We start from the raw sequence: 71281 nt of genomic DNA, 5'->3' as shown, positions 1-71281 counted from the left end.
TTATTTCTCTTAACCTGAAAAAATAATGAATATATATACAATGACTTTTGTACATATGAATAATATACAAACAACTTTTGAACTTTATCAACCAAACCAAATACTTAGACTCCTTAATGTGACTTTGACGTAACAAACATCGAAAAAGCTTAGACTTATTTCTAATTGTTATGTATAAAATCTGAACAAAAAATTAAAGTAATTAATAAAAAACAATATCAATAATCAATAAAATAATGCACTCCCTAGATATGATCTTCCGCACTATATAAGCCGCATATATCAATCATTTTTAGGAAATATATCAACCTAGCTTATGAACCGTAAATGCAAATCTAACATAAACATAAAAATAAAATGAAAGGAAGGAAGAGGGAGAACCATCTCAAATTAGAAAGAAAAAAAAAGAGAGAAAATCATCATCATCATATGATAAACCAAAAGGAAGAAGAAGGAGAACCATGCATATATATTAAGTTGCAGGATTTTTTTTTTTTGTTTAATTACATTAAGTGGCAAGAATTTTATCAGGAAAAAAATAAAACGTTCATTTTAGTTTTCATTAGTGTTTATAGAATTTATTAGGGTAGCATAAATTTTTAACGTTTAGGTTTAGGCCTGATTTTTTGGGTTTTTTCCCAAACTTTTCATGTTGACCGTAAATAATTTTGATTGATGCATATTCATTCTTTATGAGGACATATTATGGTGGGATATAATCATAATGTTCCACATATCCAAATATCATGTTATATAAATTAATTATTGAGGAAATGGGAAGGGAAAATCGATGCCTGCACTTCCAAATATCATCGGTTATAAATTTTTCATTTTCCAAATCCAAGAGGCTTGCTCATGTCATCATGGAATGCATTCAATTACGCAACGTTTACAGACATTAATAAAAAAAAACGTCTCAAACCATCAATTAAGTAACCTTTCCAATTCATTTGGACTCACTAAAATGTAAACACTATATCTCATTACTTTTTTTTTTCCGCTCAAAATGAAAATATATAGCTTGCCAATAAAAAAATAAAAACGTACACAGCTGGAGCATTGGATGGTTAAAACTTTCACTAATAATTTTAAATATAATGAAAGTTTGATAAGGGGCATAAACACCATGGAATATATAGCTTAATTCTAACCAAGTAACCTTTCTTTATTTCAAAGACGCATTTTGAATTAGGTGTAAGAATCAAAAGAATTATTTGCTTTTAATTTCATTCATGGTCCATGAAGTGCCAGTGAATATATTTCATTTACTTGGCCAAACTAATTGATAATGAAATCAAATCATTTCGCTTAAAGTGGTCAACCGTTCATGTTTCAGAATATAGTCATTACCACTTAAATTTCCATCAAAATCAAACTTATTATAGCTAGAGCCTCTTGAATTGTGCGGCTTTGAAACTGAATTGAGCTTCTTGAATTGTGCTTGCAGTGCATTAAATATGGGAACACCAAAGAGTTGGCGCCAATAGGTGTAGAATTAGGTTAGAATTAGGGTTTGCAACATTTCTTAACATTGTTATTGGTATTAGAAATAAGTTTGATTAAGAGATGTACCTAAATATTGAAAGATGGGGGTTCATATATATTATTTTCAAAAATAATATATATGAATAAATTAAAATAATATATATGAAAATAAATTCAATTGAAAGATGGTGAATTGGAGAGTTCATACATTCATATTGGGCCAATAAGAGGGGTTTCTATGCTTAAAATGGGAGTTGGTTCACACTCAGCTGATATGGGACTCTTGTTGTTTCTGCATTAATAATCATCTTCATTTGTTATCACTTGGTAGAATAGATCTGTAATACGGGCACTTATTTGCAACCTGCTCCTTCCTTTCGAATATATTATAAAAGAAATATCCAATTGATTTCATGTAGATTTTGCTTTCACCTTACATTAATAACTAATTTTTGGGCATAAGTGGAACTCTCTTATGCACTATAGCTGAAACAAATAAATTAAAGGTAACTACATGTGTCAATATCATGTCGGGATCCGAGACCAACATGTGTAGGACACCAGACAAACATTCAATCTAAAATGTGGCGTTACATAAGAGTAATAGTTAGTTACTAAGGTCCACCAACATAACTCTAGAATTTAACCTTGATTTTTTTGGCTACAGTATAGAACCTTGATAAAGTATAGCAATTTTTTTTTGTCCTGGAATTTTTTTTTGTCCTCTGAGTAACGAAGAAGGGTCATGAATTAGACAATATCCAGAAATGAAGTAATTAGATGAAGGGTCATTGGTTAGTCTTTATTTATGGGTACATAAACTTCATAGCAGGTACAAGGCCAATTATTATACTGGTTAAAAATAATTTTATATGGTAAAAAATCATTATCAGCTACCTACCATATCTTTATTTTATTTGTGTGTGTTTGATATCAAGTGGCATTTGTCCACTGCAATAATACTTACTGATTAAACTTCCTAATATATATGTTAAATTGTTCATTTGTGAAAAAATCAGTGATGTGCTTCATACAAAAACTTGTATCTAAATTCTAAAATATGTTGTCTTGTTATCAGGCTACCTAAATTTTTTTACTATCCATATAGCTTTTAGGAATGAATTAAGCGCAAAGAAAATTCTAAGACTAATCAATAACAATGTTAGATTCAACTGAATCAGATGATACTAAAAATGGAGAATATAATCTGAAACACAAGTCATCATATATATAATTAAGAAGAAATATATAAAATAGAACTTACTATTTTTGACTGTGACACATTGGTCATGCTTCATACAACAAGCATCTAGACCATCACAAGGTTTTTCACCAGGGCATCCACTATACAATAGTCCTCAGTACTTTCCATATCTCAACAATGGAGGCACTGTTCAATCCAATCAGCTCAATTTTCAAAAATAATATATATGAATAAATTAAAATAATTAAGAGATGTACCTACATATTGAAAGATGGGAGTTCATATATATTATTTTCAAAAATAATATATATGAAAATAAATTCAATTGAAAGATGGTGAAATGGAGAGTTCATACATACATATTGGGCTAATAAGAGGGGTTGCTATGCTTAAAATGGGAGTTGGTTCAGACTCAGCTGATATGGGACTCTTGCTGTTTCTGCATTAATAATCATCTTCCTTTGTTATCACTTGGTAGAATAGATTTGTAATACGGGCACTTATTTGCAACCTGCTCCTTCCTTTCGAATATATTATAAAAGAAATATCCAATTGATTCCATGTAGATTTTGCTTTCACCTTACATTAATAACTAATTTTTGGGCATAAGTGGAACTCTCTTATGCACTATAGCTGAAACAAATAAATTAAAGGTAACTACATGTGTCAATATCATGTCGGGATCCGACACCAACATGTGTAGGACACCAGACAAACATTCAATCTAAAATGTGGCGTTACATAAGAGTAATAGTTAGTTACTAAGGTCCACCAACATAACTCTAGAATTTAACCTTGATTTTTTTGGCTACAGTATAGAACCTTGATAAAGTATAGCAATTTTTTTTTTGTCCTGGATTTTTTTTTTGTCCTCTGAGTAACGAAGAAGGGTCATGAATTAGACAATATCCAGAAATGAAGTAATTAGATGAAGGGTCATTGGTTAGTCTTTATTTATGGGTACATAAACTTCATAGCAGGTACAAGGCCAATTATTATACTGGTTAAAAATAATTTTATATGGTAAAAAATCATTATCAGCTACCTACCATATCTTTATTTTATTTGTGTGTGTTTGATATCAAGTGGCATTTGTCCACTGCAATAATACTTACTGATTAAACTTCCTAATATATATGTTAAATTGTTTATTTGTGAAAAAATCAGTGATGTGCTTCATACAAAAACTTGTATCTAAATTCTAAAATATGTTGTCTTGTTATCAGGCTACCTAAATTTTTTTACTATCCATATAGCTTTTAGGAATGAATTAAGCGCAAAGAAAATTCTAAGACTAATCAATAACAATGTTAGATTCAACTGAATCAGATGATACTAAAAATGGAGAATATAATCTGAAACACAAGTCATCATATATATAATTAAGAAGAAATATATAAAATAGAACTTACTATTTTTGACTGTGACACATTGGTCATGCTTCATACAACAAGCATCTAGACCATCACAAGGTTTTTCACCAGGGCATCCACTATACAATAGTCCACAGTACTTTCCATATCTCAACAATGGAGGCACTGTTAAATCCAATCAGCTCAATTTTCAAAAATAATATATATGAATAAATTAAAATAATTAAGAGATGTACCTACATATTGAAAGATGGGAGTTCATATATATTATTTTCAAAAATAATATATATGAAAATAAATTCAATTGAAAGATGGTGAATTGGAGAGTTCATACATACATATTGGGCTAATAAGAGGGGTTGCTATGCTTAAAATGGGAGTTGGTTCATCTCAGCTGATATGGGACTCTTGCAGTTTCTGCATTAATAATCATCTTCCTTTGTTATCACTTGGTAGAATAGATTTGTAATACGGGCACTTATTTGCAACCTGCTCCTTCCTTTCGAATATATTATAAACGAAATATCCAATTGATTCCATGTAGATTTTGCTTTCACCTTACATTAATAACTAATTTTTGGGCATAAGTGAAACTCTCTTATGCACTATAGCTGAAACAAATAAATTAAAGGTAACTACATGTGTCAATATCATGTCGGGATCCGACACCAACATGTGTAGGACACCAGACAAACATTCAATCTGAAATGTCGCGCTACATAAGAGTAATAATTAGTTACTAAGGTCCACCAACATAACTCTAGAATTTAACCTTGATTTTTTTGGCTACAGTATAGAACCTTGAAAAAGTATAGCAATTTTTTTTTGTCCTGGAATTTTTTTTGTTCTCTGAGTAACGAAGAAGGGTCATGAATTAGACAATATCCAGAAATGAAGTAATTAGATGAAGGGTCATTGGTTAGTCTTTATTTATGGGTACATAAACTTCATAGCAGGTACAAGGCCAATTATTATACTGGTTAAAAATAATTTTATATGGTAAAAAATCATTATCAGCTACCTACCATATCTTTATTTTATTTGTGTGTGTTTGATATCAAGTGGCATTTGTCCACTGCAATAATACTTACTGATTAAACTTCCTAATATATATGTTAAATTGTTTATTTGTGAAAAAATCAGTGATGTGCTTCATACAAAAACTTGTATCTAAATTGTAAAATATGTTGTTTTGTTATCAGGCTACCTAAATTTTTTTACTATCCATATAGCTTTTAGGATTGAATTAAGCGCAAAGAAAATTCTAAGACTAATCAATAACAATGTTAGATTCAACTGAATCAGATGATACTAAAAATGGAGAATATATATGAAACACAAGTCATCATATATATAATTAAGAAGAAATATATAAAATAGAACTTACTATTTTTGACTGTGACACATTGGTCATGCTTCATACAACAAGCATCTAGACCATCACAAGGTTTTTCACCAGGGCATCCACTATACAATAGTCCACAGTACTTTCCATATCTCAACAATGGAGGCACTGTTAAATCCAATCAGCTCAATTTTCAAAAATAATATATATGAATAAATTAAAATAATTAAGAGATGTACCTACATATTGAAAGATGGGAGTTCATATATATTATTTTCAAAAATAATATATATGAAAATAAATTCAATTGAAAGATGGTGAAATGGAGAGTTCATACATACATATTGGGCTAATAAGAGGGGTTTCTATGCTTAAAATGGGAGTTGGTTCACACTCAGCTGATATGGGACTCTTATTGTTTCTGCATTAATAATCATCTTCCTTTGTTATCACTTAGTAGAATAGATCTGTAATACGGGCACTTATTTGCAACCTGCTCCTTCCTTTCGAATATATTATAAAAGAAATATCCAATTGATTCCATGTAGATTTTGCTTTCACCTTACATTAATAACTAATTTTTGGGCATAAGTGGAACTCTCTTATGCACTATAGCTGAAACAAATAAATTAAAGGTAACTACATGTGTCAATATCATGTCGGGATCCGACACCAACATGATGTAGTAGTTTTGCATCAAACAAGATAAGTATTTGTGTATCGTCTCCACAGGGAATAGTGCGATATCAAAGACAAGTCAACATCAATTATCATTCCAAGTATTAAGTGTACTTGTTTGTTTGAAGTGTAACTAGCTAAACTAAATTGCAAAAGTAAAAGTTGAGATAAATAAGGATTGAAACTTGTTAGGAGTAGAGTTCCTTAACCAAGCGTCACACATAACCTAATGATCCATACGAATTCTAGCTTTATAAACAAAATTATCACAATCATTTCTACAATATCCTTCGTGTCCAAAGCGATATCATTATCTCTAAGGTATCGTTTAAACATTCGTGTCCAAATCCCTTAAACGATCACAAAGACGATTGGATAACTTAATCGACCGTGTCCAGCCTGACTAAGTGCCCAAAAGCATTAAACTCTTGATTAAAAGTGATTATCAAAGATTACCAAAGATGTCGAGTAAGTTAACCTAAGATAGATTGCTACTCTAGGTCTAGATTCAAGAGTTCGTGTCTAAATCATCTTGAATCTCATTGAAAGCATTAGCAACAAGAATAACAACAATATTGAATATAATTTGCTAGAACCATATGTTGCAAGATCAAAAGATTACATGTTAGCAAGAATCAAGTACCTCTCATCCCAAGAAAGGATATTTAGCTACACATCATCATGGAAGCCTTGCAAGGATGGATTGAAAAGGAAAGATTCATTACACCTTGTGATGTCTCAACAAAGGAATAAGAATCCAACTTCCAAAATCACTCTCACTCTATATGATCTACCCTATTTCTCTCTAAGATATTAAAATAAAAAGCTAAGCAAAACTAAGAGTAAAAGATCCTAAAAATATCTAAGATGATCCCTACATAATATCTTCAAGGAATAGCAAGTGGGCATTTAATAGCATTCTGTTCTGCTTGAGCTCGCAGCTGCGAGCAGCTTCACTCCCACATGCGAGTGCTTCTTCTGGACCAATGAGCTGCTGCCACATCATAAATGAGGAGTCAAACCGCCCTAACTCGCAGTTGCGAGTAAATGAGCTCGCAGTTGCGAGTTGCTCGCATTGGCACTCGCAGTTGCGAGTTGAGTGCGAGTTGCTACTGCATCTTGGATCAGCTTCTGCCAAATTGCACTTTTTCATGATTTTTGGTCTTTGATCAGTGTCTTGGGGTGAATTCCTGCATAAAAGGATAGACTAAGATATATAAAGCGTAATAAGGCATTTAACACTTATTTCTCGGCTTTTCCTTCAATAACTTGCAAAACAAGTAACAAAAAGTGCTTAAAATATAACAAGAAAGTATCACTTCCTAGCACTTATCAAACTCTCCCCAACTTAACTCTTTGTTTGTCCTCAAACAAAAGATTGAAAATCAAGCAAGTTAAAAGAACAAGACACAAGTACAAAAGGCTTTGAACACTTTTTCAGTTGAATGATACAAAAATGAATGCGCGGGCAAGTCTAAGTTTCCAACTAATATAAAATTCTACTAAAAATATGAGATGAGTCCTAAGTACAAAGTTCATGTCAAATATTTCAAGACAATAATACATTTATTTACGAACCGCACCTAACACACTTCTTTGAAAGTAGATAAACAATCGAAAACAAATAAATGGGGGTTATGAACACACATCCGGCAATCAAGTTAACATTCCAATCAAGTTATGTGTCCATCCAAATATCATTTCAAAAAGCATAAAAACATGGATCAAAAGGTCTTTGAGGGTTATAACTTGGTTTGGCTACAAAAGAAATGTCATATGTTGTAACATCCCGCTCATCAGCTAATGGAAAATTCATCTGTTAAATGTATCAGAGGACTAAGATTCGTGGAAAGTGATTATGATGAAGAAAGTTAAGTACGACGAAAGATATTTATAAGTAATATCAGTTAAGCATGAGTTATGTATCAGGGTCAGGTAAACACGATTGAGACGAAGGGCATTTAAGTAATCTCGCTCAAGGGAGTATATAAGTGATTTGAGGGTGGAAAACCTCACAATTTCTTCCTCTTTCTCTCTCTAGGTTTTGAGAGAAAGAGTTCTCTCCTCCTTCTCTCTATCATGCACCCTCCCTTTCTTCTCTAATCAACCAAACTTCTTTCAAATCATGATCAAGCATGATTAAGCATGGCTTAGCAAGTAAGAAACAAGCAAAGGAAAGGATCAAAGCATGGTTTGGTGGGAAAGAACAAGAAATCAAGGAATGAAGCAAAGCTAGGGTTTGAAGCTAGGTATAGAAGGAAAGCAAGCAAACATGATTAGGTGAGTTCCATAGATAGATTACCCACCTTTGGGATTGATTAATCTTGTAGAAAATCATGATTTATGTTAGTTTAGTTTTTATGAAACCTTAGTACCCTAAGCCAATCCTAGTTGATTATATGTTAAAATTTGCCATGATATATGTTTAATTAAGTCTATACAAGTTGCTGGATGTGTTTGGTGCATTACAGGGTCAAATTGGACGAGTTTTGGGTCGAAAATGGCGAAAACTCGCAGCCGAAATCACCAAAAACGCAGAATTCGCAGCGCTGCGCCTGACCAAGGGCGCTAGGCGCCCAAAGTCAGAGAGCCCAGCGCTAGGCGCCCTCCCTCTGGCGCTAGGCGCCCCAGACAGGACAACGTTCGCGTTGTTCTGCGCTCGGGTGCTTGGGGGCAGTCGCGTGGGGGTCCGTAGCGATCGTTTCGAAGTGTTCTTTGACTGTTTTCACTTATTTTTTTCTACTGGAACAAACTTGGCTTTGTCAAAACATAAGATTTATAAACGACTTGGAATTGGGTTTTTGGCACTTTCGGTCTTTAGAAATTATTGAAAATTGCACACATCATCCAATGATCCTTGCATCGATAATCGTGGCAATCTTAGCATGTATTACAAGGATGGCTCAAGAGAGTTTAAGCATGATGGGGTAGCAATGAACTAAGAAAGGGAATGAACGTAGAGCCTCGGCTTAGCTAGTCGAGAAATAGAAAGATAGCATGAATGATAAGTATGACAAGTATAGGATATGTTTCCCTAGAATGATAAGACGCGAAGTGTATTCTCTTCGCATATGATCAAGTATGCCTTAGCAAGTATGAGTTACCGACAATCAGATCGATCAAGGTTCCGAGGTAAACATGTATGTATGATTATGTATAACTTATATGCACGACAAGACCATGATTAATATATGTAGGTGGCATGTCTCTTGCTATCCACATCAGCGGGATACAAGGGGTTCTCGTAATGAGAACGATTCAAGCCGTAAGGGACCCGCATGTCACCGAGTAAGCAAGACGTAGGTGTTCGTGTCTCTTGTTATCCACACCAGGGGGATACGGGAGGTTCTCGACCTAAGGGGGAACGGTTTAAGCCGCAAGGGACCCGCACGACACCGAGGGAGTCCGATGTACGTACATCGGTCATGTATGGGATTGATCTCGGGGTTACTCCACCCGGGACTATCCGTAAAATGAATCAAGATAATAACTGTTTGTTCAACGCTAACCTAATGAATGAACTTAGATACGTTTATGCACGATATGTTTATGTTATGTTTATGTAAGAATGAATTCATGCACGTTTATGTTTAAGAACAAGAGCATGAAATGCTATTAGACGATAGCAAGATATGTATAGGACAAGTAAAGAAAGCTATGCCCGTGACGACCTTAGGTTTCCCTAATCGTCCGGATTAGAATCATGTCATGAATATGTTACGTTATTTATGTTTAGGCCTTGTTACGTATAGCATACACTTGGCAATGCGGTTTAGGTTCCCTCAACCGCCATGACATGTATAGGTGAGAAGCCTATAACAAGTAAGATATGACTATGACGGCTTTAGTATGCACTACCGTCTAAGTTTGCAGGTCCCCACACACGTATAATCAACCGCCAGGTTGTAATGTAGACACGTGGTGACCGTAGGTTTTCCCTTGAGGTTACCTATAGCCTAGGAATTAGGGGAACTCACTGAGACATTATGTCTCATCCCAATCCTTATTTGTTTCAGATAAGCAGGATGTTTATGCATGTTCGGAGCCGGATGGATATTACTTCAGGGGTTCGTTCGTAAAGCTGCAGGACGTTATGGACATCAAGGATGTATTTTATGTATGAATCAGTTGTGTTGTATTATTATGTATACGAACGTAACTTGATGTAAATATTATTCATTCGAAGTTTTTTTTAATTGTTGTATATTTTAATGTATCCAGTACTAATATTAACGCTCGTGCCAGACTTTCTAGATACGTCTGGTATGGGTGTTACATATGTGGGGCAATTGAAATCAAAAAGCCTATCAAAGAGGAACATTCCTTGTATCAACCATTAAATTCCACAATCTTCCCTACCAAATCATTACAAACCCTTGGTGTTTACACAAGTTACACTTTTGATCTTGACAACTTATTCTATTTTTGGATTTTTCTTTCTTTTTCTTTTTTTTTTCTTTTTCTTTTCATGTACACATTGTTTTCTTTTCTTTTTCTTTTTGTATTTACAACACCATGTTGTCTTGATCAAAGATAAAATTACACCATTGTACTTGACAAAAGATTTACATCTACCTTCTCTCCCCAACTTGAATCAAAATACCCTATTTGAATGTTCCTCTACTCTAAGGCAAAAGGGACAAATAAACAATGAAATTTTAGGGTTCAACAATTAAAAACATATCAGAATTCTAAAGTGCGTCAAGAATGAACTGGATATTGAAAAATTTTAAGGGCATATTCATCAAGAATTGTGCTTATGAATTGACAGTTCATAATTGAGGACTCCGATTCATTTGGCTCAAGTGGGTTAGCAAGTACTCGCTCTTCTCACAAGGTAGGTTATTTATGGTCAAGTATGTTTCACTCAATAACAAAAATGTGCCTTGATCATATCCATGCCTTCACACAATTTAAAACAATTATTGGACTTAAAATAACACAATTGAGTTAAACAATGAATTCCGGTCTCCTTGCATATGTACAAACACTTGAGGTTTCCTCACTTTTAGGCTAGAACTAAGTGGTTCAAAAATAAATATATTATTGCGAAGAACTAAATGAAATTAAATTTGCACAAAGTACTCGTTCCATATTCGAGTAAAAACCTAGAAAACTGGAAACTTGTACCTTGGCTTTGCGCTTTAATCACAACTATGAATCATTATCAGTCATCTGAGAGTGGTACAAAAGAAACTTCCACAATGTTCAAATTAAAACAAAAATGGAATACTTAAAAATGCTAACACATAACCAAAATACTAATTAAACGATACTAATTAAAATACGAATATCACGATATTAATTAAAAAACAAATGTCATCATACATCAATATCCAAAATACTTAAACAAAGTACAAATAAAACAAAGTATGAGTCCATGTGCTAAAATGAAACAACAACCGAAACAAAATATTGTTCAAAGTTAACAAAAGAGAAAACAAATAAAAGATAAGGAAGACAGCAAGAATTTACTGAAAGCTTGATAATAAAATCACTCAAAAAGGACTAGCTTTCAAGTCTTTTCTTCCTCCTCAAGTTTGCATATCATCATCATCCGACCCATGATGGGTTGAAGTAGCACTGTGGACCAGCTCTGGATCATCTTGCTCATTACCATCACCTACATCTTCCTCCATGTTTGCATCCTCATGACCTGCAAAGTGTCCACCCCCTCCATAAGGACCTGGCATGCCCTCAGGCCAGTTGACATAAGTCTGAAAAGCGGGAGGGGTCATAAACTGATCCATGATCTCCTGAGGGTACCCGGACTGCTGCTGCATCAGATACTGAGACTGCTGGAAGTACATATTCGCACGGTTTGTGGCTTCCAGCATTTTCCAAGTGTGCATGTTGCTCTGATGTTGCCACTGAGCGTTGCTAGCAAAGTCAAAATCAGTCGTGGGTTGCTCGGAGTGTGAGGGAGGTGCCCTAGAAGATGAAGCCTTCTTGCTTTTACCTTTGCCCTTATCTTTGTCACTCCAAATCCAGCGGGTAATGAAAGCATCATCAATGGGGTTTTTGATTATTTCATGAAAATCAGTTGGCATCCGCATATGAGTGTATTTGATAAGACCCATGATTAAACCAGGAAAGGATAGACGGGTTTTTGGCTCACCATGGCCTTGAAGCACAACCAACTTTAGTTGCCAAGCAATGGTTCGGGCTATGTCTACCTTGATGCCTTTGAGAATGTAATAAATTAGTGGGCATACATCAACGGTGCAATCAGTCATATGGCTGTTAGGTTTGACATTGTGGAGGATGAACCGAAAGATAAGTTTGGTCGGTGGTTTCATGAGTTTGTATTGGGAAATATGTTCTCTCCCCGCATCACTTAAGTCATACCTTTCCCCCTCTAACATAATGAACCTTTTTATTTCCTCATGGGTGTCATCATCTAGAAAGCCCAAGTTTTGCTTGTTATGAAAATCATCTATCCCATTCTCAGTCTCAACATCCAGATCGAAAGGGTTTCCTAAATATGTGTTTATAGCATCCCGATCAAACCGGATTTTCCGACCTCTCACAAAGGTTTCAAAGGTGAATAGGTCGGTTTGGGGATTCTCTGGAAGGGCGTTAGCATAAAACTCACGCACCAACTCAGCATTGATTTTGGTTATCGGGTTGAGAAGTCTGGTCCACCCTTGCTCAAGGAAAAGTTGGTGAAAGTTGCCATATGGTCCATCGGATTTGATTTGAAAGACCCTCTCCAACCACATGGTTTGTTTGAGCAACTCATTGTAACGATTCTGATGGTACCTAGACCTAAATTTCTCCATATCAAAGGACTGATTTTGGGGTGGGGGTTGAGGTACGGATGACTCGCCTTGCTTTCGCTTACCCGTGTTAACTCTTTTTGGTGCCATGCCTGCAAAACAACTAGGAAAATACCATACAAAATAGAATATATAATTAAAGACCAGTATGGAACATTAAAAATCAAATGCATGATGAAACAGTTGAGAAACACAGAAACATGCAGCAGGTTCTGCTATAACTCGCAGTTGTGAGCAGTTGCACTCGCAGTTGCAAGTTCAGTGAATACTCGCAGATGCGAGTTGATTCACTCGCAGTTGCGAGTTACCCAGAAAAGTGCAGAACTCAAATTTTTTTTCAAAATTTCCTCAATGCCATAATGTTCTAACTCTTTACAAAGCATTTTTGACCCTAGTATTGATAAAGATAAGAGCAAAATCATGAATTAAGCTTGAAATTCGAATTGGTCCACAAAAATCCTAATTTTATGAAAAAAAATTTACAAAAGGGTTAACCCAAAAACTGTGGATACGAATCTGTGGATTCTTTGCATGATTTTGGCTTATCTCAATCATGTGGGTATTATTTTCGCATGGCTTTTGAATCAACAGAACAATCATCTACCCTAGGGTTTCATGCATACATTCAAGAATTAGAGTTAAAAGTACAAGCAACGAACCTGAATATGAAGAAATACACACACAGAAATGATAAGCAATGAAATCGACTTGATTTGAATTGAATTAGTCTCAGAAGCTTTAGGGTTTGTTTTTGTCTTTGAGAGAAAAATTTTGAGTTTTTGGGAAGAAAGAGATTTGAAACCGAAAATGATAGGGTAAATGTTGGTAAAGGGTGGTTACAAGCAATTAATGAGGGAATTAGTGGCTTTGAATTTTGTAACTGCTAGAACTGCAGCTACTCGCAGATGCGAGCAACTTTACTCGCAGATGCGAGTGATTTGGTGGTCAACGCAGTCAATTACCACTTTGCTCGCAGTTGCGAGCTGTTTTACTCGCAGTTGCGAGTTATGACTTTCCAGAATTTTGCTCTCTGTTTGGCTTCTGTTTTGGGATGTTGTGATGCATGCACATGACTCTAATATCTAATTATGCATTAAAACAATAAATGGACTTACAAAGTTGGGTTGCCTCCCAACTAGCGCTTGTTTAACGTCGTTAGCTCGACGCCTTTTCCGTTAGGGTGGCCAAAATGAGACGGATAACACATCATCTTTTGAAACCCTACGTTTTGGTAGGAATTCCATGAACCTTAGGAACAACTGACTTGGAGTCCATAACCTCCCTAACTTTGGTTTATTGAACAAGGTGCAAATCTCATCAATTACCCGATCGATTTCTACCTTGTTCATCTTCTTCCCCCTTACTTCCATTAAGTCTTCCTTGATTAGTAACCGTTCCTTTTTCTCAACCCCCATTACTTCTTCAATATCAACCGTTTTGATCAGTTCAATATTTGGCCTTTCTTGAGGAAGTTCTTCTTTGTGTGGTGCACCACATTCTTCTAATGTTGTAACTTCCTCATTTTGAACAACAACTTCTTCAACAATCTCTTCGACTCTCTCAAACATATTTGGATTATTTTCTTGTTCTCCAAGAGTGGATTGATTGTTGGCTTGGTTATCCATGATTTGTGCTTGAATCAACTCAATTTGAAGTGATAAATTCTTCAATCTTTGGTTGGTATCTTGCATGTTTATCATGGATTGTTGCATGAAGACATTCAAAGTATTTTCTATCACCGAATATCTTTCATCTTCATAAGAATGTTGCTGATACTGTTGATATGATTCATACTCGAGTGGAGTGTAGAAGTTATTATAACCATGATCAGCCATGATTGTGGCTAAGTGATGATCCTAAAACGGAAACAACTAACAAGAAACTCTTCTTTGTTTATCACCAAGGGGTTAGTATAAACAACTATAAAATAAAGAAAACTATTTACGGATTATGTACGAATGCTTAAAATGATAAATCAATCGTACTATCTATGATATATAAACACCATTCCCCGGCAACGGCGCCATTTTGATGTAGTAGTTTTGCATCAAACAAGATAAGTATTTGTGTATCGTCTCCACAGGGAATAGTGCGATATCAAAGACAAGTCAACATCAATTATCATTCCAAGTATTAAGAGTACTTGTTTATTTGAATTGTAACTAGCTAAACTAAATTGCAAAAGTAAAAGTTGAGATAAATAAGGATTGAAACTTGTTAGGAGTAGAGTTCCTTAACCAAGCGTCACACATAACCTAATGATCCATACGAATTCTAGCTTTATAAACAAAATTATCACAATCATTTCTACAATATCCTTCGTGTCCAAAGCGATATCATTATCTCTAAGGTATCATTTAAACATTCGTGTCCAAATCCCTTAAACGATCACAAAGACGATTGGATAACTTAATCGACCGTGTCCAGCCTGACTAAGTGCCCAAAAGCATTAAACTCTTGATTAAAAGTGATTATCAAGGATTACCAAAGATGTCGAGTAAGTTAACCTAAGATAGATTGCTACTCTAGGTCTAGATTCAAGAGTTCGTGTCCAAATCATCTTGAATCTCATTGAAATCATTAGCAACAAGAATAACAACAATACTGAATATAAATTGCTAGAACCATATATTGCAAGATCAAAAGATTACATGTTAGAAAGAATCAAGTACCTATCATCCCAACAAAGGATATTTAGCTACACATCATCATGGAAGCCTTGCAAGGATGGATTGAAAAGGAAAGATTCATTACACCTTGTGATGTCTCAACAAAGGAATAAGAATCCAACTTCCTAAATCACTCTCACTCTATATGATCTACCCTATTTCTCTCTAAGATATTACAATGAAAAGCTAAGCAAAACTAAGAGTAAAAGATCCTAAAAATATCTAAGATGATCCCTACATAATATCTTCAAGGAATAGCAAGTGGGCATTTAATAGCATTCTGTTTTGCTTGAGCTCGCAGCTGCGAGCAGCTTCACTCGCACATGCGAGTGCTTCTTCTGGACCAATGAGCTGCTGCCACATCATAAATGAGGAGTCAAACCGCCCTAACTCGCAGTTGCGAGTAAATGAGCTCGCAGTTGCGAGTTGCTCGCATTGGCACTCGCAGTTGCGAGTTGAGTGCGAGTTGCTACTGCCTCTTGGATCAGCTTCTGCCAAATTGCACTTTTTCATGATTTTTGGTCTTTGATCAGTGTCTTGGGGTGAATTCCTGCATAAAAGGATAGAGTAAGATATATAAAGCGTAATAAGGCATTTAACACTTATTTCTCGGCTTTTCCTTCAATAACTTGCAAAACAAGTAACAAAAAGTGCTTAAAATATAACAAGAAAGTATCACTTCCTAGCACTTATCACAACATGTGTAGGACACCAGACAAACATTCAATCGGAAATGTCGCGCTACATAAGAGTAATAGTTAGTTACTAAGGTCCACCAACATAACTCTAGAATATAACCGTGATTTTTTTGGTTACAGAATATAACCTTAAAGTATAGCAATTTTTTTTTGTCCTGGAATTTTTTTTTGTCCTTGGAGTAAAGAAGAAGGGTCATGAATTAGACAATATCCAGAAATGAAGTAATTAGATGAAGGGTCATTGGTTAGTCTTTATTTATGGGTACATAAACTTCATAACAGGTACAAGGCCAATTATTATATTGGTTAAAAATAATTTTATATGGTAAAAAATCATTATCAGCTACCTACCATATCTTTATTTTATTTGTGTGTGTTTGATATTAAGTGGCATTTGTCCACTGCAATAATACTTACTGATTAAACTTCCTAATATATATGTTAAATTGTTTATTTGTGAAAAAATCAGTGATGTGCTTCATACAAAAACTTGTATCTAAATTCTAAAATATGTTGTCTTGTTATCAGGCTACCTAAATTTTTTTACTATCCATATAGCTTTTAGGATTGAATTAAGCGCAAAGAAAATTCTAAGACTAATCAATAACAACGTTAGATTCAACTGAATCAGATGATACTAAAAATGGAGAATATAATCTGAAACACAAGTCATCATATATATAATTAAGAAGAAATATATAAAATAGAACTTACTATTTTTGACTGTGACACATTGGTCATGCTTCATACAACAAACATCTAGACCATCACAAGGTTTTTCACCAGGGCATCCACTATACAATAGTCCACAGTACTTTCCATATCTCAACAATGGAGGCACTGTTAAATCCAATCAGCTCAATTTTCAAAAATAATATATATGAATAAATTAAAATAATTAAGAGATGTACCTACATATTGAAAGATGGAAGTTCATATATATTATTTTCAAGTCCTCTAACGCACTGTCATTCCAGAACGGAAATGATGCAAAATCTGATGAATTTGAATCCTTAACATCCGCTGCGATTCATTTGGTTTGGACAAATCATATTTTGACATCCCCAACAGGTCCAATTCATCTCCTCCTCTTTAAATTCATATTTATCATGTCACATTTTCTCATTCCCAAATGTACAATTACAATTAATACTAATATTGTTTGAATTTACCTTGTCACGTCCTTGACTCTTGTGTTATGTATTTCATTCAAATCCTGACGAGAAGAATGAAGCTAAAAGAGCGATATAAATTTTTCATGACGTAATTTATTTAAGATACTATAGCATTGAAATAAAAAAAAAAATGTTTCACGAAATTACAAAAATATAAAAATGTGGCTGCTTCAAAGTTTGCATAATTTTTTTTATCATTGAGACAGAGAAATGCTACCAACGTTCTTTTAACAATCACTCTTTTATTTGTTAAAATTCACATGAATTCTACTATTTTATGTGAAATTTATTTTAAAAGAATGAGACATACGTTGATTTTATCCAATAAAAAAATGAGTTAGGCCAACAAGTGTCCTGAATGCATTGTTTAAAGAATACATAAAATAGTTTTTTCTTCTTGAAAATACAAATCAAGAACATGTCAAAGTTATAAATACATCATTTCTTATGTAAAAGTAGCTTCTTTTGGGTTCTTAGACAATGTCTTGTAAACATTTGTTAGCATTTTCCTAAAGAACTAGTGTCAGAGCATGTGTTGAAAATATAGTGTTCTTAACACTACTCTTAAATTAAAACATGTATGCATTTCAGAAGTATAATATGGTGTTTTGGAACCCACTTAGTAATACTAATTGTGTATGAAACTCAAAGTCAGGTCTTTAAAAAGAAAGGTATTTTTTTTTTTTTTGGTTACAAGGGAAAAAGAAGGGAAAAAGAACAGGAAAAAAAAAATAAGAAGAAAAGGGACGAAACTAGCTAACCCCTAGGGAAATAGGTTCCCCAAGCATCATTCCTAATGAGTGGTAACAACCCTTCCGGAGGTGAAACATAAGTAGTCAACACATAATCTGAAGTAGCTCCTAACTTAGCAAGAAAATCAGCACAATAATTCCCTTCACGAAGAGTGTGTAAAACAGAAGTATTGCTGAGGTTGAGCAGGTCTTTGATATGTTGAATAAGGGTGGCATAGATATGAAACTTCAAGGGAGACCCATTTATGAGACTAACAGAATGTAGGGAGTCTGAATAGCACACAAAATCAGTAATACCCAAAGCTCTAACCATGTGTAAACCATTGAAAATGGCAGAAAGCTCAGCAAGAAGAATATCATCAGAGTTAGCAATGTATCATGAGAAGCCAGAGATAAAGCCACCAGTGTGGTTTCTAAGGAGGCCACCAAAACCGGATCTTTGAGGATTTCCAAGACAGCTCCCGTCGACATTGAAAATGTAACAATTATGATTACAACAATTCCATTTAACTACACTATCCACGTCCGCAACATGAGAAGAATGAGGGAAAGAGGCGTGGTTAACAGCAATGGAATTGTGAATATTGAAAGCAAGGCGAGTGAGAGACCACTCTTCATTGTTGAGGCACATAAGGTTGCGATGACGCCACACCCACCAAAGACCAGTAGAGAAGGCAAGAGAAAGAGGGCCTGTAAGACCATTTTTCAACCAAGCATGCGTGTTATTTTCGGCGAAGAAATCATCAGTGCCGAAACCAATATGCCGCCAAACTTTAGAGGAGTGCAGGAAGTCGCGGATACAATGAAGAAGGGTCTCATCATGCTGACCGCAACGAGTACACAAGGCAGAATGGGAGATATTCCTATGACTTAATAAAGAAAGAGTTGGGACAGCATCATGACAGGCCAACCAGACAAGGAATTTGTACTTTTTCGGGAGATGCAATTTCCAAATCCAAGACCAAGAATGAGGGGGAATGGCATTAGTACTAACCATAGATTGGGAGAGAAGCCATTCGTAACCTTTTTTTTTTGCTGTGTAGACTCCATTTTTGTTGCTGGACCAAATAGCAGAGTCTTCGATTGCTTCATTAAATCGAGCATTGAGGTTGTTTATATTGTCAACAACCTCGGGAGGTAACATGGTGTAGAGAATATTAGTCTGGGGAGCTGGGCTATTGAGAACATCCTTGACGGTTAGGTGAAGATCATGAATATCGACAAACGGGACAACAGTGGCTAGAATACCTGTCAAGTTCCAATTAGAGAACCAAAAGGATGAAGCACCGTTACCATGCCTCCAAGAGAAGCCATCAGAGAGAATGTTTTTAGAACGGATGATGGCTGCCCAAGTAGGGGAGCAACTCGGATGAGCGGTGGCAAGAAGAAAGTGGGGGGTGATGTAAGATTTTTCCTACATGTCATATAACTATGTACACGTGAGTATATATAGGATCGTTTCCACAGGGAGTTACGTTTATTATAAGCATTTTCGCAATAGTTCACATTAAGGGTTTGGATATAATTTGTTTGTTTGTAACACTATATCCATAGATTACAAAAGTAAAAACGAGAGGGTATCGAACTATTTCGCTTGCGGTATAAGATAACGAGCAAGCATAACAGCAGCAATCTCTCAATCGATTAACAGATTCTAGCTTTATAACCAATATTATTACAATCATTTCTACAACATCCTTCGTGTCCAAAGCGACATCGTTATTTCCAAGTTAGCGTTTAAACATTCGTGTCCAAATTCCTTAAACGATAACAAAGTCGATCGGATAACTTAATCGACCGTGTCCAGCCTGATTAAGTATCCGAAAGCATTAAAAGCTTGATTAAAAGTAATTATCAAAGGTTTTCAAACTTGTCAAGAGTGATATAACATAAGATAGATTGTTATTCTAGTTCTAGATTCAAGAGTTTGTGTCCAAATCATCTTGAATCTCTTTGAAAGCATTAAAAGCAAGAATAACAACAATATTGAATCATTAAGCTAGAACCTTATATATTAAAAGATCAAAAGATTACATAATAGCTTGATAGTTACCTCAATACTACAAAGAAGGTGATAGTTACCCATAGACATGTAAACTAATGCAAGGAATGAAGGAAAGATGAAGATTCCATGCCAAGATCCTTGATGTCTCAATGAATCTAGGGTTGAATCTACTCCTTAATCACTTGCTTTGTGTTTCTCTCTATGAAATAGCTCTAACCTCTCTCTAGAAATGTATAAAATGTTTCAATGGAATAGTGAATACCTAAAAGAGAGGTAAAAATGCTATTTAAATGGCCTGTGTTTTTGCACCTGCGCTAATAGCGCAACTCACGCTAATAGCGTGGTAAGGCGGCTTATAATCTGGCCAATAGGAGTGTGCCACGTTGGCCCTGCCCTGCTGCTACGCTCCAGCCACGCCATTAGCGTAGCTCTCTGGAGTATTTACGCTAATAGCGTAGATTACGCCAATAGCGTAATTCTTCATGGTCTGCTACGCTCCAGGTACGCATATGGCGTAGCTCTCTGGACAATGTACGCTAATAGCTCAGTATACGCTAATAGCGTAGTCTTCAAGAGTGCTCCAGATCCTACACCCCAGGTACGCTAATGGCGTATCTCTCTGACCTTGGCCATTTCTTCATCACGCTAATAGCGTAGGACACGCTAATAGCGTGGGACCTTGAACTTTGACGTTTCTTGCTCCTTGCTTGTATTTTCCTGCACAAAAAGGGTAGAATAAGGCTCAAAAGCATAAATGACATATTTACACAATAATTGGAGTTTTCCATAAAGAATCTTGCAAAACAAGTCACTAAAATGCCTAAACTCCCATATGAAATATATCACTTTTAAACACTTATCAGGGGGCGGTTAAGTACTTATAAGAAAGAAGTTGAACCCATAATTTTGTAGAATGCTGAATCATGTCCCAAACTAATTTACCGAGGAGACAAACGTTAGTTCTTCTAGCTGTGCGAATTCCCAAGCCACCCATGATTTTAGGCTTAGCAATTTTTTCCCAAACAACCAAATGAATACCTTTTCCATTTGAGCCTCGCCAAATGAAATTTCTTGTTGTTTGATCAATGCTATCACAAATACTTTGAGGAAGGCAATTTATCTGCATATAGTAAGAAGGAATAGAAGATAAAACAGAAGAAGCTAAAGCAAGTCTACCCGGTTTGTTGAGGAGCTTATTCTTCCAAGAAGATAATCTTGTTTGCATTTTCTCAATTATAAAGAGAAAATCATCTTTCTTGGGGTGGCCTTTAATGAGAGGAAAACCCAAATACTTGTCAAGAGATGTAGTACTGCGGATGCCGGAGATGGAATTAAGGGTAGTGATCTTGCTTTGAGGTGTGCCTAAGAATAAAGAGCCCTAGACTTATGAAGATTAATCTTCAAACCTGAAGCCTTGCTGAAACGATCAAACAAATCGCGGATGACTCTAAGCTGGGAGTCACGAGCTTTGGTGAATAAGAGAACATCATCAGCAAAGAGAAGGTGAGATAGCTTAGGCCCCGGATTAGAGATCTGGATTGGATCCCAATTTCCTTGATGGACAGCGTTGACGATGGCGGTAGAGAGCTTTTCCATACAAAGAATAAAAAGGTAGGGGGATAGAGGATCTCCCTGACGGAGGCCATGAGTAGGCTTAAAAGGAGGCAACTTGGTTCCATTCCAAAGAAGAGAGAAACTAGAAGAAGTAACAGTGCATGATAAGAGTAATAGTAGCATCTGGGAACCCAAAATCTTGTAGACAAGAACGGAGGAAATCCCAATTGACATTGTCAAAGGCATTTTCCAAATCAAACTTAAAAGCCACATAACCCTCCTTTTTTCTTGGACCTGCGCATGAAATGAATAATTTCCTGCAAAACAATTGCATTGTCAGTAGTGCCCCTACCAGGCAGGAAACTGCTTTGGTATGGACCAATAATATTGTTGAGAATAGGCCTAAGGCGATGAACAAGGATTTTGGTGATGATTTTGTAGATGATATTGCAAAGGCTAATGGGCCGGAAGTCTTTATATGTGTTGGGGTGATCGACTTTGGGGATGAGGGCTATAAGCGTGTCTGAGATGGTGGGGTCAAAATGGCCGGTGTGGAAGGTTGATTGAACAAGGTTGAAAACATCATCTCCAACTATGTGCCAATACTGCTTAAAAAATATGCATTGAAACCCATCAGGACCAGGGGCATTGTAAGGCTTCATGGAGTTAAGGTGATAAAGGATAAAAAAAAAGGTTGTTATTTCAGTTTTGTATTTTTGTGAATGTTGGATAAAATATGATAATAAAAAGTCAAGAATGGTGGAAATAGACAAAGATGGTAACCAAACAAATTCTCAATCCAAGGAAGATGTTTAATTTGGTAGAGGATCGCTACAAGAAACGTGGTTTCTTGATAAGATCAATGCATGGTTCAATCCAGAACCAAAAAGAAGCAAAGCTTCACAACACACAGTGTTTTTTTTAATCAAAATTCTCTATCTTTTTTCATTATTTTCGCCCCCTTTATATAGGAAATAGGCTTGGATGCTGAAAAGCTTACAAACATAGCATAATTAGTTTTATAACTCCTAGGTGGCTAGTTATTACAAAAGAGGTTACAATTTAATTGGATCTTTAAAGTTGGTGGCTGATCAATGCATGAGGAGGTTAGATATTCATTTGCACATTGATTTGTGAAGGCTTATTATGTCTAGACGTTACAATTCCACAAACACCACTTTTAATTCTTCAGCGTACACACTTAAACCACGTCTTCAACTTACAGCTCATTCAACACCATTAAATATTCCGAATTTTCTCTTGAGTCCAACAGACGAAATGTAGAAAATTTCGTAAGCTTTCCAACGAGTTAAAGATCACCTCAAACGAACATCCAGAGCTCCAGATATATCCAAAACAAGACAGACATATCATGACCTACGAAAATAAAACTTTGAACCCAAAATTAATTTGGTTCTTTTATTCCACAATGATTTTATTATTCTTTTCAAGAGAGAGAATTTTAGGATCACATCGTAAGGGCAATTGTTACTTCTTTTTTTGTTATGGGACAAGTGAGGGAATTCCTATCGGCTTCATCAAGAGTAGGATGGCTGCCTTCATTGAACGCATGATTACGGTGATGATGTTGATTACCGCAGAAAAGGTTTTTAAAATATTTGAGGGCCTCTTCTTGGAGAATATCATTATCGGAAGACCATAAACCATTGGGAAGCCGAAGCTTGTGGATTTTATTCCTCTTTCTTCTAATGATGGTCTGAGCATGAAAGAAGGAACTATTTTTGTCACCAAATTTCACCCATTGATCACAGGATTTTTGGTACCGATGCATTTCCTCTTGAAAAAGAATGTGTTGTATTCTTGCTGAAGCTCTTTTTCTAGTTGGACATGTCGAAGGGAGTCAACTTGCTCAAGATACTTTTGGAATCCCTTAAGCCTATTCTCCACTCTCTTCTTTCTTCTGAAGATGTTACCAAAAACTTCCTGGTTGAAAATGATAGAATGGTCTCTAACCTTGCAAAGGGCGCTGCTAATGTTATGGTTAGATGCTCTCCAGGCTCTATCAACCAAGTCAGCATAATCCTCATGATCAATCCAAGTGGCTTCAAAGCGGAATGGCCTATTACCTCTGGCTATAGGAAGACCACCAAAGCGGAGAAGGAGGGGGTTATGATCAGAGTGTAACCTGCAAAGGACCTCGACAAAAGCTTCAGGAAAAGCAAGATGCCAGGCTACATTAGCTAAACCTCTGTCAAGCTTTTTGGATATAATACGAAGACCATTGTTGTTGCGGTGCCAAGTGAATCGACTTCCTATGGTAGTGAGGTCGAGTAGATTACAGTTGTCCATGAAAATTGAGAAAGTGATGGCTCTTGTTTGGTTAAAAATTCCCCCTCTTAGGTCACCAGGGCGAAGTGTCTCATTGAATTCCCCTATGAGCATCCAAGGGCTAGTTATGTGATGGCTGATGGAGGTAAGGTGAGTCCAGAGGTTGGGGCGCAGAGTTGGATTCGGGCTGGCATAAATACAAGTACATGTGGTAATGGAATCGCCACTTTGGATAGTGAAGGCAATGGAGGAATTGTTGAGGTCAATAACAGTAGTAGTAGAATAGGCAACTGCATTTTGGAGAAGCCAGATACCCCCAAAATGACCTTGAGCTTCAACAATGTGAATAGGACTGAACCCATTAATTGTAAAGAAACAACTTAGCAGAAGGGACATGAGTTTCATAAATTGCAAGGAAAGTAGGATTATGCTTTCTGATCAAATCTTTCAGATGTCTTCTTGAGTTGTTATTATGAGCCCCTCTAATATTCCAAGAGAGGATTGAGATGTTAAAGAGAACTTCCATAATTAACTGACAATCTAAAAGAAGCAAAAGGGAAAAGAGGATTAAGTTACCATGTCCTCCTCCAAATGAACAGCTTTTTCATGATTTTCGTTACTGATAGAGAAATTTGCAACATCAGGTTCAACATTAGTTTGGCCAGGGGGACAACATGCATGTTGGAATTTTTAGCAAAATCCAGGATGTTAATGGTTTGCGTGTGGGTCTGAAGAAGTGTGGAATTGGCAGGGGTAGTTTCGGTAAAAATGGAGGCAGGTTTGGATTTGTCGTTATGTGGGTGAGTAGCTAGAGCCACGTGGCTAGGTGGGGTAGGGACCTGCTTCATACGAGGAAGAATCATGGGGGAATTGTTCTTCTTGGGATCGGTTTTAGGTGGGGCCACAATAGGAAAAAGGACAGGTTCATGAGTGAAGGAGTCCGGGCGCCGTCTTTTGGGGTCAGTAACTGACTTGTTGGCTCGGCTGATGTCATTTGGGTGGGTCCTAGGTGGCAGCTTAGCTTGAGGGGTCAAGGGTTTTGGTTGGTGGGTCAATTGAGAGAGAACATTAAATCTGTTTGATTTTTGTGTAACGCTTTTTGTACTTGGTTGGCTGGGATTTCTCTTCTTTCTTGTAACCACAAGCCAATCACCATGCAGATCTTTTGTCCCTTCATCATTGCTAATAATTCCATCCTTTTCAGTTTGCGACGCATTTAATTCTTGATTAATTTGTTGATTCTGAATTAAATGTGAATGAGCAGTGTCGTCGGTGCGGTGGTTCTGCTGACTTCCAGTATCTTGCTGGTGGTCTGCGGCGGCGTAGGGTGTATGTGTGGTGGGTGTGATGCTGCAATTTCTCCCTAAATGTCCGTAACAGCCACAAGTTGTGCAAATAAGATGGAGACCTTCGTATTGAACTTTGTACCAGTGGCCATTAACCCAAATTTTCCCAACCACGGGCATTGTGAGGTCAATTTGAACACAAACTCTAGCAAACTTTCCCCTTTCCACTTTGAGTGTGTTTGTGTCAAACTTAACAGGGCGGCCTAAAGCAGATGCCATTGCTAAAAGAAAGCTTTCATCATAATAAACAAGGTTTAAGCCTGGAAAGCGTACCCAAACGACTGTTCTTTCAATTTTTGCATTTGGTGAAGCGAATTCCGGGGACCAGTGTGAGACAGCCAAGCAATGATCGAAGATTAACCAGGGACCACCCGAGATTACTTTCTCCTTATCAGCCACTTGGTCAAATTTCACCATATAGAAACCATTATCGTTGTCCATTATTTCGAAGCCCCCTTGGAGTTTCCAGGTTTTGTGAAGACGGTCTTTCATGGTGTTGTAACCGAGATTTTTACCCAGCAGCTTGACAACAAGGGCATCTTTCCACGGTGTGCAAAGTTCTTGGAATGTTTGTGGTTCAAGGTAGACTTTCGGAAGGAGGCGGTTGCCATTTTCGAGTTCAATTTTTAGAACAATTAAAAATATACAAAGAAATATGAATATTGACCCAAAATTCAAAGCAATGGAAAGAGAGTAAAAACACAATGAAAATAGAAGAGTAGAGTTGTTCCAAAAGTTATTCTAAAATTATCTAACAAATATTATTTCTTTAATAAAAAAAATGACCATAAGAGATGTTATTAGATCATCACTTGTTACTTGTTAGCATTTAAACAAAACAAAAATCACTTCTTTGCAGGTTCCAATATTTTTCTGTGAAATTCAAAGTTTAAACTCGAGTCAAACATACTGCAATCCTAACAAATTGTGTTATACTCATTTTGTTTTTAAATACAAGTTGCAATTAATCACTTCATACATGTTAAGACACAACTTTAATTACTGATATATTTAATTATCACGAGGACAAATAAATAAAGCATATTATAAAAATGCTACATAAATTTTGAAGGAGAGAGTGTACCTACGGGTGGCACTTTGGTGACATTAATGTCACCGTGCCATTGCATCTGGACCACACATTGCCATTGCCATTGCATCTGGACCACACAACACATCTAATGTCACCCAATGTGTGGCCCAGATTTAATGTCACACAAGTATTTCCCGTGTACGTACCAAATTAGATTGATATAAATAGAAAGCTTAGTCACATCACATGGTATGTGACTTGCGTGGCCTATTCTAATTTGTAGTAAGCAAAGAAAACAAAAAGAGAAACAAAGATGGCGGTTTGAACGTCCCCTTCTTTCCCAACGTCGTCGGGTTGTTTCTTCTCGCCTTTTCTGAAGCGGCTACGGAGCAGGAAGAGGGTTGCCAAGAAAGTGGTCGAACCTGATTATACATCGGAGCTGGAGACAATTGGTCTGTGGTCGTTTTCGTCGACTACTACTAAGTCCTTATCACCGTTCCGGCGGCCTTCAACTGTGTCGTCTTCTGTTGCGTCGTCACCGCCGCAACCCATTGATGATGCTGAATGGGATGGGTTCGGTCTTTTTTGAATCAATAGTTTGGTTTTTAAGTTATCATGTTTTTGGGTTAGAGTTTGTGGGCTAAGGACGAAGAAAACATATATATAGTTTAAAAATAGAGGTTTTTTAGGCTTACCTTTGAAAGGAATTGTGGGTAATTTATCGATGATCATCTTATGCAAATTATCCACATAATTAACTTTGTAAGTGATCAATTACCTTATGAGTAATAGTAAATATCTTAGTCCACAAGTTTGCAGTTTCAATTGACAAAAATATCTTAGATCATAATCTGACAAAAATACTAAAATTATTAGAGCAAACGTCATGATCGAAATTTGAATTCAAACTTTTCTCCTTATATGCATATGTGAGTTTTTAAAGCCACCTTTACAATTTCATTTGTCTAAAAAAAATGAATAACAGATATCTTATATGCTTTCAAAAACAAATATAGCACTCGAAGTGCTTACATTGCATGGAATATTTGGAATGAGCTTTCCACACAATTAATTTTCCTTGGTTATCTTAAGACACATTGTACATAATTGGTTATAAGTGAAATTGATGATGAATCAGAGAAGTTTCCATGGCTTGCCTCCATCCATGTTGAATTTTTTAAGCCTTCCAAACAACATAACAAGTATAAGAATGATCTTTCCCTCATCACTCCATTTTCCAACAAATCCAATCCATTTGTTTTCGCAGTTTGCCTTTGGATGCAATTGTCGTTCACAACTGTATCCCATAGTAAATCCTACGTTCCCATATGCACTGTTTACCACACACATGCACCCAAAATATTAAAACTAAATTACAACTTGAGCATAATCCACATAGATAATGAATTCATGTACAAATTAGGTCGTCTTTGATCACTTTTTTTCATTAAACTTTATTTTATTTTATTATTAAAAAATAATTTGTTAATAGCTTTCTTATAATGATAAGCAATTACTTTAATTGTATTAGTAAAAAAAATTCTTCTAAGAATCCTTCAAAAAAAATTCTTTTAAGAAAAAAATAATATTGTATATTTTTCAGGGGAAAAAATAAAAATTTATTATATAGTATTTTTTATTTTTTTTAATAAATAAGTCGTTATCCAACCTCCCTCAAAAAAAAAAAAATAGTTATCCAACCTAAGAATTTGTATCATGATTCATGAAGTACTATATGTGTAAATCATAGACTTTATTGTCCATATACAACCTCTTTTTCTTCATATTTTGGGTCAAAGGTTCCACCTCTTTTTAATTTGTCACTATTTATCTATAGAAAAAAATGGGTTTTTTCGGCCACATCAATTGTTATGGACATGTTGAATTATGATGGGTTATATTTTAGGATAATAAGTAGTTAATAGTAAGAGAATGCTAACGAGCGTCTTCGAAGCACTTTTTAAGAACATTTAAAATAAAGGTTTTTATGAAAATTTGTATATTCAATACATTAAAAATTAAAATATTTGACATTTTTAATAAAATAATTTCTTAATTTAATTTTTTTGAAGAGTGTGATGGGGCATTCTTTAACAAAACATAGTAGTAATATTGTGCCATCATGTTCGTGATATGACCAAGTAAGAAGCATCTCATACTGCCACGAGACAGAGTTGTCGATAATGAGGTTTTTGATTTGAAGTGCAACAAGTAACATGATAGTCTCAATAAAATACAACATTATTGAGCCTACTCTTCAAAAAAAAAAATTTAGAATAAATTGGAGTGACTACATTATCTACCTCACTAAAATTTTAATACTTTTGTCAATAATATGTTCATTAGTTCATGTAATTATTGATACAATGAATATTGAATGAATAATTATAATATTTAACCTATTAATTTTTTATGTAAAATATTCAACCTATCAATTATGATAATTATCGTGTATAAAAACTTATAAATACATGCCGCCTGGCTTTTATAAATACATGTTATAATATAGAAAAGTAAAATTATTGATTAAAATAAATCAAAGGTTTCATTAAAATTTCAAAATGTACTTATAATTTGATTATTTTGAGTGAAAGTTAATAAGACATAAGTTAATGAATAATGGAATGAACATAAATCTAACCTGATAACTTCAACAACAATATTCAACACATTGAAATTGAGAGGATCTTCCTTCATTTTTTTCCTCTCAGTTATGCACACTAGAATGATGAAAATGACTAAATAGGATAGTTGAGAACATATCAAATTCTCCGTAACTTTTCCCCTTATCTTTTTCATCCTCTTACTTCTTTCTGAGTTTTTCCCATTACTTTCCAATGGGAGGAATGAGGTGTAAGGAGGAAGGTACCTGTACGTGTACAAATTTTGTAAATATCAGTGATTATTTTTATTTATTACTAACTTGCAACAAGACATTGTTATTGTACCAATTAGTTTTTTTATATTTAACATGGAACAAGTTTATATACTACTTTTGTATTAGTAATTAATAGTTAGCACTTTCATATATAGCATGTGAGCTAGAATGAATTTAACTAGATAGAACTTTTCTATTTGCCGTCTCAAAAAAAAAAAAAAAAATAAATTGGATGCAACATTTTTTTGAAGAAGAATTATGTACCACATTTTGACTCATTTTCATTTAGGAATAACCGCTCAATTAGGACCTTTTGTTAGTGTTATTCTTGTGACATTTTGTAATTTGGTAGGAATATTCTTAGTACTTCCTTGATTTTTTTTATTTTTTTTTATTATTGTTAGTAGGAATGATTGAATTATAAAATAGCTAGGGTTGACTAGATAAATCAATAAAAAGAGAGAAATCCTAGGAAGGAGTGGTCAGATTATGCAAAATCATTGTAATTAAAAATGGAAATGATTAGGAGAGTGACAACAGATATAAAAAACAGATATCATGGAACTCAATGATAAAACCTAGGAGGTTCTTAATTTATTAGGAAATAAGTGAAATTGACATTATTTAGTTAGTATAACCGACTGCTGCCATGGTGCAATAATGCAATTTTTTATTATATTAAAAAAGTTGAAACATGCAAGGTTGTTCATGTAACTTCGTTCAAGTTAAATAGTATTATCATTTTGTGGAAGGTAGGTAGATTTATCTGCAGCATATGCTTTGAATTTGACTATCACTGTATACTATACTTTGAGTTTGCTACCATGCTGCAATAATGCAATTTTTTTTTTTTTTTATAATATGCCTATACTATGAGTTTTTCTGGACAAGTATGCCTATATTATGAGTAAAAAGAAGATACATATTACAAAATTTGAACACTTTGAAAGTACATCATACTGATATTCTCGACAAGTTTTTTTTTACCTTTAGTGTTATAATAAATAATTTTATATTTACGTAAATATTTGTAGAGTTTAATTAATTAGTTTGAAAAATAAACTTTGAGAGATTAAATATGTTTGTAGAGTAGCATTGATAATGATAGTGGCTTGGAAGTAAGGACAAAAGTGGTAGTAGTTGCCAACTTGCCATAGTAATTTAAATGAAATTAAATGATAATAATAATAGTAATAATAATAATAATAATAATAATAATAATAATAATAATAATAATAATAATAATAATAATAATAATAATAATAATAATAATAATAATAATAATAATAATAATAATAATAATAATGACAAGTTCATCAAAATCATAAAACTGTTTTTCTAATTTTTAACTCAAAAACCGATTATAAATTCATCAGAAAAGGTATAATCGCACTTTGTGAAAAATATTACTAGTAGGGTGAAAATAGGTTCTGCAAGACTCAAATTTAACCTGGTGAAAAAATCCACAGCTTAAACCTAACATGTAATTTGTTCTAAATTTACTTTTAAAAGTATGGCATTTTTGAATAATCAAACAACTATAAAACAGATTTAAAACTCAAGAATTAGGCTACGTAATTGTGCACGAATGATAATCCCAGTTTAAAAAATGCTATGAATGAGACCAAGTAATGTTTGTGGGTGCATTTTATTTTAAACCAACATGTATCATCCACGCACAGCAATATTTTTCCATACCTACCAATCAAGATTAAATGTTGACAAAATGGATAAAAGATTTTAAGTATCTAGCATTATGTATATGAGTGCATATGATTTAAATCAATAATATGATTAATGATACTAATAATAATTAGTGGATGGTGAAAATAGAGATAAAGTGTGAGAAACTAACATCATGAGCACAAACAATACCAAGATTGCTTGTGATAGAATCGAGATATCCACAATAGTTTCTCCTGTATGTCTTGAATTCACACTTTGAAACAACACTCCAATAAATTTTTGATAAAAATTCATCCCCTTTAAACCTTCTGAATCCCAATCCATTGCACAAAACAATGTAACTTGAACCACAATCAACCCAAAAACAGTAGCCACAAGAAAAATGGAGTGTTTCCCCTTAAGCAAGTGTTTGTAACCAACCTCTTCTGAATGCTTCAAAAGATATCTACACTCTTTCTTTTTGTAAAATTTTCCCAATACCCATATACAAAATCTCAAGCATGGAGGGTACAATGTGTTTCCAAGAAGTACTTGTGGAATAAGAATAAGTAGAAGACCTGGATTCTTTCTAAAATCAACCATGTTTTCATTTGTTGGAACAAAACCACAACTTGCAAATGTTGAAACAATAGTAAAAAGAGAAAATGTGAACATTTTTAGACCCTTGTTTTTTAGTATTTGTTTAGCACTAGGAATAATTGCAAGGTAAATAGTCACCCCAACTACACCTATAATATGGATTATTACAAAGTAAGCAAAAACTACATAACCCAAATATTTCATAGACAAATACCTCAAATTTTCATTTGTTGTACTCAAAGATTCATGTGACATATTGTGCAAAGATTGATGTGATTTATTGTGTAAAGATTCATGTGATTTATTGTGTAAAGATTCGTGTTATTTATTGTGTGCCTCATTTGTGACCATTTCAACTTCAAGATGAATTTGTTCAACATTGAAAGTGTTTATAGAAGCAAGACGTGCATGAGAAGAAGCAATTTTATCTAGCTCAGTTTTGAGTCTTGATCTAATGAAATGAAGACCTACCATTGAGGTAAAAATTTCACCCCCTATGAACATTAAGATGGTAATGATGATTAATTGAGGGTTAGAAAAAATTTGCATTTCAACCGTGGACATGCTTGAAACTGTGGTGGCTGAAACGGACGTGAAGAACAAATCTAAATTTTTAGGTGTTTGACCTAAGGGTTTTAGAGCTTTGAGAAATCCAAAACCCAAAGTTGAAAGAGATGTGAAATATACAATTTGAACCCATAAAGGGTTTGTTCTTAGGAGGATGAAACGACAAAAACATGCTGCTAAGAAAAAAATTGATTTGCTTTGACAAGCAAGTCTTTGAAGTGATGTGCTACAAATGTGTTGCAACTTTTTCAAGAAACAATTTATGATATTCATTTTTGTCTTTAATTTACACAAGTGACTATTTGTGTTGCAATGAATTCCAATGCAAGTGAGAGTATTTTATTTTGGTACAAAGAGAGGGTATTTAAAGAAAGCTTCATAGTTATAATTGATGTTGTTTTTTTAGTCAAATAATTGATGTGGCTAACTTCTTTTCTCTCCATTTCTTTCATTATTAAAGATTTGAAAATAAAACACAATAATGTAACATTTAATTTGGTTGGTTCAATTATTTAAGGGTTAAATATGTTTTTATCCCTATAAATATATCAACTTTCCGTTTTAGTTCCTCTAAAAAATTTCTTCAACTTTTAGTCCCTATAAAATTTTCAATGATTATTTTCGTTCCCCATTTTTAAGTTAATTTTTGTATTTTTTAATAAAATTGTGCAGAAATGTGTAGAATATTGTAAAAATCTTTCCCAAAAAAAAAATAGAATTTTTTAACAAAACATAAATTAAATACGAATTTTTAACCGTAAAAATATAAAAATTTATATTTAATTCATTTCTTGATAAAATTTCTATTTTTTTGAGAGATTCTTATAATATTATAAATTTTTCTACAAAATTTTATTCAAAAATATGAATTCTACATATGAGTTTACTTTAAAAGAGAGACCAAAAGTGAAGATGAAAAACTTTTAGATGACTAAAAGTTGAAGAAATTTTTTTAAAAGGACTAAAACAAAAAACTGACATATTTATAGGGATAAAAAAACATATTTAACCCATTATTTAATATACTCCACATTAAAACACTTCAAAACTATAGTACTCCTTAAATCACAATACAGTCCTTACTCATTTCACAACAGTAGTAACATTACAAATGGGTTTACTCAAGAATATATTGTCTAAACTAGACCAAATTAGTCATTTTGCGAATTTTGATGGGTTCAATTTGGAAGTTTAATTCAATTTGGTTTTTTTAACAACCTTACCTCTGGTTATGCGGCATAGTACTACAAAATAGTATTTCCTCAAAAGATATTCCTCAATTATTTTTACTGCAGGTTGAAAAAAATTATTTGTATGTATCTTTTTGTACTCTGAGAGGATTTTTAGGCCGAACATGACCTCAATCATTAAACACTTCACTTTTTGAGCGTTGTGCTTGGATGGTTATGTACCGTGATGAAATTTTTAGCCGAGCATGATAAATTAAGGTCGAAGAGGCCCAAAACAGGCTCTTAGTTACTTAGATTGTGGCCGTTGGTGCACGCACAGGCTTAGGGCAAGAAGATCCAAAGAAGACCTAAGTACCTTTGTAACGTTTGAGAAATGACCTAGCCACCTAATACCAAACCCTATTCAATATGACCTCGAGTACGATATAGAAACAACCTTGGTCCTAAAGTACCATTTTGGAACACTTTAATTTTCAAATTGCAATGTGACATTATGTTGGTATATCAAGTGTGAATAATATGTCCCATATTTGATGGAAAAATGAATGTTTGAAAACTTTATAAATAAGAGAACTCGTAAACTTAACGTCTCTAGTTAATATGATTGTTCAAGGCCCGATATGATGATCCCCTGGATCCCCTCATGATGCAATAGTGATATCAGGGTCGAGGTTCGATGAAGGATTCGATCGGCTCCTTATGTCGAAATTCTTCCGGACAAGGTATTCAGGCGCTGAGTTTCGTTGAGTTCCACCAACGGCGGAGCAAATAGATGTGGATGAAAAAGCTTCTATTTGAGAGCGAGGACACGTATAAGAAGCACACTTGAGGGAGAGATGTTGTATATCAAGTGTGAGTAATATGTCTCATATTGGATGGAAAAGTGAATGTTGAACATTTTATAAATGAGAGGATCCATAAACCTAATGCATTTAGGTTTTGGGTTAAAGTATGATGTCTCTCTAACTTATATGTTTATTCAAAGTTTAGTATAGTGATCTACGAATCCCCTCATGATCCGAAACATTAAATATTTTTTTCCTAAATTATACTCTTATCAATTAATCTAAAAAAAATAGAGAGAGGGTAAACAGATTAATGGGTCAATAGACTTGTTTATTTGATTCAAATTTGTTTATTAATCAAAATTATTTCTTGTACAAAAATAATTTTAAAACATACTCACGTAGAAATAGAAGGAGTAACTAATGAATAATTTTTCATGTAAGTACAACTGAGTTGAAAAAATATTGTAATAACAATTGATATAGTGAGATGCATATTCGAAACTACAATTTCTCACTTATTTACACTTAGTGAATGCGACAGAATTATTATTATGGATATAATTCTCCCCGCGTATAAACCGTGTGTCCAATTATTGGTTATAATATTAATATTATTAACTCACCTAGGATATAGTTTTGGCTTTTCCACATACTGTGACAGATTTTGACTTTTGAGCACTTGTTTATACTCTTGGGAGTTGAATAATGGACCTTCAATTTCAATATACATGTACTATGGTATACGGATGCATAATGCCTCCATGTTGCACATGGATTGGTGGCACAAAAGGAGAAACGAACCTTCAATATTGTTATTCTATTAAATATCACTACATTAGTAGTCATCTAATCAAATAATAGATTATTAAATAAGATAAAATGAATTAATAATTAGAATGAATATAATTTGACTTTTCAATATAATCATTCAATTAAACCTCGACGAATGGCATAGAAGAATCTTAAATTGTTGGAACATTGGTGTGAAGATGGAAAGAAATTGGAAGGTTGGAAGAATAAACACCAAGTAATTAAACTTTGATCTAGTGTTGTGTGAATTGAAAAAATAGAGCGTGGGGGTTCCGCATAAAATAGAACAGACACATTAGTAGTGTTTAAATAGTGGTATTTAATTTTAAATACCTGATAATGATGAAAATAATAATAATTATTTTTTATTCATAGATATCACTTCCCATGATTTTAGGTTATGTTTGTTGTGATAAGATTGAGAATCCAACTGAATTTCCTATCTTTTCTTCGTTAGTTTGTTTCAGCTAATCTTGTGGGTTTGTTTCTTTTTGAACTTATCCGATTAGTTTGTTACTTGAGCTGATCTATGAGTTGTTTAATTTTTAAGTTTACTTAATTCTTAAATTTCTTCAAATTAGTTACAAACTCTCCCTATAAAAGGAGAGCTCATCTTGTTCAAAAAACACACCAAAGAGTTTCATTGAGTTGTCGGGAACTCTTTCTCTCTTCTCCCTTTCTTGACTTGTGTTGACGAGTCTTTCTTCTCTTCATCTCCTTTTTCTGTTCCTTCGGAATTAAGAGTGTTCTTAAGACTATAGTCCATTTTCAGTTTAATGTCCCTTGGGAATTAAGAATGGTCTTAAGTTCATAGTCCCTTTGATATTTTTATGTCCTTCGGAATAAATAACAATTTAAGATCATAGTCCCTTTTTCGGTATAACGTCCCTTCAAATTATGAATGATCTTAAAATATATTCTTCTTCGATTCTTGAAGAAATTAAACGTTAGAATGGTGTAAAACCATATTTGAGTGATCATAGTATTAAAGAGTAGTAACAGTACCATATTAAAGTGGTTTCAGTATTAAAGATTGGTCTTAGTACCATATTTGAGGGTGTAATTCTCGAACGATTTTCTACAGTGCAGTAGTTAACTGCACAGTTGTAGCTGGGCTTGTTTTATCTTGGAGACGGCGTGGTTGATAGTCTGTCTTGCACAATTTTGGGCAGTGCCACGAAACGACTTAAAGAGAGCGACCTGGTCGTGACTCAACCTAGTAACAACTTCGGTAGATAATAGAAATTGGAAACTTAAATACAGCAGTTTGGAAATCCAAAAACAACATAAATAAAGCTTAGGAAATTGCAGCATAAATAACAGAAATTGGAAGGAGTGGTCAGATTATGAAAAATCATTGTAATTAAAAATGGAAATGATTAGGAGAGTGACAACCGATATAAAAAACCTAGGACTAGGAGGTTCTAGGGGTGTTCGCGGTGCGGTTTGGATCGGTTTTGAGGCAAAATGTCAACCGATCCAAAATAAAAATCACATGCGGTTCGGTTCGGTTTGGATGAGTTTTCTAAAAAAATCCGAACCGAACCGATCCAAATATATGCGGTTTAATTTGGATCGGTTTTTGGATATCCAAAATGCAAAATATATTTTTTTATTTACTCTTTTTTTAAATATATTATTTTTTTATTAATATTAATATTACACAAACATGGTAAAAATAATAGGTTTGATGCAAAATAAATTAAAAAATTAAAATTAGAGTATGAAAATTATCAATTATTTTTGAAACATATGAAGTAATAATAATATAGATTAAATTAGTGGAATATATAAGATTACAATTTAACAATGATTATAATAATGCAATATATAATACTAATAAAAGAATAAATAAGTATTAATATTTATTTTTGCGGTTCGGTTCGGTTTGGTTCGGTTTTGAAAAAGTGATCCGAAATCCGATCCGATCTTAGCGGTTTTTACAAAACAACATCCAAACGCATCCAAATATATTCGGTTTTTTGCGGTTTTCGGTTTTTTTGGATCGGTTTGCGGTTTTATTTTGGATCGGTTTGGATTTGAACACCCCTAGGAGGTTCTTTAATTTCTTAGGAAATAAGTGAAATCGACATTATTTTAATAGTATAACCGACTGCTACCATGCTGCAATAATGCAATTTTTTATTATTTTAAAAAAGTTGAAACATGCAGGATTGTTCATGTAACTTCGTTCAAGTTAAATAGTAGTATTATCATTTATCTGCAGATTTTTTTGTGGAAGGTAGGTAGATTTATCTGCAGCACATGCTTTGAATTTGACTATCACTATACTATATACTTCGCTTAATATTATCATATTCCTATATTATGAGTTTTTCTGGATAGGTATGCCTATATTATGAGTAAAAAGAAGATACATATTACAAAATTTGAACACTTTGATATACTACATATATTCTCGGCAAGTTTCTTTTTTTTTTTTTTTTAGCTTTAATGACATATTAAATAATTTTATATTTATTTTCTCAAAAAAAAAAATAATTATATTTACGTTCCTTAAAAAAAATTATATTTATGTAAATATTTTTCCTTCAAAAAAAAATTATGTAAATATTTGTAGAGTTTAATTAATTAATTTTAAAAATAAACTTTGAGAGTTTAAAAATGTTTGTAGAGTAGCATTGATGATGATAGTGGCAGGCAGGGAAGTAAGGACAAAAGTGGTAGTTGCCATAGTAATTTGAAATGAAATTAAATAATTTATTAATAACAAGTACACATCACACTTTTTCAAAAATATTACTAGTAGGGTGAAAATAGGTTTTGCAAGACTCAAATTTAGTCTAGTGAAAAAATTCGTTCTAAATTTACTTTTAATTAAAAATTTGAGTCTGACATTTTCAAATAATCAAACACCTATGAAATAGGGTTAAAACCACGTAATTAGTCTATATAATTGCACGTGGATGATATCATCGATTTAAAAAAATTCTATGTGACCATGTATTGTATGTGGGTGTATTTTATTTTTAAACCAATATGTATCATCCACGCGCAACAAATATTTTTCTATACGCACCAATCAAGATTGAATGTTGACAAAACCGTATATGGGTGCATATGATTTAAATCAATAATATGATTAATGATACTAATAATAATTAGTGGATGGTGAAAAAGATAAAGTGTGAGAAACTAACATCATGAGCACAAACAATACCAAGATGGCTTGTGACAGAATTGAGATGTCCACAATAGTTTCTCCCGTATGTCTTGAATTCACACTTTGAAACAACACACCAATCATTTTTTGATAAAAATTCAACCCCTTCAAACCTTCTGAATTCCAATCCATTACACAAAACAATGTAACTTGCACCACAATCAACCCAAAAACAGTAGCCACAAGAAAAATAGAGTGTTTCCCCTTAAGCAAGTGTTTGTAACCAACCTCTTCTGAATGCTTCAAAAGATATCTACACTCTTTCTTTTTGTAAAATTTTCCCAATACCCATATACAAAATCTCAAGCATGGAGGGTACAATGTGTTTCCAAGAAGTACTTGTGGAATAAGAATAAGTAGAAGACCTGAATTCTTTCTAAAAACAACCATGTTTTCATTTGTTGGAACAAATCCACAACTCGCAAATGTTGAAACTATAGTAAAAAGAGAGAATGTGAACATTTTTAGACCCTTGTTTTTAAGTATTTGTTTAGCACTAGGAATAATTGCAAGGTAAATAGACACCCCAATTACACCTATAATGTGAATAATTAGAAAGTAAGCAAAAACTACATAACCCAAATATTTCATAGACAAATACCTCAAATTTTCATTTGTTGTACTCAAAGATTCATGTGACATATTGTGCAAAGATTGATGTGATTTATTGTGCAAAGATTCATGTGATTTGATGACACTATGTCATTATTAGTTTTGTAGACACTTTTTCATATATTTTTAAGGTAATTCATCAAGATATTCAAGCTGAAAGCATTCAAAAACGAAGATTTCAAGCCACTGGAACACTGGAAAAATCGGGCCCCGATTTCATGAGTTCGGGTGCCGATTTTCGCAACAATGGAATGGCCAACTTTCTGGAAAAATCGGGCCCCGATTTCAGGTTCGTCTGGACACGTTTTTCTCATTTCGGGCCCCGATTTTAATGATTCGGGGGCCGATTTTGGCCTGCTTATAAATATAAAACTTTGTTTCTGAATTAAGGGTTCACGTTTTTGGAGATCAAAAGGCATAGAAACACATAAGAAGAGATCTAGAGCATCACTGGAGGAGATTTTTATCAAGAATCGTTCATGAATTATTCTTGTAATATCTCTTTTATCCCTTTCTCTTGTTTAATTGCTATGTGTAACTAAACCCTCCATTGTTGGGGATGAGTAAACCTAGATGAATACCTTTGCCATGTAATTTGATTATGACTTTTGAAGAAACTTATTGAATTGTTTTTCTTATCTCCATGTTTAATGCTTTTATTGATTGATCACCTTTAAATTGATTTACGGTTTATATTGTGAAACGGAAGTGGAATTTATAAACGCTTGAGATAAGAGATCCTTGCCTTTGTAATCTAGGAATAGATGCAAACCCTTGGAACTATTTGAGAATTCTTGATTGTTCATGCTTAATTCTAATCTGCAAATTCACTAAGGAAATAGGTTTTCATTTTAGAATTAAAGGTTCTGTCACTAAGGAATTAGGGAACGAATATTGTAGAGAATTCGGTAACAATTAAATAAGTCGATTCAATTGTGATAATCAGGTTAATAGATTTAGGTAATAATCCGGTGAAACTCATCCCCAACGCTTTTCTCTTATTAAGTTTGAACCGATTTACTTTGTTTAATTTTCATTATTGCGATAAAACAAACCTCGTAACCTTTTGTTCGATTAAGTCACAAATACGATTCAATAGTATAATGCGATCCTCGAGTTCGACACTCGGTCTTACCGTTTTACTTTTACTACTTACACGATTTCGTACACTTGCGAAAATCGCTATCAAGTTTTTGGCGCCGTTGTCGGGGATTGCTAAATCATTGTTGAATTTTATTTTTGCTTAATTGAAATTTTTTGCTCTGCAATAAAATTTTTGTTTTTATTGTATTTTTATTTGTTAAGTTTTCTAAGGTTGAGTTCTAGTGATTTTTTTTCTTCTCCGTTGAGATAATTAACCACTGCATAGTATGGAAGAATTTGATGATTATCTTCTTCTACAACTTTCGGAAGAAACTGAAACTTGTCTTCTATCTGCACAATGTCGTATATTGGAGGGGCAGATCATGAGAGATACATTTGAAAAGGACCTCCTTCGGTTTTTACCTCATAGATTTGATTTTTGTATAGAAGGGCATAAGAGTGACACTTTTGATTGTTATGTCCCACCACCAGAAGGTGAAGATCTATTGGTTTTGGAAGCACAAGATGAGTTTCTCATGGAAAAAATTAATTGGGAGCAAATGCTACCTATTCAAATTCTTCCCAACGAATCATATGACAGGAAATTTCACATCAATAATGTTTTGATTGAATTCATGAATAATAATCAAGGTTCAATTGAAAGATTTGAGAGTCAATGTGAAAGGTTATTTGAGCAAGTTGTTGAGTTTGAGAAGCTCAAGATTGTAGATGAATTCAGCGTTGTTGAAAAGAAAGAAGATGAGGGGGAATCAGTAAACATTAAGGATGGTCTTGTTGGTAACGAAACACAAAAGTCCCAACTTTGGAGAGATTTAGATGTCCAACCAGAAATTCCTCAACAAAACATTCCTCCAAAAAATTTTAGCGACAAGGCAGGGAAAAAGGAAGAGATTGATGAAGTCCTAGATGCCATGCCTTGTTCATTGTTGTCCACTTGAAAAGGATATGGAAGCAACATCATCTATTTTTCAAGTTCATGGAGTTCTTACCCAACAAAAGGAAGAAGAAGGATGATGCGTTCTTTGTATCATATTTGCCACCTTAACAGTGGTTGATGCGTCAAGCTTAATGACGTAAAAGAAAGCGCTTGATGGGAGGCAACCCATCCATTTCCCTGCTTTGTTATTTGTCTATGTTATTTCTATTTGTATTGAGTCAGACTTGAGAAGTGTCTTGATTATGATTATATGATCCCCCTATCAGTAATTGCATCTGAACTCGTTTGATTTTAATGAATTTACTTTTCTTGAATTTTACCAGTTCAGTAACAAAGATTTCACCAAAGGTTTGTCAAAATTTCAAAGGAGGTGGTTGCTTGCATGATTCTTTGAGAAAAGTGTATGGCAGGAAAGATGCTTAGGTAGCCACAACTTCCAGAAACCTCAGCTTGTAAGGTTATGGCCTAAATTTATTTCTCAATTTTTACAAATATGAGTGTTTCCATGTAGGTGATATTTCTGAGATTTGCGATTTTTCTTTGTAATTGATTGGTCATATATTGTACACACTAAGGCAAATTGCTTGTACCTTGAGCCTTTGTAGCCCACCTTTGTTTATATTGAATTATCATTTGTTTAAACCAAGTTGAGCCACTAGGATTTAGACCCTTTTGTTTCGGTGACTAACCACATTACAAGCCTAGAGACCTTAGGAATGTACCCAAAATTTTGTTGGAGTTAGGCATGTTTATATGTGTTATATTTGAAAAGTTCAAGTTTGGGGTTGCTTTTGGAACTAGCAACATTCTAAGTTTGGGGTAGGGGTACTAGAGAAAAGAAAAAAAAAAAAGAGATCACTTTGTGCTAAAAAAAAATATAAGCATGATAAAAATAAGCTGAATTGTCAAATTTGCAGCTCAAAAAAAAAAAAAGAATGCTTCAAGATAAGTGATCAGTTGTTCAAGTTATTAATAGTTCTCTCTAGTCCCCGGATTTAATTGTGAATTGGTATTATGGTGTGTGGTGTGTTTTAGACCCGTAGGATGATGTCTAACTCCGTGTTTTACTTAAACCTATTTTCCAAATTAGCCCACCCTTAACCTAAGCCCCGTTATAACCTGAAAAGTCCTTAAAAATGTGTACAGAATATTGACTTTGATTGATTCTTAGAAATTTTTCAAGTTTTGGTAATATAGTAGTTCTACATGTCGACTGAGTGAACCATATTACATTCAAAATTGTTGCGAGAAGTTGTGGAATGGATGTGTTACCAGGCAAGTTAGCTCATCATATTGCTAACAAGGAAGATGAACTTTTGACATGATCATTGGTGGGGTAAGTGTTACTTTTCTGTTATTTTTCATTTTAAGTTGGTTCCTTGAGGACAAGTAACGATGCAAGTTTGGGGTTGTGATGACACTCTGTCATTACTAGTTTTGTAGACACTTTTTCATATATTTTTAAGGTAATTCATCAAGATATTCAAGCTGAAAGCACTCAAAAACGAAGATTTCAAGCCACTGGAACACTGGAAAAATCGGGCCCCGATTTCATGAGTTCGGGCGCCGATTTTCGCAACAATGGAATGGCCAACTTTCTGGAAAAATCGGGCCCCGATTTGGTAAAATCGGGCCCCGATTTCAGGTTCGTCTGGACACGTTTTTCTCATTTCGGGCCCCAATTTTAATGATTCGGGGGCCAATTTTGGCCTGCTTATAAATATAAAACTTCGTTTCTGAATTAAGGGTTCACATTTTTGGAGATCAAAAGGCATAGAAACACATAAGAAGAGATCCAGAGCATCACTGGAGCAGATTTTTATCAAGAATCGTTCATGAATTATTCTTGTAGTATCTCTTTTATCCCTTTCTCTTGTTTAATTGCTATGTGTAACTAAACCCTCCATTGTTGGGGATGAGTAAACCTAGATGAATACCTTTGCCATGTAATTTGATTATGACTTTTGAAGAAACTTATTGAATTGTTTTTCTTATCTCCATGCTTAATGCTTTTATTGATTGATCACCTTTAAATTGATTTACTGTTTATATTGTGAAACGGAAGTGGAATTTATAAACGCTTGAGATAAGAGATCCTTGCCTTTGTAATCTAGGAATAGATGCAAACCCTTGGAACTATTTGAGAATTCTTGATTGTTCATGCTTAATTCTAATCTGCAAATTCAGTAAGGAATTAGATTTTTATTTTAGAATTAAAGGTTCTGTCACTAAGGAATTAGGGCACGAATATTGTAGAGAATTCGGTAACAATTAAATAAGTCGATTCAATTGTGATAATCAGGTTAATAGATTTAGGTAATAATCCGGTGAAACTCATCCCCAACGCTTTTCTCTTATTAAGTTTGAACCAATTTACTTTGTTTAATTTTCATTATTGCGATAAAACAAACCTCGTAACCTTTTGTTCGATTAAGTCACAAATACGATTCAATAGTATAACGCGATCCTCGAGTTCGACACTCGGTCTTACCGTTTTACTTTTACTACTTGCACGATTTCGTACACTTGCGAAAATCGCTATCATGAATTATTGTGTAAAGATTCGTGTGATCTATTGTGTACCTCATTTGTGACCATTTAAACTTCTAGATGAATTTGTTCAACATTGAAAGTGGTTATAGAAGCAAGACGAGCATGAGAAGAAGCAATTTTATCTGGCTCAGTTTTGAGTCTTGATCTAATAAAAAAAAGTCCTACCATTGAGGTAAAAACTTCACCACCTATGAACATTAAGATGGTAATGATGATTAATTGAGGGTTAGAAAAAATTTGCATTTCAACCGTGGACATGCTTGAAACTGTGGTGGCTGAAACGGATGTGAAGAACAAATCTAAATTTTTAGGAGTTTGATCTAAAGGTTTTAGAGCTTTGAGAAATCCAAAACCTAAAGTTGAAAGAGATGTGAAATATACAATTTGAACCCATAAAGGGTTTGTTCTTAGGAGGATGAAACGACAAAAACATGCTGCTAAGAAAAAAATTGATTTGCTTTGACAAGCAAGTCTTGAAGTGATGTGCTACAAATGTGTTGCAACTTTTTCAAGAAACAATTTATGATATTCATTTTTGTCTTTAATTTACACAAGTGACTATTTGTGTTGCAATGAATTCCAATGCAAGTGAGAGTATTTTATTTTGGTACAAAGATAGGGTATTTAAAGAAAGCTTCATATAGTTATAATTGATGTGGTTTTTTTAGTCAAATAATTGATGTGGCTAACTTCTTTTCTCTCCATTTCTTTCATTATTAAAGATTTGAAAATAAAACACAATAATGTAATATTTAATTTGGTTGGTTCAATTATTTAAGGGTTAAATATGTTTTTTATCCCTATAAATATATCAACTTTCCGTTTTAGTTCCTCTAAAATTTTCCTTCAACTTTTAGTCCCTGTAAAATTTCCAATCATTATTTTCGGTCCCTATTTTTAAGTTAATTTTTGTATTTTTTTAATAAAATTGTGCAGAAATGTGTATAATATTCTTAAAATCTTTCCCAAAAAAAATTGAAATTTTTTAACAAAACATAAATTAAATATGAATTTTTAACCGTAAAAAATATAAAAATTTATATTTATTTAATTCATGTTTTGATAAAATTTCTATTTTTTTTTTGAGAGATTCTTATAATATTATAAATTTTTCTACAAAATTTTATTCAAAAATATGAATTCTACATATGAGTTTACTTTAAAAGAGGGACCAAAAGTGAAGATGAAAAACTTTTAGAGGACTAAAAGTTGAAGAAATTTTTTAGAAGGACTAAAACAAAAAACTGACATATTTATAAGGATAAAAACACATTTAACCCATTATTTAATATACTCGACATTAAAACACTTCAAAACTATAGTACTCCTTAACTCATTAAAACACTTCACAATACAGTACTTACTCATTTCACAACAGTAGTAACATTACAAATGGGTTATATTGACGTTTTTTACTCAAGAATATATTGTCTAAACTAGACCAAATTAGTCATTTTTGCGAATTTTGATGGGTTATATTTGGAAGTTTAATTCAATTTTTTTTGGTTTTTTTAACAACCTTACCTCTGGTTGTGCGGCATAGTCGTACAAAATAGTATTTCCTCAAAAGATATTCCAACAATAACAAGAGAAAATAGATAGCAGCAGCACATAATTCAACAATAAGTCAAGCTACCGAGACTTTATTACACTCAGTTGGAAGCATATCAGGTTCAAAGGTTTTTCACAATATCAGGTTAACGAGCATCATTCATAAACAAGCAAATACAAGATCAATTTAACTATATGATTCTCTTAATTTTTTCAAGATAAAAAACATGAACATAAGCCTTCTCCAAATACAGTGTGTAAAAATCATCGAAAAGAACAATACAATATTTTATAGTGTGTGTGTGCGCGCGCGCATAAATAGGAACAATACAAATTTTTAAAAAATAAAGGCATATAAATAATTTTAAAACAACTTTTTGAAACTCTTAATCTACATTATTTTTCTTCATCCAAACTCTCAATTATTGTGGACAATAACATTTCCAATCAATCTCATTCAATAGGAAAAACACAAAAAGGATCTTATCCCCGTGAGATGAAGACGAAGCATGCATTCAGACATCGGTAGTCATTCGATCAACATCAGATGGTACAAAGACGAATCCTACTTTGTTATCTGATCTTGATTGAACGACTACGATGTTCCGAATGCGTCTTTTCCCTGCTGTCGAGGGAATCCAATTTCAACAAAAAGGGTGTTGATTTTGACGATACAAGTTGAAATCAACAAGATGAACATGGAATTATTGAAAGATGATAAAATCTATATAAAAGCAAAATAATACATAATGTATCATACAGATACTAGTCCTATATATAGTTCAAAGTAATAAACAAATTAATTCACAGATATCATAACAGTAATGTTTTATCTTGGTTTTCGGGTGTCAAACATTGATTACGTTTGAACCTTTTTAACCGGTGATATCTTATTTTTTCTTGGGAAGGGAAAAAGTAAGCAAAACCCTTGAGAATCGAGGTCCGGGAGTTGTTTTCGCTACGGGAAGGTGTTAGGCACCCATAACGACTATAGTATCCTATAGGAACCGTCTTCATTTTCTACGCGTGCGCTTTATTTTTAAATGCTATTTGAAAATGATATTAAGCCTAAGAGTGTTCTAAGTGAAGAATTGGAGGGAGAAGAATGTTTTTGGATTTTTATTTTATTTGAATTGAAGGAATTTTGTTCCTTGCCTACGTACCCGTTTAAGGGATCAAATCCACCGTAGTTCTCTTCCAAAAAATGTTTTTGTTTTTGTTGGTTGATTTTAAGTTTGAAAATTGGAGTTTGAAGAATAGAAAGAGGCCTCAAGGGCATGAGATTAGAAAAAGGTGAGGTGAAATTAGTCATTTGCAAAATATGGTCTAAGTATGATTAAAATTCATTAAGTTTTTATTAAGAAAAAGAAAAGGAAAATTCAATGGGACTTTGATCCCAAGGTTTATTAAGAAAAGTATTTGAGTGATGTTGTTCATATATTTTTTGGGAAATTGATTTTTTCTAAGTGTAAACCCTAGGCATTCATCTAAACATACAATCCTAAACATACATCTAAACATGCATATTCTAAGCATACATCTAAAGTGAGGTGTGTGCTTGTGTCGGTGCTTGTGTCGGTGTACATTATTAGAGTCCATTGTCCTTATTACATCATTGGCCTAGATACATTCTACGGTCTTGCAAGAATTTAAATGACATGAAAGTAAAATACAAGATATCCTAAGCTTTTACATTCTAATTTTTGGTGAAACTTAAAGTGCAAGAAATTAAAGTGGAGAAAGAGATGAGATATGGAATGCTTATGATGTATGAAACATGAAACAAAAAAATTAGTAGCACAAGATATAAAGCAAGTCAAAGCTATCATAACAAAAGTAAGAAAATTGTCATAAAAAACAAGCAAAAATAATGTGAAATAGCCCTAAAATCTCATCACCAATGCAAGGCTTGAGTATGACCCATAATCCTCACAATTCAACATACTTTCAAGGCATAAAAATCCAGGCTTTAAAATGAGAATCCAAGTGTCATTGTAAATTTTGCACTTTTTATGTGAATTTAGACCTATTTGCACCATTTATTCACAAAACAAAACTTGCCAAGCAAGTAACCAATCATCACATGCACATGTCCAGTAAAAACACATTCAAACAGTAGTAAAAACTCCACAAAATCATATATCATGAACCGCAAACATTTATCAAGGATTGGAATTAAGTCAAGCAATTTCCATGGATTTTTAACATGAAATTCAAGTAATAAAGCAAGAAAATGTCACAATATTTTTCATCAAGTTTTTCAGTAAAAAAAAGTAACACAAAAACATCACAAAATTATCAAGAAAGTATATGTAAATTTTATGGAATTTTCTAAAACAAATTAGTCATGCCAGGGGTGCAAAGATCACAAACAGTGTGGAAAATAGCAAAAAAAAAGAAGGAAAACGAAACTTGCAGGACAAAAAGGCCCAAGCCCAACCCTAAACGAATCTGGATCTCCAGGGGAGACTGTGGATCGTTGGATTGATCCAAATGGATCAAACCCTAAATCCTACGGCTACGAAAGAAAGCCAAGTGAACCAGAATTGAACCAGGCCGGTTCAGGGGCTTATAAAACCCCAAACCTGCCGGTCCAGTCCATTTCCTACGTTCACTTCTCTCTCTTCCCTCATCCTAGTGAGAGAAACTCTCACCTCTCTCTTCTTTCTTCTTCGTCCTCCACCGCCGGTTTCTGGAATGAAACGGCTGGAGACGATGAAGATTCATCGGAATCTTCATTGTCACCGCCGTGAATTCCAGATTCCGGCAACACTCAAAATTCTACGATCTATTTGGATCTAAACCCTAACTTATACTATTTTTCATTCTGATCACGAATCTGAACTTAAACTTTCAAAATAAACGGTGAATCATCCTAGATCTATATGTTAGGGTTTCGACTTTAAACTTTTTTCAATCTTTTGGACTTTTTCGAACAAACAAGTCTTACAACTTGTCGATTTGTTCAGATTCACCTTTTATTTTTGACTTTGAGCCTTCGATGATGATTAAAATAAGAAAACGAGGAGGTTCTTGAGTATACCTGTGGAAAATTGGAGATACGAACCAAAAGAAAAAGGAGAAAAGGCGTTGAAGCTTCTTCTTCGTCTCTGAGGTATATTTTGATCGAAACTTCGAAAATAAATCGAAGTTTCTCTGTCTTCTCACCCTTCGTCTCTGTGATTTCACTGGTTCTTTCTTCGATTCCCTCTCTTCTCACTTCTTTGTCTCTGTGATCACACCGTTTCGCCTCTTAGGTGATTCGGCGTTGGAATTGCAGGGCTTTGCGTTCGATGATGAAGATTCAATCTGAATCTCTGAGAACTGCGAGACAAATCCCCTTTTCTTTGAACTGTTTTTGGATATGATTGTTGAATTGCACTTTCTGATGATGAAATTGGTATGATTTTTTGTGAATTGATGTGGATTGATATGAATTTGAGGATTTTTGTGGCGGTGATTGATTCTGTTGTGGTGGTTTGAGTTTGTTACGGTGGTTTTTTGATTCTGTTGTGGTGGTTTGAGTTTGTCACGGTGGTGACTTGGGAGAGAGAGAAATTCTGTTAGACTTTTGGTGGTGATGTGTCACTGAGTGATTGATCCTGTGTAATTGGTGATGTGGCCTTTATATAGGCTGACATGTGTGACCCTGAGCCAATGAGGAAATGCCACCTGGATTTGGACTAAAAGCTTCGGCTTTGGACTTGAAATGTTTTAAGGACCTTTCTGCAAAATAACAAACAAAAGGGACCATTCTGCAATAAGACTAAAAAGTAATTTTAAGACAAAAAGGACCCAAATGCAATATTAAAAAAAAAGGACCAAAAATGAAATAAAAGGACCAAAAATGAAACAAAAGAAGAAAAATAATAAAATTGGAATAAAATTGGTAACTTTGACTAAACGTAAAGTGAGACGATTAAAATTGACAAAACGGACTAAAACGAACCAATGGCTTAAATGAGGTACTTCAAAGTAACCTCTCTCTGCCGAAATTTCGTGTGAAATGACCAAAATGCCCCTGGGGCTAAAACGACTAAAAATGACCCAGATGCAAATTTTAAAATGGATTTTTATCAAGAAATTAAAGCAACAATCTTATACAAACAAAATTAAAAGACTCAGAGACAATTTTAAGAGTTTGAACAGGGTTTTGACGTATGAAAAGACTAAAATGCCCCTAGGGGCAAAACTGACTCAAAATGACTTCAAATGCAATTTTTGAACTGGATTTTGACATAGAATGAAACAGGGACCTATTCAAGCTACTTGAAAAGACTCAAACAAAATTTTTTTTTTTAAAAGGCTGAAAGAAATTTTGACATAGGAAATGACTAAAATGCCCTTTTTCATGAATTTTGCAAATTGCAGAGAAAGATGTAATTGATCAGAGACATATCAAATGACTTGAAATACAAGAAAAGAGGAATTTAGTATTTTTAGGTCCAAAATTAGGGTATAACAAGTAAGAAACAAAACTATAATTTTCTTTCTGTGCAACTAAAATTCATTAAACACAATATAGTAAATTACTAAATCACTCCCAATCAAACCAATAAATACGAAGGAACATAAGCCTTCTCCAAATACAGTGTGTAAAAATCATGGTAAAGAACAATACAATATTTTATAGTGTGTGTGCACATAAATAGGAAGACTAGATATATTACATTTTCAGTTTCATCGTTGAAATCACCAACAAGATCAATACGCAATTTTAAAACCCTAACCCACAAATTAAGAGAATGTTCGAACTTGGAATGAATGAGTATTTGAGCAATCAGTTCAAGAATTGGAAAAGGAATGAAGAAGAAGAATGAAAATCCATACCTGCGATCGGACTGCAATCGGAGAGAGGAGACTCAGCTGCATATATAATACGAAAGAAATAAATAGTTAGTGAAATATGGCTTCACCAAACCAACAATAACAAGAGAAAATAGATAGCAGCAACACATAATTCAACAATAAGTCAAGCTACTGAGACTTTATTACACTCAGTTGGAAGCATATCAGGTTCAGAGGTTTTTCCCTATATCAGGTTAACGAGCATCATTCATAAACAAGCAAATACAAGATCAATTTAACTATATGATTCTCTTAATTTTTTCTAGATAAAAAACATCAACATAAGCCTTCTCCAAATACAGTGTGTAAAGAACAATACAATATTTTATACAACTTTTTGAAACTCTTAATCTACATTATTTTTCTTCATCCAAACTCTTAATTATTGTGGACAATAACATTTCCAATCAATCGCATTCAATAGGAAAAACACAAAAAGGATCTTATCCCCGTGAGATGAAGACGAAGCAGGCATTCAGACATCGGTAGTCATTCGATCAACATCAGATGGTACAAAGACGAATCCTACTTTGATTGAACGAGTACGATGTTCCGAATGCGTGTTTTGCCTGCTGTCCAGGAATCCAATTTCAACAAAAAGGGTGTTGATTTCGATGATACAAGTTGAAATCAACAAGATGAACATGGAAATATTGAAAGATGATAAAATCTATGTAAAAGTAAAATAATACATAATGTATCATACAGATACTAGTTCCGAAAACCTCTGAACCTGATGTACAAACTAAGGTGGCATTTAGCCTGGGAATGGGAAGTTTTTTCCCACCATGGGAAAGCTCCAATTTCCATGACATCTGTCAGTTGAAAACTTGTTGGAGAAATAAAACAAAAAACTGAAAAATTGTTTTTTAATTTTGTTTGTTTTTTCTAATGTACCTCCTCTTTCTGCTATTGCTTCACTTCTCCTCACTTCTATTCATTCATTTCCTTCGACCCTCTTCTCCAACCTTCTCTCCAACAGCTAAAACCAAAATTCAACATATGCATGGATGAATACCATCTTCATTGTTGAACAATCAATCTTCAAACAGCAACCAATGTGAGTTTCTGGTTCATCGGTTTCGTCACCGCGGAAGCATTATTGTTACAAAGCTCGTGCTGGTGTATAATTGAAGGATCCGAATCCGGATCTGAGAGTTTATTTACTTTTCGGATCTTGATCGATCCATCAGAAGTGCTTTGTTTCCCTTTCTTTGTTCTTTAATTAGAAACCGTTTAATTTCAGTGTTTTTTATTTTATTAAGTTCAATTGAAATTGCTTCCTTGGTATTGTTTCTTTGTTTTCTGATTATGCTGTTGAACGATTTATGTGAATTTATTTACATAAATCTGGTGGCGTTGCAAAGATGCATGAGGATCTGGGTTTCCAATAAAATCTATGAATTAAATTGATGTAATTTTTTTTTTTAGGGAAGGAAAATTTGTTATTAATAAACTAATTAATTGCACCTATTAATTGATGGAGAGCAAGAAATTTGAGCCGCTTTAGCTATTAGCTGGTAAATTAATTTGGCTTAATTTGGCGGTGCTGCGATCAACTAGTGTCTAGAAATTATTCACTTAAAAAAAGAAACTTTATCCTTAAAAAGATGTTATTTCAAAATATGTTATTGTTTCAAAATATGTTATTATTCACTATAAACAAAATATGTTATTGTTTCAAAAAAATAAAATATGTTATTTAAGATAGTAAGTAATTTTTTCAAAAACAAAAAATAATAATCATGTTATTTGAAATATTATGTCTTTTTTCCTTTCAAAAAAATATTATGTCTTTATTAAAAAAAATTATAATTTGATTTTATATAAACAAGGTTATTTATGCCACACATAATTAATGTCAACAAATATAATTTTATATCACATAAAATAGTCCACATAATTTAATTTTTTGTCACACATTATTTATCTTTTTAATCAAATTTCAAAAATTGCTTAGTTCCTTCTCAAATTTAATGTGGCAACATATGAAAAAAAAAAAAGAAAACGTACGAGCGAAAACAAATTAGCTGTGTAAGAAACAACTAAGTCCAAAAGATATTTCTAAAGCCCATTATTTAGTACAAAATAAATAAATAATAAAACAAATGATTTATTGTTATTAAATTATTTTTGTGGGGTCCATGAATTGGTCACACAATATTCAACAAAAAGTATCAACAATTACTAGGTAATTAATCTTGACCATCCAAATAAAATACTATTATATCAATGGCTAAAAGTGCAACTTTCCCATCATGGGAAAAAACTATCCATTCCCATACTAAACCTCCACCACAAACTAAATATAACAACAGAAAATACATAGCAGCACATAATTCAACAATAAGTCAAGCTAGCTACTGAGACTTTATTACACGGCAGCATCGGTTATCAAATATTATATCATTCGTATCCACTATATAAGATATATTTTCTAAAAACGATCCTAAAAACCCATGTATTGATTTATCTATCATTAGGTGAATGATCGTAAAAATGATCCACCAATCAAACTCGTGAAAAAAAGTTAACAAACATCATTCACCTAATGATAGATAAATCAATACAAAAGAACAAAATAGTTGGTGAAATATGGCTTCATCAAAAAGCTATACGACAACAATAGGAATCAAAAAAGAAAACAGGATGGAAAAGAAAAACCTCTGAACCTGATATGGTTTTATCAAACTAACTATAACAGCAGAAAATACATAGCTAGCAGCACATAATTCAACAATAAGTCAAGCTACTGAGACTTTATTACACTCAGCAGCATCAGTTATCAAATGTCATATCATTCGTATCCACTATATAAAATATATTTTCTAAAAATAATCCTAAAAACCCATGTATTGATTTATCTATCATTAGGTGAATGATGTTTGTTAACTTTTTTCATTCACCTAATGATAGATAAATCAATACGAAAGAACAAAATAATTGGTGAAATATGGCTTCATAAAAAAGTTATACGACAACAATAGGAATCAAAAACGAAAACATGATATGATGGAAAAGAAAAACCTCTGAACCTGATATGGTTAACAATAGAAAATAGATAGCAGCAACACATAATTCAACAATAAGTCAAGCTACTGAGACTTTATTACACTCAGTTGGAAGCATACCAAGTTCAGCGGTTTTTCACTATATCAGGTTAACGAGCATCATTCAAAAATATGAATTCTACATATGAGTTTACTTTAAAAGAGGGACCAAAAGTGAAGATGAAAAACTTTTAGAGGACTAAAAGTTGAAGAAATTTTTTAGAAGGACTAAAACAAAAAACTGACATATTTATAAGGATAAAAACACATTTAACCCATTATTTAATATACTCGACATTAAAACACTTCAAAACTATAGTACTCCTTAATTCACAATACAGTACTTACTCATTTCACAACAGTAGTAACATTACAAATGGGTTATATTGACGTTTTTTACTCAAGAATATATTGTCTAAACTAGACCAAATTAGTCATTTTTGCGAATTTTGATGGGTTCAATTTGGAAGTTTAATTCAATTTTTTTTGGTTTTTTTAACAACCTTACCTCTGGTTGTGCGGCATAGTCGTACAAAATAGTATTTCCTCAAAAGATATTCCTCAGTTATTTTTACTGGTTGAAAACAATTATTTGTATGTATCTTTTTGTACTCTGAGAGGATTTTTAGGCCGAACAGGACCTCAATCAAAGAAGATCCAAAGAAGACGTAAGTACCTTTGTAACGTTTGAGAAATGACCTAGCCACCTAACACCAAACCCTATTCAATATGACCTCGAGTACGATATAGAAACAACCTTGGTCCTAAAGTACCATTTTGGAACACTTTCATTTTCAAATTGCAATATGACATTATATTGGTATATCAAGTGTAAATAATATGTCCCATATTTAATGGAAAAATGAATGTTGAAAACTTTATAAATAAGAGAACTCATAAACTTAATGTCTCTCGCTAATATGATTGTTCAAGGCCCGATATGATGATCTCCTGGAACCCCTCACGATGCAATAGTGATATCAGAATCGAGGTTCGATGAAGGGTTCGACTGGCTCCTTATGTCGAAAGTCTTCCGCACAAGGCATTCAGGCGTTGAGTTTTGTTGAGTTCCACCAACGGCGAAGCAAATAGATATGGATGAAAAAGCTTATGTTTGAGACACATATAAGACGCACACTTGAGGGAGAGATGTTGTATATCAAGTGTGAGTAATATGTCTCATATAATCGGATGGAAAAGTGAATGTTGAACACTATAAATGAGAGCATCCATAAATCGAATGCATTAAGGTTTTGGGTTAAAGTATGATGTCACTCTAACTTATATGATTATTCAAAGTTCAGTATGGTGATCTACGAATCCCCTCATGACCCGAATCATTAACATCTTTTTTTTTTTTCTTTCTAAATTATACTCTTATCAATTAATCTAAAAAAAAAAAGGAGAGAGGGTAAACAGATTAATGGGTCAATAGACTTGTTTATTTGATTCAAATTTGTTTATTAATCAAAATTATTTCTTGTACAAAATAATTTTAAAAGACATACACGTAGAAATAGATGGAGTAACTGATGAATAATTTGTCATGTAAATACAACTGAGTTGATAAAACATTGTAACAACATTGATATAGTGAGATGCATATTTGAAACTACAATTTCTCACTTATTTGCACTTAGTGAATGCGAGTTTCCCGTTAAACTCTCTATGATAAAAATTAAGAATAATTAAACATGATTTGATTAAACAAAAAGCAATGAAACATAATTAGAATTATTTAGGATATAATCATTTCTTTTGACAGAATTATTATTAGGGTTAAATATGTTTTTGGTCCCTATAAATATGTCAACTTTTCGTTTTAGTCCCTCTAAAATTTTCCTTCAACTTTTAGTCCCTATAAAATTTTCAATCTTCACTTTTGGTCCCTCTTTTAAAGTAAACTCATATGTAGAATTCATATTATTTAATAAAATTTTTCACAAAAATTCAAAATATTATAAGAATCACTCCAAAAAAAATTCAGAATTTTTTAACAAAACATAAATTTAATATGAATTTTTATATGTTTTAAGGTTAAAAATTCATATTTAATTTGTGTTTTGTTAAAAAATTCTTTTTTTTTTTTTATGAATTTTTTTTAGAATATTTTACACATTTCTGCACAATTTCATTAAAAAATACAAAAATTAAATTAAAAATAGGGACCAAAAGTAGTGATTGAAAATTTTATAGGGACTAAAAGTTGAAGGAAATTTTTAGAGGGACTAAAACAAAAAGTTGACATATTTATAGGGACCAAAAACATATTTAACCCTGATATAATTCTCCCCGCGTATAAACCGTGTGTCCAATTATTGGTTATAATATTAACTCACCTCGTACATAGTTTTGGCTTTTCCACATACTATTGGGAGTTGAATAATGGACCTTCAATTTCAATATACATGTACTATGATATACGGATGCATAATGCCTCCATGTTGCACATGGATTGGTGGCACAAAAGGAGAAACGAACCTTCAATATTGTTATTCTTTTAAATATCACTACATTAGTAGTCATCTAATCAAATAATAGATTATTAAATAGATAAAATGAATTACTCCCTCCGTCCCGGAATATCTGACCCATTTTCTAAAAAAAAGTGTCCCAAAATAACTGAGTCATTTCAATTTTCAATACAACTTTCATCATTCCCAATACAATATAACACTAAATAATACTACTTTTATCATTCCCAATACAATATATTCCACTTTCCCCTTTATTTATACATTTTTCTTAATCTGTGTGAAATGAGCCAAGGGGTCAAATAAATTGGGACGGAGGGAGTAAGAATTAGAATGAAGATGATTTGACTTTTCAATATAATCATTCAATTAAACCTCGACGAATGGCATAAAGCTCCGCTTGAAGATGTCAGAATATCACATACCTGAAGAGTTCCACTTGATGAATTGTTCGTCCTTGGTACCTGATGGGTGATACAATTTTAGCAATTGTATTAATTTATATCAAATCAAAGTAAAATAATTAAATTCATATCTATAAAGACTATTTTAATCTCAACTTAGCAGCTTCATTAATATTGAGGATGTATTTAAATTGATGGTGGATTGAGGCAATTGGTTTGGTTTGCAAACACTACTACAAAAATGGGCTTATATAGCGCTTTTTTTTCGCTTTAGATAGCGCTTTTGAAGCGCTACTGTAAATGGCGCTGGTAAAGGTAATATAGCGCTTTTTTTCCTGTATAAAGCGCTAGCTAAAGCAGGGTTTATATAGCGCTTTATGTCAAAAAACGCTAGCAAAGGTTGTCCTTAGATAGCGCTTTCGAAAAAACACGCCATCTAAGACGGGTTAAAAACAGCGTTTTTGTTTTAAAAGCGCTATGTAACAATATGTTTAGATAACGCTTTATAAAGGAAAAAAAGCGCTATGAGAAGAATTTATTTTATTTTATTTTTTGTCAATTTTTTTTACCTTTGCAAATAGTGTTTTTTATTAATTTAAAGTAAAATATATATAAAGTCAAAAATTTAAAGGGAAATATATATAATTTTGGCACATTATAATTGAGACTATTATTTATCAAATAAAACATAACCATATCATAAAAAATGTATGTATATATAACATAAAAGTCAGAAATGTATAGCCTCTAATATGGCAACATAGATATCTCTAAGAGTTACAACTAATTAGTTAACATAAAAGATTAAAATCTTCTATGGTATCATGCAGTCTTCGTATATCTTCTTGGTCTTCTCAACATTTTTCTCCAAAATAAGCAGGCAAATCATCATTCATTTCCAAATTCCGTTCACTCTCCTCCACCTGAATCCTCCACCTGAATATATACCAGAAAACACCATTAAGCAATAACACTATATTATATTAAAGATAAGTTCAAAGTACTACTGATCATGTTATATTATTAAACCTGTACTCGGATCCATGATATGTTGTTAAATTTATTCTTTGGTACTTGAGCTTCCCGTGCAGAGCGAAATACTTTTAGAACTCTACAAAATATAAATGTAAACTTAGATTACATACAACTGACCATATATATTATACATAGTTTTCATATACATCAATATACATACACGCACACTCTTACGTGTCAAACATAGTCTTCATTTTCGAGTAATTCATGTAGTCATTGAGTAATGAATCCAAATAATATATGATTTCCGATATGAGATCAATGACAAGTAACATCCAATGTCCACTACACAAATGTCCAAGTTAATTAGAAAATCTTCTATAACCGGTGGTAAAAAGTGAGGAAAAAATAATCAAAAACAATGTTTCAAGGAAAATCTTACACATGCTTAGGTATATAAAATGGTAGAATAAATAACTTGCACTCATCTTTATATTTCATGAATTCCTTAACCATGTATGCTTTGACCTATTCTTGTTCTGCTTCCCTTGAAGAGCGAAATACTTTTAGAACTCTACAAATTATAAATGTAAATTTAGATTACACACAGCAGACCATATATATATTATATACTTTCATACATCAATATATACACACACACACTTACGTATTAAACATAGTCTTCATTTTTGAATAATTCCCATGGTCATTGAGTAATGGATCCAAATCATATATGATTTTCCATAGGTGAGCCTGCCATTTTAAAGATCTTAAATTGGTTATACAACGAGGAAGGCTCTAGAAAGTTTAACTGATTGACAGGACAATAAAAAAGTAATTACATTTAAAGCACTAATGAACAATAGATATGAATTTACAGAGATCAAAACCAAGTATATTATATTTAAAACACGAACAAATAATTTAACCATACTATAATATTATTGTCTATAGAGCCAAAATGTTGGAACTAAGGGTCTTGTTTAGATTGATTTATTTTGAGCTTATGTGAGTTTATTGTAAAGGTGTTTGGGTAAATCAATTAAAATAGCCAAAATTTGAGCTTATGCTATATTTTGATAAGTTGTAATTATTAGCTTTTACATTGGCTTTACACGGGGCTTTTAGAAATTAGGGAGCCTCTTCGAATCCCTTATGCCTCATTTTATCGACTTTTTTATACATTTATCTTTTAGTTTATTTATGAAGAGACTTGTCTCTTTTTTTATACAGTTTTTTTATTCCAAACTTATCTTCTTCTTTTTTTTGTTTCATTCTTTTTATACGTTTGACTTTTTTTTAAATTATATTAACATTTTATAATTGCATATTAATGATAGATCCAAACACTTCAATTTATATTAGCATTTTTTTAGTGTATACATTCAAATGTAAGTAGCTTATTGAGTATAAGCTCTCATGCTATAAGCCCTTATGTTATAAGCATTTGTGGATGCAGTTTATCCAAACGGACCCTAAATCTAATCAAAAGAAGTCTAGGCATTCTACTATCAACCTAACTCCCTAAAAGATTAACACTTTAATTGCTTATAGGAACTACTGTTTCATCAAATCAATTGTGGAATAGGTCAATAGAATGACACAAGAAAGGGACTCAATCCTCAATGACATATAAGTAGGCGATTGGGCCTACATGAAATTGAAGCCATAGAGACTGATGTCATTAGCCAAAAAGATGAATGAGAAACCCAATCCCCAATCCAAGATTGCATGGCCTATTGTCAACTCAATAAGATCATATTGATCATTGAAATAGGATTAGTAGGACTATTTCATAATGGACACAAAAGATAAAGTGTTGGTTACCATGACGATATTCTAACTCACATGTTTTATACTCCAAAAAGCTTTATGTCTGAGGCCTCAGTTTACAAAAATTGTACTTGAGGGCAAAAGTTAGACAGAACAAAATTAATAAAATAAGTATAGCAACTAAGTGAATAGTAACAGCTTGTTAAATAGAAACAAAAGTTATGTCAATCAAAAGCCCAAATTCAGTTTCACAACACAATTTCAGTTTCCATTGATAAATTATCCTAACTACTAACACTGCAGTCTTAATATTAGTTTAAACCCTAAAACTCTAAAACATCAAATATGAAGAATTGAAGATTAATTGAGTGAAATTGAATTGACAAAAGAATGGTAAGGAAAGAATTAAGATGGTACCTTGAATGAAAAAAGACGGAAACCGGTCGACGGCACATCGGTGAGAGGTGGTGGTCGATAGGTAGAAGAGAGACCGCAGCTGCGAGAGGTGGTGGTCGTACCATAGGCTGTAGGTGATGAATGAATCGAAGGGGAGAGACATGGTGGTTCTGGAATGAATGGATGGTGAAAGTGATGACTGAGTGGAAGCAGAGAGTTATGGAATGAATCACGATCTAAGAAGGTTTTTGAGGAGGAAGTAGTTAAAAAAAAATTTAGTTGAATTTTTCTATTTTGTTGGAGGATCAAACAAAATAGCTCCGTTAGTTTTTTTTAAAGAAAAATAGCTCTTTTAGTTAATTTTAGCGTTTTTTTAAAAAAAAAAAAACAAACATAGAACTTAAAAAATAAAAATAAAACAAACATAGAAAATAAAAAAAAACAAACATAAACATAGAAAATAAAAAAAAAAAAAACAAACATAGCATAGAACACCAAGGATCGAACAAGTGACCCGGAGCGTGACCCGGAGCTTAAGCAAAACAAACTTAACCGCTAGGCTAAAATAAATCAATCAATATGTAGCGCTTTTCGTCAAATATAAACGCCATCTTTAGTCAAACGTATGCTGGCGCTTTTAAAGCGCTATTTAAGGTTGAGCCATAAATAGTGCTTCCTATAATAAGCGCTACTGTAAAATAATCCAGAATTTTTTAAAAATTTATTATTTTTTAAATTAGCCTATGCTGACGTTTTGCAAATAAAGCGCTATATAGAGTTAGTATTAAAGATAGCGCTTTTTGTAAAAAGTGCTATCTAAGACCTCCGTATTTCTATATATAGCGCTTTAGTGTTTAAAGCGCTATTAACGAGGCGCTATTTTTTTCCATATTTTGTAGTAGTGAAATTAAAACAAATAGCAGAAAGAAAATTGTTGTTGTAAGAAATTTAAGAGAAATGATCGGGTCTTTTGAATGATATGTTTATTATAATAGTTGGTAATATAAACTTAAACTGTATAATTGTTTCTCTACTTTACGATAACTAACAAAATGACTCTGGTAAATCTCTTGATACAAAGCCCTGTTTTCTAATTATAATTCTCTAATCTTGTAGGTGAACCTATAATCATTAAAGGTTTTAAGGTCACTTAATTTTAGAAATCATAACTTAACAACTTTCTATTTATAAATTGTTTATTAAGTCGAACAATATAATTAGATCTAATCTATAAGTTGGTGTCAGCAGTCATATAATCACTGAGTTCAATTTAGATTTGATTAGAACATAAAAGTATCAAACATTTATACCGAATAAACTAGATTTGCAATTATACTCATGTAAGTTTACGAATTACATGCCAAAAAGATAGAATAGGGTCATCTAATACCTAATCACAGAGTAATTAGTTAATCATGGCTAAAGCATAAACAATTAATACAAAGGAAGAATTCATTACATAAATTGGATGACTGACTATGAGTTTTGATCCAAAAATGTGGTTTCTCTCAAAATTTCAAACCCTTTGCTCTGAAACAAACTTGGCTTTTAAAGTCTTCACTTCTGTCACGTAAAAATCGTGCCCCGATCCATTAAAATTGTGCCCCGATTGTACGAAAATAATTTGGATGACATATCCTTAAATATTTGTTAGAGAGCTTTGATCAAAGTATAACTCTACCTGCAAAAGATAAACAAAAAAACTTTCCAATCTGATTATCAAATTTATTCAACCATATAGTTGAGTTGGTCTATAATGACTTTGTTGTGTAGGTTTTTAATGTTTTTTGGTAAAATAAAATAAAAAATAGTTTGCTTTTTAAATAGATTTTTTTAGAGATTATTTATTTTTTAAATAATAAAAAATCTAAAAACACTTTAAAAAAAATGTATAACTAAGAAAAGACTTTAACGTAGATTTTTAATTATTAAAATTATTATTTTTTAAAATAATTATAACAATACTTTTTAAAGATGTCTATTTTAAAATGAATGACTTAAATTCACGTTTTGTTCTTCTTCTTCTTCCAAAAAAAAAATCACGTTTTGTTGTCTGAATTTTCATCCCTTATCTTTTCTTAGGATCATTTTTGCTAATGTGATTTAATTAATAACGAGGCTTGGGGTGGAAAATTTTAATGGAGGCCAAAACTTAATTTATTTGAAAATAGGCAATTAAAAGTCTGATTAAGCCTAAATAAATATAATCATTTGGATTTCGTTAAAAAAGTATGTGATTTAGTGGATTTTAGAAGAAAAAAAAGGGTGGATTCAATCCGAACCATTAACAATTATATTGTGTAGTGGATGGATTAGATATATTTATAGTTGGATGGTTTGTAGACACTGTATTAATTTTTAATTTATTTTATGGTTAAATTTTAATTATTTTTTACCATCAATTACATTGAAAATAATAAAAAATTATTATTTTTTATGTTGATGGTATCCCCGTGAAAGATAGGAGGAAAATACTCCCAAGACAGAAAATGAGAGCATAAATGGAGCAAAAATGAGGGATTGTTTGAATTTGTCTAAACTGTTGTATATCATCTTAGTAGGAGATAACTTGTTTTGCAAGTTACCTTGTGAGTTAGTTAGTTTGTTGCAATTTGTTAGGAAAGTTAGTTAAAGCTTTGCATTATGCATATAAGGAGAACACTAGAATATATACAATTATATAGTATGTACTCCAGCTGTAAAGTGGGATATACTAAACCACACTGACACATGTATACATACGATCTACATACATGGTCCACGGTGTCACACCACCTTATATAATTTAATTAGTTCTAAAACTACATTATTAAACATATATACCACACACTTGATAGTTGCTAGGACAAATGCCATGCTTTGCCTCCATTCATATTGAATTTCTTGAGCCTTCCAAAGAACATGACCAAAATAAGGATAAACTTCCCTTTTGTACTCCATTTACCCGAAAATCCAATCCATAAATCTTTGCACATTGAATCTCGTTTCAGTTGTCTTGAACAGCTATATCCTGTTGAGAACCCTACGTTCCCATAAGCACTGCATATAAATTATCACAATCTTTTTCATTAATACCTTTCTAAAGTATAGAAAATTTTAGGGTAATTAGAATTTTCTAATTAACTATTTTTTTAGAGTAATATAAATTTTTATTCTTAAACTTTTTTGACCTATTTTATTTTTCTTTTTCAAATTTTATAAAACGAGAGGCCAATTTAAAATATGAAATATAGGACCACTTTGCAAATTTTAAAAAAATTATGGACCATTTCACAATTTTTTTAAAAATTGATAGGGACCCTTTTGTAAAATTTAAAAATATAGGGACCAACTTTCAAAATTGGAAAGAGTAATAAGAACCAATTTGAGACTCGCTATATATAGTTTTGGCAAATTATTTCATAAAATCTTTTCATTTTAAAATTTGCATAAGCTTCACCAAATTTACAGATCCCGCATTATTTGGTGGGGTTCATGTGAATTTTAAATGATACTAAAAAGAGTATGTTGAAAAATATATGTTAAAGTGTGAGTTATTTAAAAAAAAAAAAAATTCTACCATGCACAAAAGATAATTCTAGAGAGTATAACTTGCCTTATGACTTCTAGTGTGATATTCAAGACGTTGAAGTTAAGGGGATCCTCTTTCAAACTTTGTCTCTCAGTGATGCAAATGAGAATAATGAAAATAACCAAGTAAGATAATTGAGAGATAATTGAGAGAAGACAAGACACTCCACTAAGCTTTTTTGCTCTCTCTTCACATCATTAATTTTGTGGTCCCTTATAGGTAAAAATGTTGTATATGGTGGGAGGGACCTGTTAAATTCGACCCAAAATTCAAACTTAGTGACAGGTGTATTACATGTTATATTTTATTCTCCATAGGATAACAGAATTTTATGTAGATAAAGTGTTTATCTAAAAATAAAGCTGCATTATAAAACAATTTTTTTTTGACAAAAAAACAATTTTTTTATACAAAGAAGAAATTCCATATAGTTCGTGTATTAATTGCTAGCACAACTTTATAACACGTAAATCACATATTAGAATTTCCTTTGTGAGTCGTCAAATCTATTGATTATATTCTAGTTCCATCCTCCATGTAAGTGGGAAATCAGAATTTATGCAAAACAAATTTTGTTTCAGGATCATTGAAAAAGATAAATTAGAAATTACATATACAAATCATGTGCTCAAATGATAGCTGTAAAAATATTTGATTTGATGGGTTAGGTAGGACTCAAGGTTTAGTATACAAACGATCAATGTTATGTAATGGATACCTACTAAGAAATCAGACATACATCTTATCATGAAAAAAGAAGAAGAAATCATACATCCAATATATATGGTAAACATTTAGTAGTGCTTACGGAACATGAAAAACCATTAAGTTTTGTCTCCATCATGTACCATAACACTATATTTTTCGAAGAGATAACTTAATTACTCTACAAAAATGTTTAGAACTCGTGAAAGGATGATTATAGTAGTCCACACAACAACTGTATAAATGTTTGGACTCTTCATTTTTTTTAAACTTATGTGCTTGATACATTTTCCTACAACTTATATTTTTTACTTACACTTAAACACTCTTATAGTTAGTCCAAATTACTATCAGAGTAAATAATTAAGGGTAATTGTTGAAATAACCATGTAATTAATTATTGAAACAGTAGAGAAGACTTTTCCTACAATGTGATTTTTTTTTACTTACTGTGTAGGGCAGACTTTTCTAATAAGCTCTATCCCTTTATTTTATTTTGTGGTTTGTAACATATTGTTGTATTAAATGTGAATTTGAAATCTCATGTTGGATTGTAAAAATGAATGTTCAACAATGTATGATATATAGTCAATGTCTTAAAGTTTTGAACTAAGATGTAGTGTTCAAATTATGTATGTGGTTCTCAAAATCCAATGTAATAATCCCTTAAGATTTAGGCACCCCTCATCTCCCAACATAACATTGGTACCCATTTTCCTTTTTGTGCGCGCCTAACATTCACCAAACATTGTAGGTGTGCTAAGTTATGGAGACTAATATCACACGAAAATCTCTACATTAGATTAGGTACATAGGCCTCCACACTTCTTCATGTATTAACATGTATATTTCCATTATGGTTTTTTCTAGGTTACCCTTGAATAATAGTCGATAATTTACCCAACATTCAATGGAAAGTAGCTACACAAACAAATTTACAAGTGCGCTAGCAAATTTGTTTATGTTGCTAATTTTCATTGGTTGTTAGGTAAACTACCCATAATTCTTCGAGGATAGCCGAGACTTCGTACCATTCATCTAATGTGTGAGATTGGCTCAAGTGTGAGTTCATTCATATATAGTATAGTATGGTCTCACTCCAGTGGCATTGGCTCACATATATCAACTTAATACATCAATAGTCAAATTTACTAACTTCATAGAAATATTACATGGATGCTGATGCAAAGAGGAAAACTTACATCATGACAACGAAGATCACCAATATGGCTGAGGAGATGGTAGAGAGATCAAAAACAGATTCACCTGCATGTCTAGCATTTGTAACTTGAAACAAAATTGCAACCACTTTCTCATAGAGATTTAATCCCTCCATATTCTTGGAACTCCATTCCATGGAACAAAACAATACAAATTGTATCACATTGAAACCAAAGACAGTAACAACAAGTAGCCAACAATGAAGAGAAGAGAGCAAATGGTCATAACCCATTTCCTTTGAATTCTTCAACAAGTAAGAGAATTCCTCTCTTTTAGTAACACTTTTCAGGACCTTTATGAAAAGCCTTAAGCATGGTGGGTAAAGTGTATTACCTAAAAGTACATATGGAAGTATAAGAAGAAGAAGTCCTGAATTCTTCTTGAAAACCATCATGTTCTCATTGGTAGGTACATAACCACAGCTTGCAAATGTTGAAACTATGGTAAATAAAGAAAATGTTTCTATCTTGATGCCTTTGTTTTTTAGTACATTTTTAGCACTTGGTACATTGGTTATGTACAAAGTGACCAAACTAAAACCAAAAAAATGAACAACTATAAGGTAAGCCAAAACTATATAACTTAGATACCTAAGAGAATTATACTTAATTTTGTCTTTATTAATATTGTTATTATTGTTATCATTCTGAGTATGATTTTCTGACTGAGGAATAGAAACTAAACCAAGTTCAACTTGATAACTATTATTACAAATACATTCATTTTTGAGACAGTTACTTTGAGTGAAATTGAACCTATCAAGAAAAAGTTGAAGCATGGAAGTAAAAACTTCACCACCTACTAACATAAGAAAGGTAAGAAGAATGAGTTGGGAATTGGAGAAAACTTCCATTTCTAAAGATGTCATGCTAGAAACAGTGGAAGCAGAAACAGAAGTGTAAAATAGATCAAAGTCTTTTGGTTTAACAGAAGACCTTGGCTTTGAAAACTTGAGACCCAAGTAACCAAAGAGAGAAAGGATAATGAAATAACATAGTTGAATGAAAAAGTTGTTGAATTGGAAGGATAGAGAACGAGGCAAGAAACCATTGAAGTTGAAGTTGAATTTGTTGGGAAAGAAAGTACAAAGATGTTGTGAGTTTTTGCCAAAGTTGTTCTTCATGGTTGTGTTGTGTTGTGTTTAGTTGAAGAACTGGCTTGGCAAAGTGTCAAGTGGGAAGGAATTTATAAATAAACCAAAGCAGTAGGAAGGTAGTGGTGTATGCACATTTACTTCATATGACCCAAATATAAAAATTAAAGAAGTTTAGTTCCACTTTTAATCAATTTCGTGGTGTGATTGGACAATTTTTTTATGTGAATAATTCACCATAATTACAACACTTGGGAGACTAAAAGTCAAGGTTCAAAATTGCACTCCACCTGCAACAAAATAATTCATACATCTCTAGTTACTATTATAAGTAAAATTTTACTTTTAAATTCATTCAATAAGTGATATATATAATCTATATATAAGCTGCATACATCATTTGTTAAATAAATCTAAAAGGTGGATTTTTGTTATAATAATGAGTGGAGGGTGTACATTTGTTTGAATTTAATGCATATATTTAAAGTTGAAATGAGTATTTTTATAATTTAGAAACTAAAAGTAAGAAAACATGTTATGAAATCTAGGGGTTTGTTTATTTTTTGAAAACATTTTTTTTCTACTTTTCGTGATTGAGAGAAGATGAAATATTAGCCAGGAATGATACATTGTTAAAATAATCAAAATAGTTATTTTAACATGTTTATTCTTTTTGAAAATGAAATCATTTCTTCACTTTAAATCCCCTTCTTATAACTTTTTCTCAAAAAATCCCCTTTTTATATTTTTTTTAACTGTATATCTTTTACGCACAAAGTTTTACCTCATTCAAGAGACTTAACTCGAATGTATGTCCAGGGTTAGGGGCTGGATTCAAACTCATACAACTTTTTTTTTTTTTGTAAATTATACTTTTTTGCATGCAAATGAAAATACTAATTCTCTTTTATATTTGTTAACAAGTAAAAATAAAAATTTTAAAAAATAAAAATAGAATTTTTTTTTTTGAAGTAACCGGACCGTCAAATCTCTTTATTGCACAAGGAAAGAAATCGTAGACTAAAATTGAATATTATTTTTTTTTACAAAAACTAAAATTGAACAATTGTAAATAAAAAGAAAAAAACTATAATAGAATTAAGAAGAATAAAATAGTGAGATTTATGAGGAAGACTCCAGAGAATAAATATTATGTGTTGTATCTTATCTTATCATAAACGCTGAAATTGAGCATTTTGTGTTTCTTCCTTTTTTTTGACGCATTATATATAGTTTATACTGTGAATTGCCTTTTGCATGGGTACCATTTTTCTTATATTAGTGGATATATATGTGTGGTCCCTCTAAATAATTTACTTTTTTTTTTTTTTTTTGAGGGAAAATAATTTACTTCTATACCATATGTTTGTCCTCGCATGAAATATTTTTGAAGGCATTGGACTCTTTATGCCCAATCTTGTATTTCTTTCAAAAAAAAAAAATGCCCAATCTTGTATTTTTTAATAAAAAATTACTCTTCTCACTTAAATTTCTCCTAAACATATTCAAATGGTAGTTAATTGTCGTTCGGCTCTTCAACAACAGTTAACTGTCGTTCAACACTATTAAGATCGATTAAACCGATTTATAAAGTGATTGCACCGTTTTAAAAAGTACCGAATGACAGTTAATTATTGTTCGAGTATATTTAGGAGAAATTTGAAAAGTGGGAAGAGAAATTTTCTTTTCTTAACACAATGGGACCGAAGTTCAAGAAAAGAAAAACTACAACGCATAGAGCGAAGAAAATAGATATCCTTAATATCATCATCATTCATCAATAACATGCACCAACGTAGTTCAAATTTCCTTATCTATAGATGGAGTGAGTATAATTTTCTTGATGAAACTCCACCGAAAAACAATGTCATTCACATGCTTGTTGATAATACTCACAATAGCTTTCGAATTCATTTGGACTTCCACCTTTATATACCCTATCCTTCCAAACATGAGAAATCGTGTTCTGGCTGTAATAGCCCGATTTTTCGTTAGATTTATTTTATTATTTATTTATGTGTGTTATATGTGCTCTTATGTGATTACTTGCCTCTGTGTGCATTTTTGATCGGGAATTGTAGAATTCGGTGTGAGGAGGGTATTTTAGTCATTTTGGACTTAGGGGTATTTTGGTCATTTTGAGAGTAAGGGTAATTTTGTAATTTTGTTGAGGATTATTTTTAGTGCTTAGTGAGATTAGTGTTATTTTACTAAGTTACTAGGGAGAGTGTGGTAATTATTTATTTACCGGTAAGTGAATGTTAGTATTACATTTTTACCGTTAAGTGAGTAATAACATTTTGGGTTAGAATAGAAATGGGTTAGGCCCATTAAGACATTGTGAGTTGAGCCCAATTAAGTGGAACCTATATAAACTCTAGTTGGTAAAGAGAATAGGGTTTTACCAACATTTTTCACAATTGGGAAGAGATAGAGATAGAGAGAAGATAAGGGTTGAAGTGGAGATCTAGAGGAGGCTAGAGGGAGCTAGAGATTCAAGCTTTGGGAGCTAAAGTGAAGCCTTAGAGTTGATTTTGAAGAATTAAGGTAAGGGGGTTAGGCTTTAATCATAATCTAGTAGTTTAATTTCTACCCTAAATTCTTTGCATAATTGTGGTTAAGTGCTTAATTTGATCTTAGATGTAGAAATTCGTGCTTAATGTTGATGACATGATTATGTACATGAATTGAATGATAACTGTGTTGTTGTTGTTGAATTTGTATGTCAAAAATGGGTATATATGAACATCATGGGTTTTAGGTGAAATTGATGATGAATAATGTTGTGGTTGTTGAATTGTTGATGAAATCATGTTCAAATGTTGTTGTTGTTGTTTTAATAAGTGTTGTTGATGAATTGATGCATTGAGTATCATGATTTGATGAATTGGTGATGAGAATTGTTGTTGAAAGTTGAAAAAGTTTTGGTGAATTGGTAAATTTTGATGAATTGATGTTTTAATCTCAAAACTTATGCATGTTTAATTGTTTTGAAGCACATAAGACCTATAAACATCTTTGGGATTAAGTTTTGGGGTTTGGAATGATCAAAATTGGGATTTTGGGGTGAAATGGGTTTGAAACCCGGAAGTTGGAGACTGAACTGATGAGACCTCGCTTAAGCGAGCCATCAGCGAGCTCTAAGCGAGCGTGCCCAGAACCTTCTGGACACAGTTCGCTTAAGCGAGCTGTAAGCGAGCCTCATCTGTAGGTTCTGGACGCAGTTCGCTTAAGCGAGCTCCATGCGAGCGAGGTCCAGAAGCCTCTGTAAGTTGGTCGCTTAAGCGAGCGGACTTCGCTTAAGCGAGCCAAGCCTAGTTCAGCCATTTTGATTCTTTTGTTTCGTGTACTCGTGGACCAATCTGAGCCTTCTAAAATGTTTCTTTGGACTTGTTTAACCTCTGTTTATACAATTAATCCTACTGGAACTTCATTTGAAATGAATTGGACTTGGTTTGTGAATTGAACTTAAACTTTTGAAAAATGGTCCAAAACGTCGATTTTTTTCCGAAAACTCGTTTTCTCCGGAATTTGAAGTAGAATTAAGGTTGTATAATATTTATAAGACTTCTAAAAATGGTTGTGATTGGTTTCATCAAGTCTTGACATGTTTTCCTTTGAAAATGGCATTCTTTTGGAAAAATGAATAATAGAGACGAACTTTGTGATTTTCATAAATTCGTCATGTTTAGCCGATGAAACGCCAAGGTATGCTCTACTGCATGGATATGTAGTTGAAAGGTATACTTAGTTGAGGCATTGGATCTTGTTACTTGGTTTTGGTTCATTAACTTTAATTATTTTGAAAATGATAGAAAGATAGACGAACTTTGTTGAAAACGGTTCCTTTGACCCAATTACCTTGTAAATCTTTTGTGAATGACTTTATATGATTAATTGAGGATATATGAATGGTTGTTGAAGGTTGAAAATGATGCTTATCATAAATGTTGTATTATTCCACTTTGCTTGGTTTATGAGAAGTATGTGGAATTGTTGTGAGATATTGTGTAGTTGATGATGATTTATGTGATGATGACTCATATGTAAATTGTGATTTGTTGAATGTGTGTGGACATGTATACTTGATAATGCAATTGTTGTTGAGATAGTCAATGTAATTGGAGGTGTACTTTTACATTGTCGTTGGTAGTTGTTGTGCATTATCGGGTCGTAGTTGTATGTCCATGCATCATATCATATTGAGTCATATGATGAAATGTAAAAGGAGTTGTACTTTTACATAGTTGTTGTAAGAGGAGGTGTACTCTTACATGTCAGAGGAGGTGTACTCTTACATAGATGTGCGGTTAGCATCTAATGACTGTTGTTTCGGTACCGCATGCATATATGTGTCAAGTTTAGGCGCATTGCATAATGATATGACGTTTGGTTGTGAATGAGAATTATGTTGTTGGTGATAAATGCAATGATGGTTGCTTGTTGTGATATTGGAATCGTTGTATGAATGTTTATCTGGAGGTTAACTGTTTATGTAAACTATGTGGAAATTGAATTTGTTTTATTCATTTCAATTATTATTCATTGTTTATGATTAATGTAATGCTAACCTCCAGTGGTTTTTGCCGCCTACCTGTCTGTATGGATGGATAGACGCTGTGCAAGATTAGTTGCTTGGGTGAGTTGATGCTTGGATAGTGGGAGTTGTCTCGTTGTCGGTTGTCGAGTCTAGAATTTAGGCTCTGATTAGGGTGTAGTGTCCTTTTGTTTCTGTCGAATGCTGTTATATTGTTGATATGGCATGTTTTGTTGGAGATATTTTATTTGTATCCGCTACTACTGTTGAGATATTATATATGCATGTTGAATTTGGTTTTTGTTGAGATGTAGCGTCTATTTCTTGAATATTTGTTATATTCGCGTGTTTTATCACTTTAATAGAAATAGAGCGTTACACTAACAATCATTATAACTTAATAAAAAGGATAACACTGAAAACATACGTTAGTCTTAGGTTATATGAAAAAACTAAAAGCAAAAAAGATAAAAGTCAACAAGCTATATTAGCCAATGGAATAACCAATAAAGAGGCGGATTACACCATCATATATAAAAATCAAAAAATAAACTAGGCTTATACACCTTAAACCACCACCATTAATATTAAATGCAAATATTAATTTGGGGAGTTTTCTCTCTTTGTGTGTCTTTGTATTTGTTATACCCTAATTTTGGACCTAAAAATACTAGTCAATTCTTCTTTTCTTGCATTTTAAGTCATTTGAACTGTCTTTGATCAATTGCATCTTTCTCTGCATTTTATTTCAATGTTATTTGCAAAATTTACATGCAAGGGTATTTTAGTCATTTCCTATGTCAAATTTCTCTCAGTCTTTCAAAATTTTGTTTGAGTCCTTTCAAATAGGTTGAATAAGTCTTTGTTTCATTCTATGTCAAAATCCATTCCAAAATTTGCATTTGAAGTCATTTTGAGTCAGTTTTGCCCCTAGGGGCATTTTGGTCATTTCACACGAAATTTCGGCAGAGAGGTACTTTAAAGTACCTCATTTAGGCCATTGGTTCGTTTTAGTCCGTTTTGTCAATTTTAATCGTTTCACTTTACGTTTATTCCCAAATTACGTTTTTTACCAATTTTATTATTAAGTCCTTTTGTCATTTTTGCATTTTAGTGCTTTATTTTTATTCATTTGCAACTTAGTCCAAAAGTTTGTTAAGTCCAGTGCCACGTGGCAGTTTGTCATTTGTCCAGTCAGTTACAAGTCCAGTCCATGTGTCACTATTCTATTGGTCCAGCATTCACAAGTGGCAGCCTATAAAAGGCCACCTCATCAGTCAAAGGGTCAACAATTTTCTCATTCTGCACATTTCTCCAAAAATCTCAGAAACAGTTACAGTTTTTCTCTCTCTTCCATTCACAAATCAAAACCGAAAATTCACACAAATCCTGAAGAATATTGAAGAACGA

At 32.9% G+C, this 71281-nt stretch overlaps 3 protein-coding genes, 3 long non-coding RNA genes and 6 pseudogenes across 8 annotated transcripts; 3 read left to right on the top strand and 9 right to left on the bottom strand.

Annotated features, from left to right (window-relative positions):
• Positions 1-8134: 8134 nt before the first annotated feature.
• LOC146918749 (uncharacterized) lies at positions 8135-10289 on the top strand. Its single transcript, XR_015014364.1, has 2 exons — positions 8135-8365; positions 10102-10289. It is a non-coding gene; the product is annotated as an uncharacterized LOC146918749 (long non-coding RNA).
• A 3750-nt stretch (positions 10290-14039) lies between these two features.
• LOC146918748 (uncharacterized) lies at positions 14040-14699 on the bottom strand. Its single transcript, XM_085717478.1, has one exon. It carries the CDS (start codon positions 14697-14699, stop codon positions 14040-14042), a length of 660 nt encoding a protein of 219 aa, XP_085573604.1.
• A 3463-nt stretch (positions 14700-18162) lies between these two features.
• On the bottom strand, positions 18163-18471 carry LOC146918747 (uncharacterized). Its single transcript, XM_085722083.1, has one exon. The coding sequence runs from the start codon at positions 18469-18471 to the stop codon at positions 18163-18165; it is 309 nt and encodes a 102-aa protein (XP_085578209.1).
• Positions 18472-23472: 5001 nt separating this feature from the next.
• LOC146918746 (uncharacterized) lies at positions 23473-25793 on the bottom strand. Its single transcript, XM_085722082.1, has 2 exons — positions 24583-25793; positions 23473-24358 (listed from the first exon to the last, which is right to left on the bottom strand). Exons 1-2 carry the CDS (start codon positions 25791-25793, stop codon positions 23473-23475), a joined length of 2097 nt encoding a protein of 698 aa, XP_085578208.1.
• Positions 25794-26561: 768 nt separating this feature from the next.
• LOC146918745 (uncharacterized) lies at positions 26562-26974 on the top strand (annotated as a pseudogene).
• Positions 26975-27442: 468 nt separating this feature from the next.
• On the bottom strand, positions 27443-32420 carry LOC146918744 (putative cation transporter HKT1;4; annotated as a pseudogene). The gene is made up of 3 exons (XR_015016347.1): positions 31119-32420; positions 29027-29254; positions 27443-27718 (listed from the first exon to the last, which is right to left on the bottom strand). The product of XR_015016347.1 is annotated as a putative cation transporter HKT1;4 (transcript).
• Positions 32421-37893: 5473 nt separating this feature from the next.
• LOC146918743 (cation transporter HKT1;3 pseudogene) lies at positions 37894-38993 on the bottom strand (annotated as a pseudogene).
• A 1056-nt stretch (positions 38994-40049) lies between these two features.
• On the top strand, positions 40050-40938 carry LOC146918742 (uncharacterized; annotated as a pseudogene).
• Positions 40939-43318: 2380 nt separating this feature from the next.
• LOC146918741 (cation transporter HKT1;3-like) lies at positions 43319-43902 on the bottom strand (annotated as a pseudogene).
• Positions 43903-49308: 5406 nt separating this feature from the next.
• On the bottom strand, positions 49309-49988 carry LOC146918740 (uncharacterized). Its single transcript, XR_015014361.1, has 2 exons — positions 49820-49988; positions 49309-49690 (listed from the first exon to the last, which is right to left on the bottom strand). It is a non-coding gene; the product is annotated as an uncharacterized LOC146918740 (long non-coding RNA).
• A 6254-nt stretch (positions 49989-56242) lies between these two features.
• Positions 56243-59023, bottom strand: LOC146918739 (uncharacterized). Its single transcript, XR_015014360.1, has 6 exons — positions 58766-59023; positions 57243-57328; positions 57018-57149; positions 56810-56920; positions 56630-56711; positions 56243-56536 (listed from the first exon to the last, which is right to left on the bottom strand). It is a non-coding gene; the product is annotated as an uncharacterized LOC146918739 (long non-coding RNA).
• Positions 59024-61355: 2332 nt separating this feature from the next.
• On the bottom strand, positions 61356-65401 carry LOC146918738 (sodium transporter HKT1-like; annotated as a pseudogene). Its single transcript, XR_015016345.1, has 3 exons — positions 64223-65401; positions 62340-62563; positions 61356-61783 (listed from the first exon to the last, which is right to left on the bottom strand). The product of XR_015016345.1 is annotated as a sodium transporter HKT1-like (transcript).
• Positions 65402-71281: the final 5880 nt, after the last annotated feature.

Source organism: Medicago sativa, chromosome 6, assembly GCF_051527215.1.
Source record: "Medicago sativa cultivar Bolivia chromosome 6, Bolivia_mono, whole genome shotgun sequence".
Classification (NCBI taxonomy): Eukaryota; Viridiplantae; Streptophyta; class Magnoliopsida; order Fabales; family Fabaceae; genus Medicago; species Medicago sativa.
The sequence above is the reverse complement of the archived record's forward strand: the minus strand, read 5'-3'. Positions and strand labels throughout refer to the sequence as shown.

What these genes read in the sequence shown, in the direction of transcription:
- LOC146918748 (XM_085717478.1), bottom strand. Translation starts at nt 14,699, where the DNA reads ATGGCTGATCATGGTTATAATAACTTCTACACTCCACTCGAGTATGAA.
- LOC146918747 (XM_085722083.1), bottom strand. Translation starts at nt 18,471, where the DNA reads ATGGTTAGAGCTTTGGGTATTACTGATTTTGTGTGCTATTCAGACTCC.
- LOC146918746 (XM_085722082.1), bottom strand. Translation starts at nt 25,793, where the DNA reads ATGGACAACGATAATGGTTTCTATATGGTGAAATTTGACCAAGTGGCT. An exon ending in TTCATTTGGAGGAGGACATG is followed by an intron (nt 24,359 to 24,582) that starts GTAACTTAATCC and finishes TAATGGGTTCAG; the next exon opens with TCCTATTCACATTGTTGAAG.